Source organism: Malurus melanocephalus, unplaced genomic scaffold, assembly GCF_030028575.1.
Source record: "Malurus melanocephalus ecotype Western Australia unplaced genomic scaffold, MMel_1.1 scaffold_269, whole genome shotgun sequence".
Lineage (NCBI taxonomy): Eukaryota > Metazoa > Chordata > Aves > Passeriformes > Maluridae > Malurus > Malurus melanocephalus.
The window spans coordinates 302,960-357,798 of record NW_026623501.1 but is presented as its reverse complement, the minus strand read 5'-3'; the positions used below and the strand labels follow the sequence as shown (position 1 = coordinate 357,798).

The following is a 54,839-nucleotide window of genomic DNA, read 5'->3' as shown; positions in this document are numbered from 1 at the left end:
ACTTCCAGAGCAGATTTGTAGCACTCGTGCCTCTGGTATCGCCCAGCACATTCTGGAAAGCTGGAAAATAATCCTGGTATCCACCGTGTGTGGAAGGAGCAGGTTGGGAATCGCTCCAGCTGGAACAGCTTTGGCCAGGGGAAGAAGCAGCCTGACACATCCTGCAGGTGGGGGCCATCCACAGCGTGGATTATCCTGTAAAGTCTTGGAAACMTCTGCCAAAAATACCTTCCARCTATGAAAAAAMCAGAAGTATCTACACACTTARAACTAAATATTTCTAAYAGTCTGCAGCAGAACTGTTTATGGRTGGATTAACAGGGATTTCCAACAGGACCTGAGTCATCTCCAAGGGTGCCAGGGGCAGGGAGCACCAGTGCAGAGGCAGCTGCACACTGTGGGCAGCTGAGGTGGCTGCAGTCTCTGCTTGAGGTCTTAGCATGAGGTGGGGTTTTGGACTCTATTTTTCTTCCTCTTTTCCTGTTTTACAAGTACATTAAGCAATTCAACCATGCARCCTAGCAAAGGAAATCACAAAGAGGCAGGAAATGAGTATTTAAATCCTGACTGCTCCTGGAGAGGAGGTTTTGCTTTGTGGCTGTGGAGAAGGGGGCCAGGATTTGGTCCATGACTGTAACACCTCCCAGGACCTGCAGCAGATGCTCAGATCTGCCAGAGCGGTGCTGGCACGGGTCTGTGGAATCTGCCTTCAGCTCTGCTGCTGTCTTTCCTCTGGTGATGTTGTGTTAGGAGATGATTATCACCTCTCCTACAGTCAGATCTGTGCCACAGACCATACGCAAACACTTCACRCTGTTAACAGCCCCGAGTTTTGCATTCTGACCCTTCCCTGACTCCTGCTGCTACGTACAGATCCTAGCTCTTCAAATAAATTCACCCCAGCCCTGGAAGGCGGCCAAACCTCAGCCCTGATCTTTTGGGAAGGCAGTTTGGCCTCTCTCATGCCAGGAGCGTGACCAAAGCACGAGTGGTGACCGTGAGTGACCAAGCACGGGTGGATGAAGCTGAAGGGGAAGGGAACCCCAGGGACAGTGTCCAGCTCAGGACTGCTTTCTCTCTGTGCCTCCCTTATCATCCTGCTGCCCGCAGACTAGTGCCAGGGAAGGATGAGGCTGCCAAGCYGCCTCCCCTGGGGCACACAGTGGCTCCTGGTATGTCATCCAACCACCAGACCCAGCCCAGCACCGACTCTTCAAGGTCACCTCTAACCCAGGACTGGCCTCAAAAGCCTCTGCAGTCCCCAGCCCCATTACAGTCTCAAATCCTGTGACCTGCACCTGGGCTCTGGCTGGGCTTGCTCCTGGGGGTTGAGGGCTCCCCCAACCTCAAGCAACCCCAAGGGACCAACTCTGCAAGTCCACCCATCAGCAGTGGGAATTGAAGGTCTCCCACTGTGCATTTTGGAACTCTGGACACAAAACATAGGCAGGAGTGGCCCCATGTCTGCCTTTATGCCTTTTAGCCATAATAGGGATTTTAGGTACTACTTTCAGAATGACTTTCWGTCCCGGCAGCAGGCCTGTTTTATGGGTAACAACTGTTGGTGAGCAGTGACACAGGGCTGAGCAGAGAAGCTCGAGAGCGGGCAAGTGCAGGAAGGGAGGCGTCTGCAGGCAAATGACAAATTTCCGCRTTTTGGTAAACGTGGGACTCTCAGCACCTGGGGCTTTGGGGTTGCTGTTTCTTCCTGTCCTGTACCCATTCTCGAGAGCTCTCAGAGTCACACACCAGCCCACAAGTGTCTGATCTTATAGCCTGGCAAAGAGTGGGATTTTTTCCGTGATGTGGAGAAGCAGCTAAACCTGCAAGTGCTGTAAATAAAGGCACTTGTTGGCTGCAGGGCTGTGTAAGCCTCGTGCCTGTTTCCCCTGCACATCTAGTGGGTTCTGGGTCCCGGGCAGCCCGGCTCTCACAGCTGGATCTGCAAAGGCTCACCCATGCCAGGGGCAGGGCAGCACACGGGGCCTTTCTGCCTTCCCTCCTGCCCTTGTCACCCTCCAGCGATCACAACACCCGACACTGGTAGGCAAAGCACATCCGACAGCACAAACATGTCCCGAGGTCACTAGTACGGCACTGGGGCAGCCTGAGCGCGTCAAATAATAACAACAGTAACAACAACAATGATAATAACAACCAGCAGATAATTTTTAGTGCTGAACTCCAGGAAGAGCACTTCAGTGGAGAGCACTGTGCTAAGATCTGTGGGGGATTCAGTGTTCCCCTAAACGAGCGATGCCTTCAGCACTAAGGGACACAGCTTTTGGGATGAGGGAGGATGCTGTGGGAGGCTGGCAGAGCTCTAGCTGAGGGAACCCATCCCTGTCTTTTATGGGATCAGCGTTTCCAGCAGGCATTGTCATCCCAGATGCTGCACCCCGTTAAGGTATGAACTTTCTGTGATGTGAGGGTGAGCCTGAAAGGGTGCAGGAGGGTGCAGGAGGGCAGGTGGCTGCCAGCTYCCATTGTCCCCGCTGCCACCTCCCCCGCCACAATGCCGGTGGGGTCCCACGCAGCCGGGGACAGCCACACCGCCCGGCCCCACCGCTCCCCGGGGCAGGGAGGAACCCACGCCAAGTGTCCCCAACATCCCTCATCCCCAGCAGTGCAAGCACGACTCCACGCAAACATCAGCCCCACGCGAACCCCAACTCCGACAGCGTGTACATCGGTCCCACGGGAGCCCGACCCCACGCGAACCCCCACCCCGGGTGAAGCCCAGCCCAAGCTCAGCCCAGCCCAGCCCAAAAATCCCCGCTACCTCGGCACCGACGGGGCAGCAGCGCAGGGAGCTGCCGGTGCAGCCCATGGAGCCCCGGCGGGACCCGCTCAGCAGCGGAGCGCGGGGCGCGGCATCCCCCGGCGAGCGGCACCGGGCGGGACGGGACGGGACGGGAGGGGATGAGCCGCCCCAGCTGGCAGCCAGAAAAAAATAATTAAAAAAAAAAGTAATAAAAAAGTCCAGCAGCTGCTGACAGGCAGCACCGGGAGAGGGTGCTCTGCACCCCCGAGCCGCGGGCAGGGCCCCCGGCCGCAGCCTGCCCGCCCCCGGGGCTGGCCCTGGGTCCCCTCCACCCCGGGGTGTCCCCGCCCTGGGCCGGGGTGCTGCGGGAATGCTCTGTCCCTGGGGTGCCCTGCACTGAGGATGCTCCATTCTGSGTGTGGGGTAAGGAGAGCAGGACCCCTGCACTGGGGGTGTCCTCTCCTGTGTGAGGAGAAAGGACAGCAGGACCCCCAGCACCAGCTGCTCAGGGGGCTTCCACTGCTGAACCCAGCACAGCCCCCTTAGCAGAAGGGATGAGAGGGAGAAAGCAAAATCCATCCGGCTTTTGCCATCACTCCATGAAGTTTCAGCTTGTGCAGGGGTAGTTGTGAAAAAGTGATGCAATTGGGGTGTTTATCCTGGCAGGAGCTCTGGGGGTCATTGTGCTGGCTGGAGGAGGCTTTCGCTGTGGTTCGTACTGCCTGAGGGACTGCATCCTGGCAACCCTTCTCTTGAGCATCCCAAACACCCCGAATGCTGGGCCTGGAGCCAGGGTGCCCTTTTCTGGGAGGAAATCCTACACTTTGGAAATGGGTCCTGAACACATAAGGAAAGACATGGATTTGAAAGTATCCCGTCTAAAAAAAGGAGGAAAAGCAGGTTCCTCCAAATATTTTGATGATTTAAAATTTTTTTAATTATATTTTTTTAGTAATTTCTAAATGACCACACATCCGGACCTGAAAACTCACTGGTGCTACTCAGAACTGCTGAAATAGAAGGGTTTCAACCAGGTCATGAGGCCCTGCCTGTATGGAAACATTGCAAGTTTTTGTCARCAAGTTTCTATTCTGACATTTTCCAAATATCCCCTGGGAGAAGTCCAAGCAGTCTGCAGCTCCAGGGATGCCAACACCTTGGCATTTCGCCTGAGCAGCCAGGGAGTGGAGGTGCCTGGTCGTCCTGTCACGTTCGACTTGGAGGTGTTTTTCTTGCCCTGGTAACCCTGGCAGGGAGGAAATTGTGAAACACCACTTGGATGGGAGGGTGGGGAAGCGAGGGGCAGGCCCGTGCTGCCCCAAGTCTCCCTGGGACTGGTGGGACCAGTTGTCTTCGTCCTTTTGGGTGGCTGTGCWTTAACCTGAGTGAAGTTTCATGAGTCACAGCAGCCTCTGGCAGCAGCTCCCATTGCTGAGAAACCACCGAGAGCGTCTCTGTTCTTATCTCTCTCAGCACTTCAGAGCCGGGCAAGTCTCCTTCCCTGCATGAGAGTAGTTATTTAGGCTCAGTAGATCGTTTGTGGGATAAAAGGCTCTGCTAGCGCAAGGTGCCGGTCTCCACCTTTCCAGGGTTAATTAAAAATCCCGGTCCAGACTYTAGAGCTGAAGGCCTACAGGGGCGAGCACAAGAGCACGTGTGGATTTCCAGGCTGAATTTGAATCGTGGGGCCGGGGTTGCAAAAAGAAGCAACTGTGTGGGCAGCTGACGAGGAGCCTGCCCAGCTGCCATCACGTCTTTCTGGTGCACAAGGATCCAGTAGTTTGAACATTTGCTGGTGGAAATTTCTGCTTTTAACTGAGGGGTGCCAAGGAGGTGCTCTGGGATGCCCGTGTGCCACAAACTGAGGCTCCAGGTAGGGTTTCTCTTGCCAAAGGTGGAGATAAAACAGAGTTTGGTCACATCAGTCTGAGACATAAAGCCAGCAGGGCAGAACTGGGGATTGGAGATGKCTCCAGCACCCTGATCCCCAGCCTCTGCTGCAGGCTCTGGTGTGACAAGCCTGTGCTTTTAGAGATCCCTAAATTGGAAACAGGGCTGCCCAGACCACGTTACATCCTTCCTTCAGCCCATGGGTGCATCTGTGAATCTGCTGGCCAAAAGCCTTGCCTGTGCTGCCCCAAAGGTCTCTTATTATATCTTAATTTTAGCAATCCTTCAGTTTCTCCAATCTTTCTTGTGCAGGCTGCGTGGGATGTGTGCCTGCCAGAGAGATCTTTCATCTCAGCCCTGTTTTATGYGCTTCTGCCCAAATACACTGAAAACTTGCTCCCTTTTCTCAGGGCAGCACTTAAACAGCAAGAAACTGCTCTGTTCAGCTGTTTTGGAGGGAAGCAGGGGCTTTCCCTGGCATTGTAGAGGTAACCAGAGCACTCTGGGGATCTGGGGAGCAAAAGGGCTGGAGGCTGCATGTAGCACTGGAGACGAGGAGTGTGGCAGTGAGCAGATTTCTGCCCCCACAAAGACAGGAAAGCAGAGGCAGCATGTGATGGTCCCACCTGAGGCAGCTTTAGCGTGTTTTGAAGTTTGCCTAATATCTTTTTTTGGTGTTATCTTGATCTCTTCCCAGGAATGACAGCAGCTGGAGACATCTCTAGGGTTTTGTCTAGAAAAGTGAGACGAGGAGGCTTTATCACATGCTCTGCTGAATTGCCGTAAATGGGATAACAGCTGGAAAGTCGAGTTAATTTGTACCAATGGTCATTTAAAGTGTTTGCCAAAGCTTATGGATAAGAAAAGCATTTGTGCAAACTGTTTAAGTGTCTCTTGTGGCTCTCTCTCTGGCTCCAGCTGGTAGGGACTGGGCACGACAGGATGGGTACAAGGCAGTGCCAGCCCTGCATGGTTTGTTTGCAGAATGGTTCTGTGAGTGCAGATGGGGTCATTCCTTTTTTTTTTTTTTTTTTTGTGTATCTTATTTTCAGAAAGCCAGTCTGGAAAAAAAAAAAAAAAAAAAAAAGAAAAAAAAAGAGAGGTGGAGGAAAGTTTGGTGGAAGTTTTTTTGGTGATGAACTGGCTCATGATGATACCTGATGGGTCCTGGCAGAGCTGCAGCCCAGGCAGTGGAGAGAGGGTGGTCGTGGTTACACCCTTCAGCCCTGCTCATCACTTGCAATCTGTTTGCTTTTGTAAATGAGAACTGATGAAGTGCTGGCCGCTTTTTTCAATGCAAATGAATGGTGTTTAACCAGGTCTGCTGAGACCTCGTGACTCGACTTTGCATGGGTGAGATAGCTGAAAAAACTGTTTGAACTGCAGAAGTTCCCAAATGTGTTGGAGCCCAAAAAAGGCCACAGGCTCCTTTAGTGGGGATCTAGGTCACACATATTTCTGCCTTGGGGAAGTGCAACGATTTCMAGTCATTCCTGTCCTTGCCTGTGTTATTCCAAGCAAAAAGATGTGGGTTAACTTGTTCTCACAGTCTTTTATTCTCTTTTTTTTTTCCCCCATGGCAAAATGAAGTGGAAAAAGATGGGAATAAGGGAGTGAAAGCTTCACCCACGCTGGCTGTGAGAAGCAGAAAAGCTTCCCATGTGATKGCAGGGGCTCAAGGTGAGGGGCTCTGCTCCCCTCCCAGCCCCAAACACAATGCTCCGTCTGTGCCCGTGCCTCTACCCATGAATCCCAATCCTTATCCCTGTCCTCCGGCTGCTCCAGGGCCTCAAAGTGAAAACTAATCCCAGGGGATAACTTTCCGCTGGGTTCCCGGGTGGGAGGAATGGGCTATTTATTCCTCACCCTTAAGCCGCAGCAGTGGATCAGCGGYGCAGTTGTCGCTGCCGGCGGGGTGGGCAGCAGCATCCACCACATCCCCTGCCTGCTCCCACGCCCTGCCTGCACGCTCCCGCTCGGCCTCGCTGCTAAATAAGGACGAAAAGCTAAAAATAGAGCTCAGACAGGGGTTTGGACAAAGCTAAGCAGCCCTTCCCAGAGCTGGGAGCGATATCGGGAAGCCAAGCAGTGTCCACGTGCAAGGGAGAGTGGAGCTGACCATGGGGAAGGGTCTCACAAGTGGGTCCTGACCATGCTGTGAAAACGGGGAAGGTCTGACACCAGCCACACTTAGTCCTATGTGCTCAGTTCCCTCAGCCCCTTCCAGCTTTCCGCAGGATAAAGGCATCTGTCTGCCAAAACATATGGGAAAACCCACACTCCAGTGCTATTCATGATGGCAAGGTACCAGCGTGGCCATTCTAGCATGACGGGGATGCCTGAGGCAGCTGTCTGGAAAATGATCCACAAAACAGGGGGTAAGGATGGAAGAGGGGGTGTTAAATCCAACATTTTGGATAGATGGGGTGTAGGGGTACTGTGGCAACCTGCCCAGTCAGGGGCTACCCGATGCCAGAGTGCCCCCTCCCCCCGCTCGCACATGGCATCGGGTTCGAGGGTCTCAAATATCTGAAATATCTGAAATATCTGAAATATCTGAAATATCTCAAATATCTCTGCTCTTCAGCTGTCACCTGCCCTGTGCCGAGCGTGGGGGGAGTGTGGGGGTACTGAGCAGAGGGTACCGACCCTCCCACGGCCGGGGCAGCACCGAGTGGGATTGTGAAGAGAGCCACAGCCCAGGGTGGAGGGGTGGGCAGTGGGGAGATGGTCGGGTCTCCCCCATCGGAGCGGGGTGATGTGTGTGCCCTGGGCTGGAAGGTGCAGCTCCCTCCCCCCCCAGCTCCAGTGCCGGCTCTGGGAGCTTGGGAAAGCGCAGCTTCCCGTCCCAGCATCCCTGCGAGTCCAGTCCTGCGCTTGGCAGCGAGACCGGGAGGGGAGGGGAAAAAAAAGAAAGCAAAAGGGGAAGGGAAAATGTGATCGTCCTCGGGGGAGGAGGGAGGGGAATCGGGCAGTGGGCTGGGCACGGAGGGAGGGCTCGTCCCCTCCGTACGGGGCTTCTTAGTGCTGCCGCTGCCGGCCCGGTCCCCCCACTGTTCCTGCTCGCCGCTTGCCTATCCGCCGCTCGGAGCAGCTCCCCGGATCCATCCCGGCTCGTTCCCGGCTCGTTCCTGGCTCGTTCCCGGCTCGTTCCCGGCCCATTCCCGGAGGATGCTGTGCGCGGGGCTGGCGCTGGCGCTGTGCGCGCTGCAGCTCGTCCCGGCCGCGCTCGCCGGGCCGCAGCCGCCGCTGCTGGTGGAGCGCATCGGGGCCCGGCACCTCCGCAAGGTGAGAGGGGACCCCGCAACCCGCACCCCTCGGGCACGGAGGAGGCTGCCGGGAGGGGCTCGGGACTTGAAGGGGTGGACAGGGGACGGTTCCGTCATCCCACTGGGWTTGCAGACCAGAAGCATTTCGTGCCCCTGCAGGGTGGAAGGTCGCTGGTGGGTGCGTGTTTGTGGCTGGCCAGGGGAGTGGGGTCCATGAACCCCCCGGGACTCCGCAGCCCCCCGCGCTGGGGAGYGGTGCTGGAGGTTGGGGGTCAGCTCAGAGCAGGATGATCMGGTGTTTGCAAACACTTCTCAACGYAGMAAACCAGAGGCCTCGTCCTTCGGATGAGCGTCTCCCGGCTCTCATTTTGCTGTTCCACGAATCTTTTCCAGTCCAGCTTCTGCTTCGCTATTCCCACGGAGTGCGGGGCCGGGCTCATTAACACGCGATGATTAAGATACATGCAATTACCACGTGTATTACCGTGTAACTCTCACTCAGTGTGGAGGGAAATATCGCAATTTATTTTCCAGGGAAGCTGCGCTTGCCCGAGGGAAGGGGGAACCTTGGTTGGGAAGGCTGGAGGGGGCTCGGGGAGCAGCAATCTGCAGCCACTCACCGATGTTCAGCTCCCTGGAGCCTCTTCGCCTGCCCACTCTCGGGCTGAGGACTCCCGGCTCTTGCTAAGTGCCGGGGTTCAGCCTGCCCCTGCTCCAGCTTGCCCTGAGCCCCATGTCCTGCCCCGGGCTGCTGCCGGCGGGCGAGCAGGATGGTTGGGATGGGCTGCTCACCTGCGTGGGCAGCGCTGTGCCCGCTGGGGCTGCCGCGTAGCACCGAGCAATACAGCCTCCACCGGTTCTGCGGCTGCGAGCCCCACGTCATGGCATGGGGCACGGGCTGCTCAGGCCAAACCTGCTCGGGGAGGGAGCTGGGGCTGCTGTCTCGCCACTCGCCTCTGGCAGGCAAGTGCTGCTATCCCTCCACCACTGAATTGGAGTGTTGTTACTGGTGGTGGCTGGGGAGGTTGTAGGACTTGTAGGAAACAGGGCAGATCTCCCAGCATGGCTCCTAACTCAGGACACAGTAAGTCATGTCCCTCATTTGAGTGACATCTCCTTACGTGTTGATTTTCATGATTCCATAGGGCAGTGCTGCTTTCCTGGCTCATTTGTACTCTGGATAAGGATTTGCACTCATTTGTAGCTCAGGATCAGGCCCCAGGGTGTATCAGGCAGAGGATGAGCCTGGCTTTTCTGCTCCCTGAGTGTGATTCCTACTTCTGTGTGGAACCGGGTGGCTGGAGCTGATGGAGGAGGGCTCACAACAGCAGGGCTGGTCCTGGATGAGGAGGGAGGCTGTGCCAACCCCACAGACCCTTCAAGGGGATCCCCCCACACTTCTGTCCAGCATCTCCCTGGACAGTGCTGTCACCACCTGGTCCTAGCTTGGCCTGACCTATCCCTTCACATCGTGCTTGATGCCGTTGGCATGAAGGATGAACCATCTTGCCTTGGTCRAGTGTTTGGAGGCAGAGCTGAGGCAAGTTTGGAAATTGCAGCCTAGTAATCCTTTTTGGCTATAAAATACATGCAGAGGCAAATGGACCGAGGGTTTCTGCAATGTCCTCAGGCTCAGAGAACTGGGAGTTCAAGAATTGGCATTTGAAGRTGCTGAAGGTAATTTTCTGGCTCTTTGTGAGCAAATGTTTGGCAGGGATCAGAGGTGCAGCTCTGGATAAACCTGCAAACACAAGACAAGACTTGCCCKTTCTCTAACTCCTCCTGTTTCTCGGTGCTGCAGGTTGGTGGCTTTGCCTGGGAGAACTGTGGTGACAAGAGTGACCCTGTGGTGTTGCAGAGCCTCTCTGTGGCACCCGACCCCATCAGAATCCCAGGGAGCCTGCGTGTCAGTGCGGCTGTCAAAAGTGGCAAGACCATGGCTTCCCCTCTGAAGGTRAGTGCCAGACGTGCCTCCATGTGGTGAGGGCGGGCAGAGCTTCCCAAAACCACTGGCAGCTGGGAAATGCTTGTCACTGGTACAAGAATGAGCAGCCCTTTGGGAGTGAGGCACAGAGGGGTGCAGGGCTGAGCACACTGGGCTCTGTTAGCCAGAACAGGGCAGTGGGTGTGGGGAGACCTGTGGTRGGAGCAGAAGCAGACAGTCCAGCTGGAGCCTCTCAACCTTGTCCCGTGGACAGAAACCACCTGAGATGTCTCATGACCCAGGAATGTAATGGCTTCAGGAGGGAAATGAAACCCAAGGGCTGTGGGTGCTCTGGAGGTCACTGCAGCACTTGTTTTTCAGCAGCCAGACCCGGCTGCTTCCTTCAAGGATAAGCCATGGTACTGCTCTGGGAGTCTTGGGTCATGCCAACTGCCCTGCACTACTTTTTGGGAAGTTTTTGGAATGAGGTGGAACATGTCTCTTTGTCCAGTGTGCCTGGGCTGTCTCGAGCAATGCTATGGTGCCAGTTTGGGCCTTTGACTGTGCCTGCGTGTGCTGGGGAAGTGTGGAGCCAGAGCTGCAGGATGGGAGCACGCTGTTTTGGGACAGGCAGACGAGAGGGGAAGGAGGTCAGGATRTGAGGTGTTGGGGTGTGTTTGATTAAGGGGTCAAGCTGAGGTTGGAGGAAGAGAAATTGCAGGTTGGGAGGAACTGAAAGCAGGAGGGGGAGACAGGAGGGTGACCCATGGACACCCCAAAGATTGCGTGATCGGGAGCTGTGTGAGCAGCTGTGGGTGCTCCTGCCGGTTGTGCTGGTGCTGAACATCTTCCCTCCAGGCAGTGCTGCTGGTAGAGAAGGCTCTGGGTGATCTCTGGATCCAGCTGCCCTGCATTGACCAACTGGGCAGCTGCACCTACGACGATGTCTGCASCATTCTGGATCAACTCATCCCACCCGGCACGCCCTGCCCGGAGCCCCTGCTCACCTATGGCATCCCCTGCCAYTGCCCCTTCAAAGCGGTATGGCCGAGCCCCTGCAGCGATGCTGGCAGTGCCAGTGGCTACYACTGTGCCCTTTGGCACTGGGCTGGGCTTTAGGTTGACCTCTTGCCTATCTGTGCCTTCTCTCCCCAGGGCTCCTACTCCTTGCCAGCCAGCGATTTCGATGTGCCTGATGTGGAGCTCCCTTCCTTTATGACCAAYGGCAACTACCGTGTCCGGGTGGTGGTCAGCAGTGGTGGGGAGGAGCTCAGCTGTGTCAAACTGGCCTTCTCTCTGCACTCCCACTGAGGGCTGGGACACCATCCCTCCTCTCCCCATCAGCGTGGTCCCTTCTCCCGTGCCATCCATTTGCACCGCATCCTGTCCCAACCCATCCCTGTGAGGTCCATCCCTCCTGTTGTCAGGAGGAGGCAGCTCCTGTCCCCTGCCTCAGTGCCCCCWCCCCTGCTACACCCAGAAAGGCCCCTTTGGCTGTTCTGCTGTCCCCAAACCCATCACCAGGGTGTCTCCTGCCTCGACAGGGTGGTCTTGGAGCCTAACCCCAGCTTGACCTGGGGYTGTTATTTTTTATCTAGTTATTTTTATTTTTCTTAATCCTATCAGGGCAATTTTTGACAGAAACATTCCAGGGAAAAGCAGTATTTTTTTGAGCAGTCCGTGGGGATGAARGAGTGTTTGGGAGTGCTGGGGTAGGCTGGACAGATGCAGCACTAACTGCAGAGGGTGCTCCCACCTCCCACCACCTCTGGCCAGACCATGGGGCTGTTTTGCAGAAGTGTCCCCAAAGTGGCTGCASGAGTCCTGTCCCCATGCAGCAGCTCTAGGTCTTCTGTTGATGCACCCCTGTCCTGCTTGGGGCACCAGCTTGGTACCATGAGGCACCTGTGAAGGCACCTCCCCATGCCCCTCCTGTGGCAAACATCAGGAACACAAGGGGCTGGGAACCACCCGAGCCCCACACGGACAATCCCACTTAGGGGGCACCAGGAGGCTGGTGACACTCCCAGCAGCAGAAGAGGTGGCTGGCTGCTGGCTGTGCTCACTCCAGAGGGCGACACAAGGCTGGGTTCAGTTGCTGGGGCACAGCCTGGCCCAGGACCAGTCCCACTCATCTCATTTTTGCTCTGGGAGTGAGCCGAGGCAGGACGCTGCACTGGGACCATCCTTCCCCTGTACTGGAAGAGGCACCCAAACACAAAGCAGCCTCCTGAACATACCATAACTGGGAGATGACCATGCAGACAGCAGCCTGGATCCTRTTTGAGGGCCTCCTGGCTGTGGCTGGGGACTGTGATGTGGGCAGGTGTCCTTCCTGCTGCAGCTTCAGKCAGGGTGTGAGTCTGTCATCACTCCCCTGTGCTAGGTGCCACCAGCCACCCACATCCCTTGCTGTCTCTGCCTGCTTGTGTTATTTAGCCCCTCGAYTGGGCTGGTCTTCTACAAGCACTTTATATGCCTTAAATGCTGTGGGTGTTCCTCCATCCCGCAGACATGCTCCCACTGCCTTTCTGTGCACCCCACTCGCTTTGTTTCAYCCCGTGGCTTTGCCTGGAGAAGCACTAACCCTCTGCCCCCACTCCCTGCCAGTGCCGGGGCAGCAGCCTCCTTTTGGGCAGGTTCTGCAGATTCTTAATAAATCTTTTTACCAGGAAGTGGAGCTGATGCCTCTTAATGCTGGGGGTGACATTGGTTTCTCATGGAATAGTGTGGACATGGGTGTGAGCTAGGGGAGGCGGAGGTGGTGGGGTGGTGGCAGCAGTGGWGGATGCTGTGGCCAGAGGAGTTGAGCTGCCCTGAGGCTGGTTCCTGTGTGAGGGGCAGGGCAGGGATCTGAAAGCGCTGCTTTCTGAGGTGAGGCCACAGAGACACATCCACGGACCTGGGGGGCACAACCCATGCTGAAGGGTTTTGAGGGTGTCACTCATCCTGTGACCTTCTATAACCCTGACTGACACCTGCATGGCTCTGCAGGCCTTGCCCAAGCTGCTTTGGGGGATCACAGAATCACTGAGCTTGAAGAAGWCCWMTGCTATCAAGYCCAACTCATGGYTGAACACCAYTRTGTYGACTACACCACASTGCTGAGTGCCATGTCCAGTCTTTCCTTAWAYACCKCCAGGGATGRTGACTCCACCACTTCCCTGGGCAGTCCATTCCAATGTCTAATCTATGAAGAAAGACTTCCTAATGTGCAACCAACATTCCCTGGCGTAGCTTAACTTTTGTCCTGTAGCGACAGGTTGCCTGGGAGCAGAGGCCGACCGCCACCGGGCTTCACCTTCGTTTCAGGGAGTTGTGAAGACCCATAAAGTCACCCCTGAGCCTCCTTTAGGCTGAATCCCAGCTCCCTCATAGTAATCGTGCTGCAGACCCTTCCCCAGCTGCGTTCCCGTCTCTGGCCGCCCCTCAGGCTGTGAGGGGTTCGGGGTTCGGGGCTCGGCCCTCCCGCCTTCCCTCCGTCCCTCCCGCCCGCCAGGGGGCGCACCGCGCCGCGCCTCTGCCCGGCCGCTCCGGCCCCGCCCCTCGCCCTCAGTGCTCCCGCGCGCAGGCGCCGCGCTCAGCTGAGGCGCGGTCACGTGACGGCGCGGCCGAGCGAGCGGGCCCGGCGGGGCCGGGCGGTGCGGGGCGGCGGAGAGGTGCGGGACCGGGACAGGAACGGGGACCGGGGCGGGACAGGGCTGGGACAGGGACCGGGAGTGCGGGTGGGGGCTGTCAGCCGCCTGTCAACCGCCTGTCAGCCGCCTGTCAGCCGCCTGTCAGCCCGCGGCGTGCTCAGGGACGCGAGGGGCGCGGTGGCCCCCATGGATGCGCGGGTCCCGGCGGTGCTGCTGTGGGGTCTCGGGGCAGCCTGGGCGCGCTGACAGAACTCGGGGTTCCAGGTCATCGCTGGCAGCCCTTGTGCGCGGGCGGGTGTTGAGGGCCCGGGGGTCCTGGCAGCTGACACGGGTGCTGGGGGTCYCTGGSGGTGCTGGAGGCTGACRTGGGTGTTCCGGGSTGTGCTGGTGTTGCCCTGCATGAAGGCTGGCACGACATGGGGCTCCTCTCGGAGTGCTGTGTAGGGGGCACAGCCCCCAGTGTGGGGTGCGGGATGCTGCGTGGCACTGGGAGGTTATTTCAGGCAGCCCCACACTTTGTGGGGTGCTGCTGTGCTGCTCCGTGGAGGTGCAAGGGTGGCTGGGCAGCACAGCCTGGCTGGGGTGGGAGCTGTGGAGACTGGTGGGGTTTGTGTTCAGCAGTCTCCCTGTATGGAGAAGCTGGGCAATGGGGACCAGGACATGCTGTGAAACATTGGAAAGGTGAATCTGGGGGTTCTCTGCAGCTGTGGAAGCACTGGGTAGCACAGGGACAAGAGGACTGATGCTGTGCCTGGGAGGTGCTGTGCTGGCRTGGGCACGGTGACCGGGGAAGGGGCTTGTCCGGAGCCTCCCTGCAGGCAGGGCAGGGGGATCTGGCATTGTCTGTCCCTTCTGTCATGCTGAGGTGGGTTATTACAGCCAGTGCTTTGGAAATGAAGGATTCAACGCGTACGATGGGAAGTATCAGTGAGTTTTATTGTGAAGCTCACTTTTCTGGTGGATTTCCCGATCTACATACAGCCCCTGCTCAGTTGGAGAGAGTTGTCAGGATCAGCAGCACCTCACATCTTGCTTCCGACTTCTGGCATGGGGCTGTAACTGTAAGGGACAAATTTCTGTCACTACCCCCCAGCTTTTTAATATGATGAAATTGTTCCTGTGTGTAGGTGGCAAAAAAATGCACATGAAAGTGGCCAGGGAGTTGGGTTTTAAGTGGAAACTGAATGTGGATGTTCTTGTCTTTGCTGTTAGCAATGATGAGGAAATGGCATAGTGGGGTTTTGCTTTGGTTTGAAGTGTTTGTCRTGTGGATRAGACAAGTTTTGCAGCTTTTTCTTGTTGGTTGTGGGAGAGCGGAGCACTCGCTCCCTGCTCCTACGCAACCTTTAATCCAGACACAAGGCAGGCAAGTCACGATGAATGCATTTCCCTGGCTCTTCAAAGCAAAAAGCAGACAGGCCTGCTTGAAGGGGGAAAAAAAATCCACAGGGAGTGATCAGGCAGAGTGATGTCACCATATTGTGTTTATCTGGAAGACATCACGGTTGGGTACTTCGGTTGCTATGCAGACGATCTTTGGGAGGGGTGCCCATGCCCGACCCAGCCCTGCACCCTCTCTGCCCACTGTCCTTGCCCACTGCAAGCCCATGGTGCTTGGCAAAGCCTCCCAGGTCTCTCTCCTGCCCCTTGGGCCCGTCACCAATGACAAATAGCTTGTAACGCTTTCCTTGTGTAAACTCCTGCTGCCGCTCTTCCCAGTCCCTGCCTTGCTGGATCACTCTGCTTGCGGCAGAGCTGGTTCAGGACATGATTACGTGTCCCAGCTGCCAGGGAGGAGGCTGGGCAGGAGTGATGCATGCACTGCCTTTGGCTCTGGAGTGCCTGCCAGCCTCACCGCTGCTACAGAGCCTGGTATTCCATGGGACACACCGCTGCTTCCTGCTGCTGGTGTTGCCTGGTGMTGCAGGAAATWCAGCACCACTGTTGTGGCCYGGATAACTGCTCCAGAGCAGCTGGRATCTGGAGCATCCAGAGTTGAAGAGCGACCCTTGCTCCCTGCTACCCTTCTGATCCAGGTTGGACCCTHCCAGTGGTTGCAGCTCTTAGCTGGTTTTCCATATAGCGGCTGGGTTTGCAGAGTGTTCTCTGGGGAATGGAGCAGCACCCGAATGGCCTGGGCTGAGCATTCCCTGCACAGGCCAGATGTGTTGGTCTGTGCTGGGACCACATCCGGCAGGCGCTCGTGTGACTCCGTGGGTGCACGAGGAGCTCTGGCAGGAAACGAGACAGTTTTTTGCAGTAGTGACATTTCTTTGCTGCTTCCTCTTGCTTCCAGTGCTGAGGAGTGGGATGTGGAGCACCAGGACTGCTGGGGCAAGGGTGATGCCTGGGGCATGACAGCCCAGAGGAGCTGTGGGGCAGGGTCTGGGTCGCCAGTCTGTGGCGCAAGAGTCTTACGCATAATTTCCCTGCCTCTGGTGCTCCTTCCCAGCGGGTGTTTGGGATGCGGGGTGTGGCATGTGTGGGAATTGAACCAGCTGACAGTTTTCCAGATGAAGGCACCAGGTGTGTGTCCTTGGTGAGGCTTGTGCTGGTTCTTCTGGCTTGCTGGACACTGCAGGAGTTTTTGCTGRAGCAAGAGCTCCAGGCTGTGCAGGTGCCTAATCCTGGGAAGCCCCTTGGTCCCACAGGCACCTCCTCAGCTGTGAAACCTTTAGGGAAGGTGTTTTGCTGTCAGCACATGGTCTGTGCTTGTCTCTGATGGGAGTATAATATATATATATTTTTTTTAATTCTCTTTAATAAAAAGTCTTCAATAAGGGAAAAAAAAAAGGAAAAAAGAGAAGTTAGGAAACTTTCCCTTCCCTGGCAAGAGCAAGCTGTTCCCTTGCAGCACACTGTGTGCAAGTTAAAAGCAGTTACACTTTCCTGGMCCATTCGCTTGACAGCCCTAGTCCYGAGTGCCAGAGCAGGGGACACWGTGCCAGCATGTCCCCTCCTGCCCCACTGCCTGTGATGTCACACTCCCCACCCTTAGAGCAGGGCTACACAGCTCCCTTGTCTGACATGAAGTGGGTCACATYCAGGCTCTGCCTGTGGGATCCTGACCCCGTTTTGTCTGGGTGTGCCCAAAACMTGGGCACAAGCCTGAAGGAAGAGCCAGTGGGAATGTGCCATGCACCTTTGACCTTAGGACATGCCAACTCYGTGATTGCTTGGGCGGGAGCATGTGGCTGTATAAAAGCCCTGGAGGAGACCTTGCTCTGGCAGTGTGAGCCRGTCTCTCTGCACGATGGCTGACCCCAAGGAGCCTGAGAATGGGAGTGTCGAGCTGGGCACCCCTAATGCCGCTGTCCCCACAGGGACCATGTCCACCCGGCGCCTCCGCAGCGAGGACTACAATGACTACAGCTCCACGGATGTCACGCCAGAGGGGAGCCCTCCCGAGGGCATGAACGGCTTTGCCCACCCTGAGTCCTACCAGCGCTTCGGGGAGACCAATGGGACAACGTGAGTGACACTTCTTCCTAGACTGGCCCAGCACTGGGGAGGGTGGAGGAGGTCCTGGTGGCTGTAAAAAGTCTGCCAGCTTTGTTGGAGGATGGTGGAGCCGTGGTTTTATGGGAAGTTCTCCTGGGGAGATGAGGGCAGAGCTGTGGTCCTGCTACTGTGGGGTGCTGGCACCAAGTGAGCAGTTGCCCCAGTGTTGCTCTTTGCTCTCTGGTGAAGCTGGGCTTCTCTGAGCCTCAGAGATGTCCTTGTGCAGCTCCTTGGTGCTGGGCTGTGCTTGTGCTGGGTTTTGCCATGAAGCTGGTTTTGCAAATGCTCATCCAAAATCTGTTTGTTCAGTCTTTGCCTTCATACCTAGCTGAGTYCCAGCTGGCTGAGCTAGGTTCAGGGCACAGGATCAAGACCTCCATGTGCATATCCTGCAGCAATTCAGAGCTGCTGTGGACCCTCTACAGGATAAGCTGTGTATGGTCTGGGTGTGGGCATCTGCTGACAGTCACCTTTGCATTTCCTGTCCCTCAGGTGGTACCAGACCCTGATCCATCTRCTGAAGGGGAATATTGGCACGGGGCTGCTGGGGCTGCCTCTGGCTGTGAAGAATGCYGGCATCCTGGTAAGGCAGCTCAGCCCTGCTGTGCTGGAGCTTGTGGGGCACAGTGATCCCGGGGCATTGGGCAGCTCCCATGGCCAGTGTTGGGAGTGTTGGGGCTTGACTCCCTGCCTAGTCACCTCTTGGTGTTTGATGACTTGCATGCGTTTGCACCCCGAGCTCTGTGGTTTTGTTTTGCTGCTGAGACTGTTCCTGCTGCTCCTGCATTGTTGCTGCCTGGTGTGGGGGAGTTCAGTGTGTGAGCTGGGCCTGTGGTTTCCTCTGCTGAGGTCAGGCAGGGCACTGTGTCCAGACYGTGACCTCTTCGTCACCTGCATAATAGGGATGTGAAAGATAGTTTGGAAAACAATTCTGGAAGCGCTTCACTATGCCCAAACTGCCCCGGCTTGCTTCTTTTACCTCATTCCTCCCAAGCCCCTGGCTCTGTCAGGTTGCTTGGTCCTGGGGGGCTGGTTCCTGGGAGCTGCACCAGAGCTCTGGTTCAGCCTCCAGCAGTGTTTGCACCCACCCAGCCCGTGCAGTTCTGTCTGGAAGCAGAAGGTACYGTGCAGCTCTGCCTTTGGCCGTCAGAGTGCAGCCTTCCCCCTCTTTTCCCTGCAGCTGGGTCCTCTGAGCCTGYTGGTGATGGGAGTCGTGGCTGTGCACTGCATGGGCATCCTGGTGAAATGTGCCCATCACTTCTGCAACAGGTGAGGAACAACTCCCTTTCTTGGCCCTACAGCTCCTACAGTTCTTCCCTCTTGCCCAAAAAACTCTGGGTTTWTTCTGAAGCCCTTCAGCAGCAARTTACCCATGTCAAAGTYTCAGCTGGRAAATGCTGTGCTRTTTCACRGGAGCTGTTTTGCTGTTAGTGTCAYCATTTGCATTGGGAACTAGCAGCCAGGACTGATGTGATGACCTTTCTCCCTTTTCTGAACAGGTTCCAGAAGCAGTTTSTGGACTATGGAGGTGCCGTGATGTACGGGCTGGAGGCGACTCCCAGTGCCTGCCTGAGGACACATGCCATCTGGGGAAGGTACTGCCCTCCTGCCCCAGGCAGGGACTTGTCTTTGAGCCCAGCATGTGCAGCAGCTGAGCCAGAAGAGCCTCTGGCCACTGGGCTGTGTCAGCAGATAAGCACAAGTGCAAAATCACCTGCCTTGAGTGCTCRGTGTCCCCCAGAGGGTAATGCTGAGGTCTTTGATCTGTCCCCAGCCAGATGTGACTTATGTTAGAGAAGTGAGTAAGTAAGTCTCCACAGCATAACAAAGGGGTGAATAGGGTCTTGCAGTGCTGGCCCATCTTGCTGGACACAGAACMTGTCCAGTGGCTGCACCCTGCCCTGTTCGTGTCCCACATTACATCACACAGATCATTGCACATCAGGGGATGGGAGCACTGACCTATTCCTGTGTCCAGCGAGTGTTGTCTCTAGCTGTGACAATTCAGCAGCAGACTGGAGATGCTAAACCCAAAGAGGAGACWTTTCCCCTGAGGCTGGTCCTGACCYTGTGGAAGGGATGGGAGRGGGAGACTGGARAGCCTGAGATCTGTGAGRTTGGWTGGAGACTAGGTCCTCTCTCCTGGTCACAGAGAAGTGAGCTGGGTGTGCTCTGATCTGTACATCCCAACCCCAGGGAGAGCAGCATCGCTGCAGTGTGCAAGTGCAACRCAAAGCAATCCAAGTGGGCTCTTATTTCTGTATGATCTGGCTGACAAATGGTCTTCTTTTGCTCTCCAGGCGTATAGTGGGACTYTTCCTGATCATCACTCAGTTGGGTTTCTGCTGCGTGTACTTTGTCTTTCTGGCGGACAATCTGAAACAGGTTGGACTTACACCTCCTTCATGAGCAGGGGGGAGGTGAGAGGGTGTGAAGGTGCCTAGGTTGTTCTTACCTCCTGTGTCCTGTTCTCCACCAAAGGTCTGGTTTCTGTAGGATATGCTGCTCAGAAAAGTACCACTGCTCTRCCYAGGTAYAKTTGAGGACTGCTTTTCCTGTTCAAACAGAGCAGGTTTTCCTTGGAATYTGTGATTTTGCAGAGGTGCTGGAGCTGTCTGTGTTGCYCAGRAGAACTGGGGCCAATTCCTAGKGAGGGAAMAAAAGGAAAGGGRTGAAAGMARAGKGACTGTGCCTTTTCTGTCYTGTCCYCCTCAGTTAWTTGGTTTATTGGTGTTGATGGTAACGTGTGGGTCCCAGGACCTGCTGTGAACCTCTCTTCTCTCTTCCTTGGATCTGTTTGCATTCCAGTTTCTTTCCTCATCCTGTGGCTCTGGAGTTTAATTACATCTTCAGAGAAAGAGTTTCTTCCTGCCAGGCCTCAGGAGGAAATAAACAGAAACCCCGAACCGCTTGGCTGGCTCCTGTTTTGTAAGAAACTGGGAATAATGAGTCTCTATTCCCAGCCTCTGCCAGCTCAGTGCCTTGCAGGCACTGCTYAGCTTTTTTCCCCATGTGCTCCTGYTSTGCTCTTGCAGAARTGATCACTGCCACCAGGGCTGTGTCCTTCTTCAGCTCTTCAGTGATGGCCATCAGCTTCAGAGGCTTCTGGGAAGCAAGGAGGGGAGTCCTGCCAGTGTGAGCCTCTTCATCTGCTCCTGGAGCAGCAGCTGAGGAGATTCCCACTGTGGGGTGGCAGAAGGAGTAAATGGGTGCTCTGACACCACCAGCCCCCTGAGCAGGAGGGAACAGGATGTGTGCAGGGCTCAGGCTGCTGCTGGACCTCTCCCTGGTCACCATCCCTGCCCTGCTTCAAGGTGGGCTTCTTTCTCCTCAGCCCCTCACAGCAAAGACTGAAGGCTGCCTCAGCCTCAAGGGAAATGTGCAAAAACCTGCAAATCCACACCATTTTTTAGGCCACAGCTGGGAAACCCCTTGGCTTCAGTTTTGGAATTTTTTTGGGTGGGGAGAGGGGAGTGTTGCTTGTTTCTTTTTGTGGTGAGGAATCGTGTGTTAGGTGGGGAGTCATGGTGCAGGTGGTACTGTGGGCGAGAGGTGCCACTGTGTTGGGCAGAGCTTTGGTTTGGAAAATGGYTTTGGAGCAAGCCATGGAGAGGCAGGGCAGGCTGGGGCTTGAGCAGCACCGGCCATGGTGCGTGGCCCTGCACTGCCCTCTGCCACAGGGGATGCTGGTTCACACAGAGCTCTTCAGCCTCTCCTCTGGGAAAGGACTTACTCTGAAAGCAGGTTAAATCAGTTTTCAGGCTGCTTTTTGCTGCAGTGGCTGGACAGTACCTGGTGGCTGAACCAGCTTGGTCATGGTTGTATYGGTGATTCAGTGTGCCCCATGCTCTTGGGAGGGATGGCTCAGCCACCCAGTTCCTGGGCCTGACCTATCTCTAGAAGTGAGCACATGGCCTGGAGTGCCTTTGGAATGAAAGACCCCAAGGAAAAGATGATTTCTTATGAAAAAGTGAACTTGGGGACCAGCAGTAGTTTCCAGATCCCCTTGCAYGTGAACAGGGTGACTGAAGGGCTGTGTGACTTAGATAACAACTTGGTTTAACAAGAAAAGGACCTTTGGAAATAGCACTTAGTGCCTCTTTCTTCTCAACTGGCCTCGTGGGCAGTGCAAACACTCAGCCTGTGCTCTCTGCCCTCTGTGTCCCTGGCTGCTGAGTTCTCMTGCTCAATGAACCTGGGCTCAGGCAGGATTTGCTATCCTGGCTCAGATGCCAACCAGTCCCAGGTCTGCCCCCTGCAAGATAACAGGGATTTGCTTCAGAACTATCTGAAAACACGTGTGGGTTTAATTTTAATCAGCTAGCTGTGTTTGAAGTGASCTGTTGGGGTACTCTGACCCACCTGGGATGGGCTGCTAAGATCTGTGGCTTTTAGACCTGTGTGATGGGGCTCACTAAAGTTTCCTGTTCTTCCCCAGGTTGTATCAGCTGCAAACGGAACCACCAATGACTGCAGCCCAAACAGGACGGTGGTGATGACCCCCACCATGGACTCACGGCTTTACATGCTTTCCCTCTTGCCTTTTGTGGTGCTGCTCACATTCATCCAGAACCTCAAGGTCCTGTCCATCTTCTCCATGCTGGCCAACGTGGCCATGCTTGTCAGCCTTGTTGTGATCTACCAGTACATTGTCCGGGTACGTATGGCTTCCCTCTCTCTTTWGTGACATCCCATTTTTTGGCAGGTGGAGGGAGTTTGGCAGTGGGGTGCTGCTTGTTCCTGTGGCCATGATGGTTCCTTCTGCTCTGCAAGGCTTTCCCTGTAGTGTGGAGCTGTGACAGGGAGTGATGGGAACAGGCCAGGTCTTTCCTGTCCTCCCTGTGTCTGAACTCTGCGTGGGCTTTTTTCCAGGACATTCCTGATCCCAGAAACCTGCCTCTAGCAGCAGCCTGGAAAACCTACCCTCTGTTCTTTGGCACCGCGATCTTTGCTTTCGAAGGCATCGGCGTGGTAAGTCTGGGTGTGTGTTAGTGGGGCTGCTGCACAGGAGCCTCAGCTCTGCTTCAGCAATCTTGCTGCAGCACCTCCTCTACTTCACAGCTGCATTTGCAGCTGAACTTCTCTGACAGTAGCCCAAATTCTGGATGATGCTGTTAGCTTTAGCTCCAGGCTGTCTGCTGGGTCAAACTCTGGCACTTCCATCTGACCCTGGAGGAGCACATGCTCCAAACCTCAGGAGGCTGGTTTGCTGTTTTAGTGGTGGCTTTATCTGGTGGTAGATTAAGAATCATACCAGCCTCTGCCTTGGATTCTGCTGGCTGACCTGCAGATGAGGAATTGTCCTGAATCTTGTTAYCAGGCTGGATCTTGAAGTTACCTAAATGGGAGGCCAAAAAGCTTGGCATAAAAAAATGTGTTCCTTCTCCTGCTGTGGAAGCACTGTGATCTCCCTTCGGCAGCCACGTGGCCCCAGCCTGCCCATGCAGATGGGCCTCTCATGCAACATRTTGTAAATATACCAACGGTGTCTGTGAAAAAAGCTGGCTGGGTGGGTGGAGAGCTTAACGACTCCCTAAGATGTTGTGGGTTGTTTCCGGGAGCTCCCTTCAAAGAAGGAAAAAATGTTTTCATCTCTTGATATAAGCTGGCTGTGTAAACACAGGGCTGGAGAGGGCCAAATCTATTACAGGAGGGGTGTTTACTGAATGCTATGCCCTGGGCAGAGGGTTCTTGCCAGCCCTTGCATGACTTGGAGGTGAAGAAGCAATTTAAAATTATTCCTGTCCTGCCTCCTCACCAGATCTGCCACTGTGTCACTTCTTGAAATCAACACCACCCAAGGACAGCTATAAAAATGTTTGCTGAAGACCTGTATTTAGTGTTAGTAATATAGAGGTGAGAGACTTACCTCTGTCCTTCTCTTTTTATTGTCCTGCCTGATTGAAATTTGTCCAGAAAAACTTGATAGGAGAGTGAGTCTTGGTCTTTCTAGGATTTGCTGGGTAAAATAGGGCAATGTAATGTAGTGAGCATGGCTGTCCTATTTTGGGGTGCAGAGTGTAATGCACCCAAGGTATGGGGTGGTTGGCATTGCCCCAAGATGCAGTGCTGGGCACAGCTCCTACCATGGGCAGGGAGCAGGTCACATCCTTAGGGCAAGTTGTGGGTGACCTGCTGGAGAGTTGCTGTGCCAAGTGTGAAATGGGAGCWTGGAAATTGGATCTCTGGCACAATGTTTTTTAAAGCTGGATTCTCCAGGCTCCACRTGTGCCCATCCCATCTCCTGGCATGGTGGGCTGTGCTTGGCCACGGGGCTGCCCCTCCTGTTTTTTGGGTCTAAGGGGTATAGAGGAATGGGCAACCTGCTGCTCTGTCATCCTCCTCCTCTTCTCCCAGGTGCTGCCTCTGGAAAACAAGATGAAGAACCCCCGGCAATTCCCAGTGATCCTCTACGTGGGGATGACCATTGTCACCATCCTGTACATCAGCCTGAGTGTCCTGGGGTACCTGCGCTTTGGGTCGGACATTCAGGCCAGCATAACACTCAACCTGCCCAACTGCTGGTGAGTCCCTGTGGGCAGTGGAGGCACTGGGGGTGAGGAAGGAGGGGCCCAGACAGGTGGGTGGGAGAGGGTGACATTGCTCCTTATGGGAACTAATTTAGGTGAGCTTGAGGAGCTGGGYCATAAGCAAACTTGAAGGAGTTTGACAAGGGCTGTTGGATGTATGGGCTGGAAGAGGCTTGTTGCTGTGGTGTCTGAGYATGGTTTTGGAGCTCAGGCTGCTTCATCAGTCCCTGATGGTCTCTGTCAGGGTAGGTGCAGCTCCTGCCTTTTTTTTTTTTGGAGCCTTTTGGCATCTTTTTGGAGCTCAGCAGTGCTCTGGCTGGCAGATATTGAACACAACCCCCATGCTGCCATACCAGAACATCAGTGAATTCTGCAAAACCCACTTCTCTTCCTTAAATGCAGCACATGAAAAACCAACCCAAAGCTGGGAGCTCTCCAAGGGAGTGAGATGTGACATCTCCATGTGTGGGTTCCTTGTTTGCAGCCCTGGAGCTCAAACTCCCACTTTGGGGCCCCGTGTTGTGCCTGGATGTRGCTCATCTTGAGCCARTGCTTTGYCTGYGAGTGCTGTGATACCCCTTCCTTCYGTGGGGGCTGAGCTCTGCAGCAGCTCCCCAAACCTGTCTGTCCTCTGGGATCTGCTGAAGCCTCTTGAGATGCTCCAGTTGCTGTCTGGAGCCCTGTGGCCTCACCTCATGCCTGCCTGGAGGGGTTGTTTCTCCTCTTGCCAGGGCTGGTCAGGCTGTGTGCTGCTCTGTCCCTGGGGAGGGGTGGCTGCTCAGTGTTATGGCTCCATATTCATCCCACAGGAGAAATGCAAGCAAGTTCTCTGATGGTCTCTACTGGTTTGAAATCCTGCAAGAGACCAGAGTGAGAACTGGAGCTGGGGGTGCCTGTCCTCCTCCCCAGCCCATCCTCTCTGCTGCTAGTAGCACCCAGCACTGTGACTCACTGTCTCACTGTTGGAGTAAATTTGGGCAGGACTCAAGTTTTGAGTCACTGGGGCTTCCACATGCTGTCCTTGTAGAGCTGCACAGTTGGGGCTCTGGAGACTGCACAGATTTGACAAAAATAGAGCCTAGTTTAGCTTTAGTTATTGCTGTGTGGGTTTCTTTTCAGTTTGAGTGTATGGATGTTCGTTCATGCTGGGTCTGTGTAGTGACTGCACTGCTGGATATTGATGTTGGTGTGGTAGAAGATCCTGTTCCTGCTGGGAGCCTTGTCTTGTCCCCTGCAGGGGCTGGCAGCTCTGCCAGGTCCCTGCTCTCAGTGAGGAGGGATGAGGCTGGTGCAAAGATGTGCCTGTGTTGTAGGAGGTCTGAATCCCACTGTGTTCTGCTCAGTAATTGAAGTGTGGAGGGAATGAGATGCTGCTGCTTCTCCTGAAGGTGGAAAGCAGGGCATTTCCAGGTTTGGGCTCTGCATGCCACAGCCTGCAATGATGTCTGCTGACCTGAAGTGCTGCACAGGGGCTTTCCAGCTCTGTTTGCTCTAAAGAATGACATTTCCTTAGAACAGATGAGATTACTGCGACCGACTAGGCTACAGAGAAAAGAGTGCAAAAACAAATGCATGTTTCCAGGAGTATCCACACCTTCTCTCTTTTCTGAAAGGAAAGTTCTTCTCTGAAAGTCAAGTATTCTAAAATTGCTTTCCTAAAAGTAACCACAGGGTTTTTTGCATAGTGAGAAGAGCCCTTTGGAAGCAGCACCTGGGCATGTGGCAGGGCTCCTGCTGGCAGCTGAAGGGAAGGTGTGCTGTGGTCCTTGTCACTCAGCACGCAGGACACTTTGATATTTGTGCCTGTTGCCCTTGGCAGGGCATTCAGTGAATGTTGGACTTGGAGATGGGTTATCTCAAGTAAGAGCTGTGATTGTTGGGATAAACTATCTTGACTGCTGCTCCCGTGCATTGAACCTCAGGTGTTGGGTGATGACTTGAAATGAGTGTCTCAACCATCCTGCCTCGCCTGCGGGTTTTATTTCTGGCAGTAAAAGGCTGGGCTGCAGGAGCTGGTCATAAGGGCTGTGGGTGAGAAGTCATGGGCTTTGCCTGCAGCCTGGGAGACAGGGAGGGATTGTGGTGGAGGTGCTGCAGCCTTCCTTGGCTGTAGCCATTGCCTGGAGGTCTCTGGAGCAGATTTGGTGAATGTCTCAGGAATCGTTGAGTTACAGGATGACTAAGGACTTTTCCAGCCTCATTTCTCTGAAACCACAGCTTCCTCAAACAAGGAGTGTGTCAGTTCCCAGTGCCCAGGTCTAACCACTGTGTCCAAAATACTGTGCAGAAGTCCTTGCTTGCCTCCTCGGAAGGGTTGCTTCACTGCACCATCTGAAGGGTGAAGAAATGGCATAGTGAGGGGGAAGCTGTTGGGTTGCATGGGGCAGTTGWAGGTAGGTGATGACAGAGCTTACGGTCCCAGGAGGGTATTGCACGCCTTTCAACCTTTTGGGATGGCCTGGCATGCCAGCCTGGTGTAATCAGGCATTGCTGTGGTTGGCAGAGTGCCTCCCCAAGGCCCTGCATGAGCCTGTGTTTTCTGTGAATCAAGGATAATGCTTGAATTCTTCCTCTTGGTATTTAAAATGCCCTTTGATCTTRTTGTCCTTGTTCTTGACCTGTGCAGGACAGGTACACAGCCTTCTTCTGTACTTTTTTTAGTAACAGCTATTAATCGTGGATTGCCCTGGAGCATTTTATGCCTTTTATAGAATCACTTACTTGGAAATACAATGATAAGATATGCCAGCCGTGGGTTGGTGGCTCAAGGCTCCTGTGCACACGTGTGGCTGCAYRGCCGCACTCTGGACYCTGGAGATAACTTTGTGTTCAGTTTGCCTGTGGAACCTCAGAGTAATTGAAGTTGGAGAGGGATGACTGGATSCTCTCATCTGCTCGTCAGGGCCGGSTTAAGTGTTGAATRTCAGTAAGGACAGTGGTTCCCCACCAATCCAGGCCCATCCTTTGGAGATGCAGCATTGTCCCATTGCACCTGGTTCTTCTGATGTGCAACTCCAATGAAGAGCCWGTTTCTGTCTCCTCTGTGCCCTCCTATTAGGTAGCTGAAGACATTAATTAATGACATCCTCTTTTAACCTTCTCATCATGCTGAAGGAGCCCAGGGCTTGCAGCCTTTCCTTATACATCATACTCCAGCCCCAACCATCTTAGTAGCCTGCACTCAACTTGAGTTAGGGAAGGGTTAGGACCCTATGTAAGGTAACCACATGTTACTTCTCTGCTGGAGAGGCTTTTTCTACTGCTGGGAAGCTGGGAGATGGGCTAGGAGATGCCTACTGCTAGGGCTGGGAGATGCCTTTGGTCAGCTGTGATGGGGTCTCCTGCAGCCAGACTATCGCTGCAGGATCTGGGACATGGTGACATCTGACTTGGGGTGAGCCTGAGGTGCTCTTTGCAGCCTGTGTGCACTCTGCCTTCCTTCTGCTCAGCCCAAACTGCTCTTTTAACTGTCTCCCCYCAGACATTTATTATGCAGCATTCCAAAAATAGCTGCTCTTTTTTTTTGTTTGATGGAGGAGGCCAAGTTGCCTGTTCACGTTGCTTTGCTTTTGGAACACTGTGATATTCACTTTCCATGGAAGCCCAGACTTATCCCAGCARTGCTGTCCTGTTTCCCCTCCTCAGAAGCCAAGCAGTAACTGSAATGTGTAACCATGCCTGCAGCTGATACATGTCTTTACTATCTCTTGCTTAAGAAAGGTCATTGTGAATTAAATGCATCCCCCCTAATTCTCTAAGAGAGTGTTCAGGAGTTGAGATCACTGGCTCACAAAAGTCATTGCAGAGTGTTACCCTTCTGCTTTCTGCTGTTGATGTTTACAGGGGCTGGAGCAAGAACCTGACTCACTGTGTCCTTGTCCTTCACAGGCTGTACCAAGCTGTCAAGCTGCTCTTCTCCTTTGGGATTTTCTTCACCTACGCCGTGCAGTTCTACGTGCCTGCTGAGATCATCATCCCTCCCCTCGTGGCCCGGGTGTCGGAGCGCTGGGGCTGGCTGGTCAACCTGCTCCTCAGGGTGGCCCTGGTCTGTGTGACCTGTGAGTAGAAACCACCTTGTCTGAGTTGCCCTGTGAGGCCATGGTACTTCCTTCCCACTGAACCTTAAGCACTCACCCCAGCCCTGTTGCTCAAGCCCACACAGCTAGCAATCCCTGAGCCTGGCTAATGGAAGCCAGAGAGTCGGGGTGGCCTCTGAGGAGCAGCAGCAGTTGTCTCAGTGAAGCAGTAGTAAACTGCACTGTTTAGAAGTGGCAGATCCCCATGGAGCCTCAGRCCTGGGATTCYTCTGATGGCAGGTTTGTGGGACATYGAGTCCCAGCAGGGTTTAYRTGRAACACCCAGCAMAGGGCTCAGTGCCARGGCAGCCCAGACCATAGGCTGTTTTCTGTAGTCAGTGTGCAGCCAAGCTCCTCATGCCTGTGTGAGTGGAACATGACTGCAAAGGAGGCACTGACCRTGAGGGATGGGGTGTTCTTGTGCCCATTGCAGCGTGGAGCACAGCAGGAGACAAGTGGCAGAGGGAGGTGACCCATAACCAGAGCCCTGGTGTGCTGCAGTGCAGAGTGAACCACAAGGCAGGTGTGCCTGGGTCAGCCCCACAGCATTCCTTCCCTTCATGGTGTGAGGTTCTGGTGGAGCAGGCTGCTGGCTYGAGCCTGATGGACCTTTGGGAAAGGTGTGGAGCAAATCAGGTTGTATCTGATTTTGGCTGGCTTTGATTCCTGAAGACTAAAAGCTTGCTGTTGTCAGCACAGCTGAGACGCTTCACTGAGCTCCCCGGCGTCCTCTGCTGAAATGGAGCTTTGCTCCGTGGCTTGAGGCTGCTGATGCACCAGAATTGAGCATTAGGGACCTGGCCCCACGTCCCAGCTGGCTTCAGTTTGCATTTGAGAGGAGCAAGATGTTAATTCAGGGATGGTGGAGATAGCTGAGAGCAGGGTGCTGCTGTTTCTGGGCTCTCGCTAATGACAGAGCATTAACAGAGGTGGGCACGGCCCATCTCCTCTGCACTGAGTTCCTGAAGCTTTGATGTCCTTAGAAAGTGCAGGGATGAAATCCTGTGCTCCAGCCACCCTGGTGCTGTGGGTGGACTCAGAGCCTGCTTGTGGGGTTGGAGCCTTTCTTGGAGGGTGTTGGGCTGTGCCAAGCCAGGAAAACAAAGGCTTGGAGTGACAGGATGGGTTTAGGCTTCAGCAGTGGCTGTGCCCTCCCGTTTGGGAGTAGAGAGGCAGCAGAGGTGTTGGTGGAAGGATGCTGGTTCCTTTGTACCTCCTCCCCTCACCTTTCTGTGTCAGGGATCTCTGTGGCTGCTGCTGAGGATGAAAGCAGTTAGGGGGGTTGTATAAATATTCATTGGAGGATTGTGTGGCCGCACAACAAGCCCCCACCAGAGCTTTGGCTCTCAAAGAGAGGATGCAATCTGCAATATGGGTGTCTTTCAAGCTTAGACTTCAAAACCAGCACACTTAAAATCCCTTTGAATTAAAACCTGCAGAAATCAGACCGTTTCCCTGGAGGCTGAGGACTGCAGCTGGTGCTTCAAATCTGCTTGTTTTAGAGGGGAGTTAATAATTTTGTTTACTTTTGAGTCCAAAGAGCAGTGTGGGGTGGGCTGAGGRTGCTGTTGGAGGTGAGCTGCTCTGCTCTGCCCTCCACACAGGCTGTTGGAGCAGGGATACTGCTTGCAGCAGAGACCTGGCAGAGCACTCCTTCAGCAGAGCTGAGCATTGGTGTAAACATCCTCCAGGTCAGCAGCTCAGRATCTTTGCTGCAGGTTCCCATGGGGGAGCGATGGTTTGACTCTAGGCTTACCCAGATGACAGCAGAGCTGCAGTGATGGCACGTCAATCTCCCAAGCCTTCCTTCTGCAGTTCCATGGGTGATCTSTGGCTCAGGGAGGCTCCCACAGCCTCTTGCCTGCAGCTAATTGACAGGAAGAGAGCAAATCCATCCCATAAGGAGCCCTGAGATGTCCCCTCTCCAAGGAGGCTGCACCTGCCATGGCTCTAGGTTTCTCCTGTTTCTAAGCACAGCTTTCTAAGGAATAAACCAATTTATTTCTCGTGGTCACTGGTTAAGCACTGAAGTCTGCTCTGCTTGCAGAAGATGCTCTTGAGCTCTGGTGACATCCCTCAGTCCTCTCCTGGTGCTGTGCAGGAAGAGGGGGAGCAGGAATATCCAGCAGCTCACATTGCTAAGTGCAAGCTGTCAGGAGTCTTCCAGGGGGATTTTCCTTGGCTGCAATTTTCACCTAACAAATGTTCTCCCCTGGGCTGTGCCGTGGGCGTGCTGCTGCTGGAGCAGCTCTAAAAACATGCAAACCGCACAAATTGATTTGGGTTGGGGGCAGATGCATTTTTATTCCCTTCTACTTTTATGGGGTTTCTGAGGCTTTATGGTTCCCCAGGTGTGGGGAGCAGGAGTKCTGGCTCTCACCAGGGTGGTCGGGAATGCCAGCAGCCAGCAGCACCCATCCTGCTCAGCCCTGGAGCTCACTCTGATGGTGCCCAGGGCAACAAAAAGAGTTTGGTCTTGGAGCTTCACTTCGTTAATTCAGCTTTGTTAATTGCTTTTTGGGGAGGAGTTGCTGGAAAAATTTGCAACCTTGTCTTCTGTCAGGGAGGAGGGCAGAGGTGTGACTCAGCCAGTGGCATCCCTGGTGGGGTTTTGCTTGCTTTGACACAGGGAGGAGCGTTTCTGCTGTCTGGGAGGTGGCAGCACTGATTGTCATGTCCTTTCCTTTCCTTCCCCAGGCGTGCTGGCCATCCTCATCCCCCGCCTGGACCTCGTCATCTCCCTGGTGGGCTCCGTCAGCAGCAGTGCCCTGGCTCTCATCTTCCCCCCGCTGCTGGAGATTGCCACCTACTACTCCGAGGGCATGCACCCTCTCATCATTGCCAAGGACATCGCCATCAGCCTCTTYGGCTTCGTGGGCTTCGTGGTGGGCACGTACGAGGCGCTGGTGGAGCTGGTGGCACCCGCGGCCACCGTGGTGAACGCCACCAGTGTCCTGGTGCAGTGATGGCCCTGCCGGCAGCTCTGGGTGCTGAGCTGGGGGAGCATGGACACCGAGCACTGCTCTCCTGGGAACGGCCTCCCCTCCGCTCTTGGGAAATGTGGTGGGTTTGGTCTGAGAGAGGATGGGGCTGCCCAGCACCGATCTGCCCRACTGCAGCAGGATCCTGCTCTGGGCTCCGTCTGGAAAGTGGGATCCAGCCTGGGGCGGTGCCTTCCCTCTTAGGGCAGGTGCTGYAAAACAGCCCCTCTGTAAATAGTCACTTTGAGAGGTGAGGAATCCCAGGGATGTAGATTTTATTTTATTTTATTATTTTTTTWAATCCCAACCTTTCCATATTTTCCCCAGCCCTTCAATCAGGATGGGGAACAGGGACTACTCTTTTTTGTGCCAGTTTGATTTTTTTTTTTTTTTTAATACCCTGAGCACTTTATTTTTACAGCAACAGACAAACCTCAGCTCAGGTTAGAGAGAGTGTGGAGCTGCCTCCTCACCCCAGACTTGTGGGGAGGGTGGGCAGAGCCTGAGGTGTGGGGTGTCCCAGGACCCACAGCTCTCTCTCAGTGGGATCCCAGCCATGGGCATTGGCTCCTGCAGTGCTCCAGCTCTGTTTCCAGCTGCCTTGAGCAGGAATTCTGAGCAGGMCCTGGAGCTGGGCACTGGGCATGTCATCTCCCTGGCCTGGGAGGATTTGCTGACCCCTGGCCCATGCTTTCAGTAGTGACACTKCTCTGTCCCCAACCAGCGCACAACCCAATGCTTGGCTTTCAGAAGCTTTAGAGAACCGAGGTGTGTGGGGAGCAAACAGGCTCTGCCATAACAAGGGGCTGAGCTGGTCCCCTTTGGGTGGGATGGGGTGTCCCTGGGGGTCACCACAGGCTGTCCACACGCCACGAGAATACATCACCTTGTTTACAGTGCCTGAGCTGGCCCTGGCACGCTCCRCCTGCATCTGCAGGCCGATACTGAATGTCAAATCACACACAAAACTCCATACTTCTTTTTTTAACCATTTCTTTTCTGGTTCCACTCCCTCTGCATCCTTTGCCTCTGCCCAGCTCCTCTCCTCCTGTAGGATGCAGCTCCCCTGGCACTTCTCCCTGTGCTCCTRTTGCTTCTCTTGTCATGGCTGGTGCATGCCTGGTGGGGATGGTCYTGTGGCGCTGCTGTTTTCCTTCCTCTGAGAGCCCAGCTTTCTCCCTAGACAGTTTCCTTGCCTTTCTGCTGGATTTCTACTTTTTTAAGACAAGGGAGAAAACACATCCTCCACAGGATGGGCTCARCTCCTGCTGGTTAATGCAGCATCTCCCTCATCCCACTGCAGCCGTGTCTCTGGGGGTGGGCAAAGGGGGGTGAGTACAGCACCAGTGGGCTGCGTTCTTGTCTTTGGTGGAGGGTGAGGTTGGTGGTTATTTTCGGTGTTTGACTGGATTCTGGGAGGAGAAGGCTGTGTGGAGCAGTGTTCCCTGCAGCCTGCCTCTCCCTGGAGGGTGTTGGTGTCTGCTCTGTCCCCTTTGCTGGCAGTTCTGGGTGCCCCATGCCGGTGTCTGGACCCACAGCCAGGTGTGGGGTAGGTCTGTGCCATTTCACTGCCCCTTTCCAGCCCCTCCTCTCCTCCCTGCATCTCTTGGGGTTCACCTCGTCTCCTCCAAGGCTCAGCTGGGAAAGRTTTTGGCATGACCAGCATTGCTTGGTCAGGAGCAGAGCAAAGCTTTAACTCAAATCCTCCCTCTGGAGGGCACCATGGGGAYAGAGAGGAAGCACCCAGGGCTGGGAAGGGGCTCCAGGGCATGACACAGACGGGAGAAGTGCAATATTCATGTCCATCTCTGTGTRCTGACCCCAGCGTGGCCCTTGGGGTTGGGTTTGAGTCAGAATTGTCATCCTCAACAGAGSAGGGAGTGCTGTGAGGAGCAGGGGATGTCTGATGCTTCCCCTTGCCCTGCTAGTAGTGCACTCTAAGAAGGCTGGCCACATTTTAGGGACAGCTCTGTGCCAAGGCATGTCCCCAGCCTGGCACTGGGCATCAGTGGGTTTGATAATGAGGCTCCTGGCATCCAAACTCACTTTGCAAGTGGCAGTGAAGACCTAATTTCCAACGGGACTGGGATATCACAGAAGCATTAAATGGATTTTGCAGCTCTTACTGGGGTGAGCAGGGGTGTTTGAAGATGGGGCCTGACCTGCTGGTGGCACATATGGTGTGAGGGGCTCTGCTGAGCCAGGGGGAGCTGGTACAGGACCTGATGGACACAAAAACTTGACACTTGTGTATTGTAGGCTGCTCAGTAACCAAGAAACGTGTCTGTGTAAATATAGCAATGGTCATGTCCACGTCTCGTGCCTATGGATATTGTCAGTGTACAGCGTGGGTGGCTGCCCAGTGGGAGAGCTGGTGCTGCACCTGAATCGTGTATCTTACTTTAATCAATAAATATGATCTATTTTTTATGTGTAAAGGCTTTGGGGTGTGAAGTGTGGGTTTCTCTTCCAGAAGAAGTGAGAGCAGGAGACGTGGAGCCCAGCAGGCAGCCAGGATCAGACCTTGTGCTGTTCCCACCCCCACAGSAGCACACTCACCAATTCCCCTCCTAGTGAAGGCTTCTTTGAAAAGTGTTCCAGCTTTGCTGCGGAAAATTTAATTTTTCTTCTGACCTCGTTTGTGCAAGTAGGTTGTGGGCAGAGCTTATGGGCTTACAGGGTTGGGCTTTTCTCTGCCCCACCAAAGCTGTGCCTTGGTTTCTCCTCTCCGTATTTTTGCCAAAAGTGGGACTGGAGCTGAAMAAAAGAGCCTGGCATGTGAAAAAAGATGGGGGTGCTGCTGATCTGCCCAAGAGATCAAAGAAGCAATAGTCAGCCCACGCTGGGAGACTCTGCCAGAACTGCTGCAGCACAGTCTATCCTCACTGCTGAATAATTCATGCCATTGCAGTGTGTCATTACAGGGCTGTTGGGGAAATCAGTGCTATAAAAAGTTCATCTTTAGAAACTCTGGCAGATTTTTTTTCTTGAACTAGGTGGCTTTTGCATGCTGATGGGGAGTGTGGATCTGAGGTCAGCTGAATGAGAGGGCAGGAGGGATGGCTGAGCACAGGAAGCTCCTGGTGCTTTTGGGTATTTCTGACAATGGAGAGTCACCGTGATGGGATCCACAGACATCCTTTCTTAGGGTTGAGCACTGCAGGGCTGTCCCCATCCCATGAAATGAATTTGATGAGGCTGCTCCTTCCCAGGTGTCAGTGGAGCTTCATCTTAAGTTGCCTTTGCCCTCCCCTGTGTTGTGGCCACTGGCCAAAGCAACCCTGGGGAGTTAAAGATCTGGAGGAAAGTATCACTGTTATTTGTGCTGCCTCTGCCACTGGCAAGAGCAATTTGTATTTTCCTTACRGGCAAAAGTGGTGCCTGTTGCTGAGACACCTAAAATTAAGTATTCTCAAAACAAAGTACAGGAATTGTGCTCTCTTGAGGTGATGTTAAGAGGGATTTACCAAGCAGACTAAAACCAGTTAGATAAAATAGTTCTATTCCAGGCAGGGACTGCTTTCTGCTGAGCAGAGCTTGTAAAAAATGTTATGGAAGTGCATGAGAGCTTTGAGAGGTAAAAAAGGTGGTTCTTGGGGATGCAAATAAAAGCAGAGCTTCCTTCAGTTTGGGTTCTTTCAACCCCTTTACACCTGAGCTAAGAGATGGAGRAGGCTCGTGGCTTCCCAAAGCAAGGCAAGGTACTGGGGGTCTGTCTGCCTCATGCCTCTGGCCCTTACAGGATCCTCAAAAATGTGTTTAACTTGCTGTCTTGATACTTCTCTGAAAGCTTCTGGTGCCCAAAATAAGCTCCTTGGCTGGAGCTAGGCAAGGATGTCCTGTTTACAAGAGAATCCCTGAGATACCCAATAGAATCATAATAGTAAAAAAATCCAAACTCTTTTAATACTTTCCAAAAATTCAACAACAAAAAAAGTTCAACATCAAACAACCAACCAAGAAAACCTCTCACAAAGAAACGATACATTTCTGAGCACATGGACAAACAGGCAAACCCACGCTCAGCAGCCCTGGTGCCCCTCACTGGGCAGAGATTCTGGGAAGTGCTGGCCAGTCTTTYTGGGATACAGCACAGAGTCCCTGCTGTTGGTAGGACCATGTACAGCTGTGTTCAGCACCACAATAGCTACGGGGACAAGGCTGTGCACACAATCCTCGGGGCAGGGTCCCCATTACTCATGTGAGCACAGCCCAACTGGGCAGTCCAGTTTGAGTCTGTGGGTGGTTCCTGGTGTGACAAACCTTGTTGCTTGGTTTTTCTACAGAAATGGACTCCTTTTTTTCTTTTTTTTTTTTCCCCCCCCTTGGACTTCTGTTAGCCAGAAGGGATGTGCCGATGGGACCAGCTGCATTCCCTCTTCTCTCTCCCAGTGTCAGGGAGCAGATATAGAAGAGGGTTTGCACCAGCTGATCCATTCCACGAGCAAACTTGTTGGCTTGATGCAAGCCCTTGGAGCCAGAGCTGGGAGCAGGGAGCCTCTGCTACCCCATATGGGGCACTGCCAGGCTGAACTTTCACACCTTTTTCCACCATGACTGCTGCCATACCTRCAGTGCTTGCCCTCCTCCTCCTCACCCTCCCTGTGGCCAGGAAGCCTGGGGTGGGAGGAGGTGGCATGCTGTGGTCCTACGTGGTGTTGGAGGCAGTCCCCTTGGTAARAAGGCAGGTTAGTCATTGGCATCCCAGGAGCATCCTCCGTGTCCCAGCAGTGGCTGGAGCATTTCCCCTCCATTTGCAGCAGGAGCACCGTGGAGGGCAGCGAGGGGAAAGATCCAGCCAAATTACAACTCGCCACACAGAGGGTGACACTGCAAGCTGAGTGGGACACTCAGGCCACCCTTCAGCAGCGTGTGCCAGCCCCCGGCGCTCCGTTCTGCGTGGAGATGCGCTTCTCTCCTCATGCCCTGTTAGAACATCACCTCCTCACAGCTCCCGTAGTCACTCTCCACCATGTCGGAGCCCTCGTAGTTGGGTGGTGGCAGGGGCTGGGCTCGGATGCYGGGCTGGTGGCCCAGCTCGCAGTCGGCGTAGGAGGGCTGGGCCACGCTCAGGCGCATGCTGACCCTCTTGTAGCCCGGCTCGGGCTGGTAGGGCACCCCCTCGCCCTGCACCAGCTGTGCTGGGTAGTAGCTGATGGCCGTGTACTCGTTCTGGCACTGGGACGCTGCCATGTCCACGGGGCCGAGCGGCAGGAAATCCTCCAGGTTCTGGTTGCTGTAGCGGGGTGGGATGGGGGCTCGCTTGTTGCTCTGGTCCAGCGGGAAGGGGAAGCCCCCGTAGAGAGCGACCGGCTCGGTGTCTGCTGGGGGAGGGGGCGGCGGGGGCAGCGGAGGGTGAGAGGAGGAGGCGGGGGGCCCCTGAATGATCTCGTAGTGGGAATACTCCTGCACGTCTGATGACAGGTACCGGGGTGGCCAGTAGGTCGTTTCTGCTGGGTAGACTGGAACAAAAGAATCATGTTAGCTGCAGCTCTCTAGAGGCTGTTGCCTCTCTCTTGCCCTCCCACTAATTCCTTCCTCGCTACTTTGGGAATTGAGGAGACCTGAAGACACCCCTGGCTGTGCTGAGGCAGTGTCCCCACCCAGCCTACAGATACCCACTACTCCATCACCCAAAAGACACGCTGCATCATGCTATCCAGATGCAAGAAACTCATGTTATGAAGGGATTGGGGCAGTGATCCAGTGATCCACTGGATCTCTCCCTTTCCCTGCAGTTACTCTTGTGAGGAACTCCTGCACGGAGTAACCTTGCTGTCTAGAGCCATTTAGGGTGATTCCCTGAGGATGTGACAGCTCCCTCTGCCTAGGAGCATTGATGCCAAGGTCTTCACTAAAACTCCCACCGACTTCTAGTATCTTAATTTTTCCCTTCAATTTTTCTCTTTTACAGGGATTTTTGACCCATGATCACAACCTGCTATGCATTAATGGTTTKCCTGCTGATTGTGTGCAAGACCAAGCAGGTTAAAGCAGAAAACTGCGATGCACAGTTCAGCAGGGAGGAAAGAGCCAATGAAGCAGGGCTGTAGCAGTAGCTACAGCAGCAGGGCTGGGGCAGTATTTGCCCCTGCTTTGCTTGGCTTTAGCCAACACCATTTGTCCCTCACATTTCCAAACCTCAGATCCGCTTCCCAAGGAGAAGAAGGATGTGAAAAAGCAAGAAAAAGCTGTGGCTACTRACCCATCTCCTCCCTGGCCCAGGTGCACTTGATGAAGGACTCGTTGTCAGAGTTGGATGGGGGAGCAGCGGGGGGCAGGTTGGGGGCCACGCTGCACACGATGGTGCCGCGGTGCTTGGGGGCGTTGGCCGAGTTGAAGGTGACGAATTCAGGGGTGCCGGCGGCTTTGCGCGGCTCGGGCGTGGCGCGGTCCAGGTTGTTGTGCGGCGCGTCGCTCAGGATGTTGAGCTCGATGGGGGGCACGGGCTGGGTGCCCACGCCCACGCTCTTGGAGAACTCGCTCTTGGACAGCAGGTCGGGGTCCTCGCGGGCCACGGGCTTGTGCGCCTTGGCGCGGCGGCGGCAGCGTTTGCGCACCAGCACCAAGATCACGGTCAGGACGGCCGCCCCCAGCACGCCGGCCGCGATCTCGGCGATCTCCTCGGGGCCCAGCGCCCACTGCGTGGGCACGATGGCGGGCGTGATGATGGGCTGGGTGCAGTAGGCACCCTGGAAGTCGGACGGGCAGATGCAGTGGATGGAGCCCTGGCTGCTGACGCAGCGCCCGGCGTTGTGGCACGGGTTGTCCTGGCACTCCTCCGCCAGCTTCTCGCACCTGTGGGGAGAAAGGGGTGGAGACAGCTACCATCGGTCTGGGATGTGCCAAAACTGCCTCATCCTGGTCAGGGCACGCACTCACACCACCCGAGGATCCTCTGTCCTGGTCTGCTCTGCCTTCCTCACTGAACTCTTGCTACCTGCTTATCCTGGCAGAGGATCCTTGTGTATAAAATGCTTACAAAACACCGTATTTTACAGGGTGGTCCTATTTTTCAGCCCTATGCCCAAATTAAAATGGGGGGCTTTCCATCTCAGAGGAGTGTTTGGAGTTCTCGGGCTAACACTGCATAAAGAGATGGTCCAATCCTGTTAAATTAKGGAGCTCAGGGTCAGTCTGGGGTGTGTTAACCTCTTATAAAATCCTCCAGGCTCTGTGGAGCCTCTGGATGGTTTGTACATGTCTGCAGGTTGCAGCAAACATTTGTGGAACGCCTGCTCTGTGAGATGGTGAATGGTCATCCTTGCTGGGGAGGCTTTTTGGTATTTTATGGACCATCTGCAGAACTGAGATGGAATTTCTGATTCTCTGCCCCGCTCCAGCCCACACAATCTAAATATCTGCCAACAGTACAGSGGATCTTTCCTTCCAACAGCAATGACCTCCCCATGCTAGGGACATGCTAGGGGGAACATACAGTGCTTTTCCTTAGTTTTGTTCTAATTACTGAACAAACTGTGAGGTTTACACGGCTCTTGTTGCAGTCACTGTTTCAGGATGTGTGAGCTGCGTGTGCAAAGAGCACCCACAGGCTCCGGCTGATTTCAGGTGTCACACTGCCACCTAATGCTCGGCTGCAAGCTTTTATTCTGAGAGATGCACGGATAATTCCTGACTTTGCCTTGATCCACAGGACCAGTGCTCATCCTGGCCAAATGGCCAAGGCAGAAGGATGAACTGGATGTGATGCTGTTTGAGCCTGTGCTGGGCACCTCTGACCAGGCTGGGCTGGAGGAAGGGTGGGGTTTTGGAGGGGCTGCTGGGCTGGAGTGGTAATGCCCAATCCTTGAGCTCAGAATTGGATGAATCACAGCTGTGATCTGGGAGAGAGAATTCCTTTACGTGAGCCCTGCAGAGCTGGTCCTGGATAGAAACAATCCTTTCAGTACCCTGCAGGATGGGTGAAGGAGGGGACACCTCACAGCAATGCCAGGCAGCTCCCCAGAGCCTCAGGGCACCCTCCTGCCACCCAGGGCAGTGTGTGCCAGCACCCTGCTGCCAGTGGGAGAGACTCTCCCCCAGCACCCAGAGGCTTTGAACTGCCCCACAGCACATGTGGGGTATGAAAGCACCTGCAGGCAGAGGAGGTTTTTGTGTTTTCCTGCTCAGAGCAGATGGGCACAGAGGGGCAGTGGCCACACAATGGCAGAGCTCTTTGTGTCCTGTTCTGCTCTCGGACACCTCCCTGCTGCAATGCTCGGGTACCTGCAATAAGCAACTAACCCCAGTGTGTGTGGGTCTGCTGAGCTCCAGAAATGTGCAATGCTCGTTTCCAGCCCACCATGGGATGTCAGCCATCCCAAAACCCCCCCAAGGCCTTACCTTTCACCCAGGTACCAGTCAGGGCAGTGGCAGGAGTAGCCGGTGGCCGAGAGGGTGCAGGTTCCCCCGTGCAGGCAGGGCTTGGACTCACAGGGACTGTCCCCAAGCTCACAGTGCTCACCAGAGAACAGCCCGGGGCAGATGCAGGTGTAACCTGGAGAGGGTGAGAGTGAACATATCTGTGTGGAAAAATGGGCAGCAACAGCGAGAAGCAGTGCCTGGTGCTGATGGCCCCCACAGAGGGCTCAGCACAGCGGCCCAAACACAAATATTCCCTGTTCCAGCAGTGCTGAGGGGCACCCAGGCCATCCCTGGTGGGTGCCTTAYAGGACCTGCTGTGGTTGCTGGAGGCTGGGACCACTCTGGAGCAATGTTTGACCAAGCCTGTCCTGCCCTGACACGGAACAGGGATACAGTCAGGCCACAGCTTCATTGCGTGGAGAAGCTGAGGGRCAAATTCAGGATAAAGGAAGGGGAATTTGGTTGGCTGATTCACAGTTTCTGACTCTGTTAAGTGCAATCCCCTGTAATTTGTTGTTCTCAGGAGTCTTTGGTCCTATGAGCACTCGTGGTATGAAGTGCCTGTCTCAACACGCCGAGTTTCTCCTGCTCACAGGAGATGTCTGCTGGCAGCCAGGGAGAAACCCTGCACAGCCAGGGGCTCGGAGGGGCTGCTGCTCTTTGTGCTTTTGGCTGCTGTTTGSTGTAGCCCTGAGCATGGGAATGTCCCTGGCTGTGCTGAGCTCCTGCTCGTCACCTGCCTGCTGCTGTTGCATGGGAAATACAGAATTCCCACCTTGCAGCACACTGGAAAAGTCTTTGCTACTTATCCACAAGCTGAACAACCCTGCTTTGGAGCGTGGGGCAAACAACCGTGGGCCTGTTCCCACACGTGTCAGTGGCTGCAGCAGCTGCTGGACACTGCCCACGGGCTGTGTGTGCCCAAACACATGGCCTGGCCGTGGGGCTCCCGTGTGTTTGTGGTGCTGGGTGCTCTCCCCACAGATGTTCTCACACGGCCACGTGGCTCCCCAGGCTCGCTCCCACAGGCGAGTCCCTGCCTGTGCTGGAATCCCACGCCCCACATCCCTGGGCACAGCTTTGCATGAACTCCTGCTGCCTGCCCGGGGTCCCCAGGACTGAGCTCACTGCACTCAGGGAAGCCAAGCAACCAGGGTAACCCCACAAATCAATGTCCCTTGAGCAATCCCTTCCCTGCAGCAATGTCCTGCCTGAGGCCGTGTCCCACAGGCTCTTYCCTGGTCAGCTGGGTCATGTGCAGRAGAAATTAAGTGTTYATCTTGGAAGGAAGCTATGGGAAGGACACTGGATGATCATCAGGTTATGAGTGAGGGAGYGATTTTCCACCTCCTCCTCCCACCRTGCTCTATCTGCAGTGAAAGCAGAGGATGCTGTGACTTAGGGCAGAGATGTTCTCTTCTCAAGGGCTTTGAGCCCTTTCTGCCCAGTGCAGAGGGTCTGAAGGCTGAGGTGTAAGTGCCAGCCAGACTAACTGTTCTGTGATTTCCACCTGGTGTCAAACAAGTTCACCCGAATCAGGCAGCTGCTGAGTCGACAGGGCTGGGAATCTTGCTSCCAGAGGCTGCGGGCAGGGCAGGGGAAGGTGGTGCCTCCTCTGTCCTCACTTGCTCGCCGGGCAGGGTGTGCTTTGGCAAAGGTCCCAAGGAGCACAGAGCTGCAGGAGCAGCTTCTGCCCCACGCAGCAGTGTGGGAAACACCTCACTGCCCCTCGGAGGGGCCGGGGAATGGGCAGTACCCAGCTCCACAGAAGGGGTGTTAGGGGTGCAGCTCTGCTGTGCTGGCAGCTACAGCGAGTTGTGGGGCAGTGACACACGGGTGGACATCACTGAGAGTGGTTTCTCCCCTCACAGCCCCTGTCCCTGTGACACAGCTCAGCGCAGGATGGCAGGAACAGTGACAGGGCAGCAGTGACACTGCCCAGGGSAGAGCCTGTCCCAAACCTCTGCTGAGTGTGTGCACCCCGTGCTAACCTGGGATTCCTGGATTTGAGCTTACGGTTTTCCCACATCCCTTTGCATAGCCCTGGGCAGTYGCTCACTGCAGTGGGAAGAGACCAAGATCTTGGTTTGTTCCTGCCCAGATACCATCACTGCACRATCCCATCTTGCCTGATTCCAGCCTTGTTAACAGCTCCTTAAGCAAAAAGGATGCAGAGGGGTGGGTGGAACTTCTATTTGCATTTGAGTTTTTGGCAACACTCTGCTCTCCTATGTCATGCACACTCCTTAGAAACACCTTCCTGCCCTCTGGGCCCACGGTCCACTGCTGAGAGCCAGGATGATGATCTCACACCCTGCAGCTGCTGCTGCACTCAGTCACTTGAGGTCCCCAGGACAGAGGACCTCTGCTTCCCCTTTTGGAGCAGCCCCTCCATGGGGATGAATAAAATCGTTGCACCTTTCCCCCCATCACTGCTTACTGCCCTCTCGCTGTGAGTGGGATGTTCACATACCTCCTCCATGAGTTTCAGAGCACATCCCGTTGTTGAGGCATGGGCTGCTGCTGCAGGCACCGGTGGGGGAGCAGCACTGCCTTATCCCCACCTCCTCCAGGACTTCCTTTGACTGCCCTTTCCYGGGAAGCAGAACCACTTCTCTGCCGTTGATTGCAACCACGTCCAGGCAGCCCCTGAACCCCCGCGTGACTCTCGGGGACTGCAGCGACTGCCGGAGGCCCCCAAAGGTCAGGTCTTGTGTTCTCTGGGTGGCACCACAGGTCCCTGGCAGCTGGAGAGAGGCGTTTCCCAGGCCATCGATGAGCAGGCGGATGGAAGTGTTCTTCACCTCCAGGAACACGGAGTGCCACTCACCATCGCTCACAAAGCGTGAGGAGGAGAGGTTCCCAGCGGAGCTGCCCCGGCAGCTGTAGCCAAGCTGAGGCACTCCATGAACCATCTGTAAAACACAGAAATCACAGGCACCTGTAACACGGGTGGCTGCTGTTTATGAAGMGTTTCAATATTTCTCCTGTTGCTCATTTCCCTCTCTCCCTGCCTTCACACTGACAGTTGGGATRACTCCTGACTTTCTGACTCCAAGAAGTACCAGCTGGGAAAATGCAGCCTCTTTCACCTGTGTTAACCATGCCTGGATCAATTAAGTGACTGCAACSCCCTTATTTTGCAAACACCTCCATCTCTGTGGCACAGTTTCACCCGTGGTCCTTCCCTGCAGCCTTTGACCAGCGTGCAGGGAGGGAAGCTCATCTTTCCCCGTAACAGAGAGCAGAGCCACGGGATCATACTGCTACTGGTGCAGCTGCTTGCCGTTTCTCCCACCTTCCTGAGCCTGATCAGAGCCCTGGCATTCAGACTATCCRTAACTGCATCACCAGTCACAGATGGACTCTTGTTCTGGGCCACGTGGCTTTTGTTCTGTTCTCACTGTCTCATTAGAGGCAGGGAAGGTGCTGGAGCAGTTGCCCTTTTGGCAGGGGTGAGGGTGGTGAAAGGATCTTATTGAGGAGAAGCACTGGCAGCTTTCTGGGGAGGAGGAAAGGAGGACTTGGGAGGCAGAGAAAGGAATTACTGTTGTACCCATGCTGGAAAGCCAAGCCAAAGCTACTGATATGCACTGCAATCCAATCCTTGATCTCCAGCTGATGGGAGAGAGACAAGGCATCGAGCTGCTGAAAGTGAACCACACCAATGTCTTCTGCATTTAACTGGGACATCAGAAATTCCTATTTGTGGCCCAAGATTAATCTTTAAAAGTCACAGAGGATGGAGAAAGGAACAGTTAGCTGTGTTGTTTCAGGGTGAAGTCAGGGCTAAACACCTTTTTCACCTTTATCTCCCCAGCACTTTGTTAATAAAACCTCTCTCTCACAGAAGCAAAGAGCTTCTGGAGAAGGAGAAAAGAGATGGGATGAAGTGTTTGTGGGAAACCTGCAGAGCCTACTATGTAACATCAAGCAATTCATTCCAGGCATGAGAGATGTTCATGGTGGACACTGAGACAGCGAGGAGAGCTGATTCTTGGAAGGGGTTAGAAGAGAAGGAATGATTAYGGGCTACACTGACTTTAGAGAAACCCACATACAATATGAAGGGGCTGCTCTGGAGGGGACAAAAGCAGTTTGGACGATAACTACCTCTTAGAGAAGCCCATGGTATAAATAAATCCCAGTGGGAGGAGAGAGCAGCTGCTGAAGGAAGAACAAGCAGCACCTGGCACATGCCATGGAAGGGCCTCAGGGCCACACGTGTGTAAATCCCTTTGCACAACTGGCAMGCACACCAGAGAACTTTGTCACTTCACTCCACCTGCAGGAACATGATTTCATTTCAGATGGGTCTGCAGATTTGGCTTCTCGATTTCTGGGACTGTGAGACAGCTGAGAACTCGATTCCCTGGAGCAAGAACTGACAGACTGCCAAGCCTTTCCCAGTTTGCCTGGTCTGCCATCCTCTTGCTGCAACCCATTTCTGAGCATCAGGACAGYTTAGAGACTGGAAAAGTGATGACATGCATGCTCTTGGGAGAGTTCATCTTCTTCATCAAAGCTACAAATCATCACTTATGGTCCTTTCATGGCTTTGGCTCGYATCTGGAGTACTGCAGTTTACAAAGTTTAAAATTTTGAGGCATTCCTTCATTTTTATCAAGCCAGGTGGTTTAGAAACATTTTTATCCCTAAGATATTGCTAATAAAGTGAGTCAGGAAAGAAATGATTCACGGTACTTTTATGGAGGAGGCTTTATGAATGTTTCCTATTGAAAAGCTTGTGGAGACAAGCTYGGGCACAGGAGATCACAGGCTCTCTGAACTCCAGCAATAATGAACCTTTTCTCCCTTGACTCCCTCTGCCAGGCCYGGCACAGTGGAGTTTCCTGCATCTTGTACTTCCTCAGCACCACCTAAAGTGCTGGATTACTTCTGTTGAACCATTTTGTGACTCTCCTTCCCAAAGGTGGGGTAGAAAGCTTTGAGACCCTTCTTGAGTAGTTTTACTCACTGACCCTTTACAATGCAGCTTAAAGTCACTCTCAGAGATGGCTACAGGACATATGGGCAATATTTCTCTGCTCCTGCTCTTCAGGAGGGATGGCTGTGACAGCAGGAGCTTGAAATATGTGCAACAGGCATRTGTGTGGGGGCTGGCTGCTGTGCAGCTCCCTGTCAGTGTGGGTCTTTTGTAACAGTGGAAAGAAAAGTGTTTCACAATAGGAAGACGGGGTTGTGAAACGATGAGAAGGGATGGGAGAATTCAAGGACAGGATGAACACCTCCAGGCAGGTTACAGAGTGTAGATCTCAGTGTGATCAGTCTCAAGGACAATCTCTGTAAGCTGGAAAGCGTGTCCTGTGATCTTAGTCTCCAATTAGTCTGAATTCAGTTGATGAGGAACRTACAAACTCCTATTCTTTAGTCATCTGCTGCTTTCCTTCTGTTGCCAAGGTAGAAGAGGGAGATGATCATTGAATGCTGGGTAGGTTCAATGTTCAGCCAAAGGGAGGAGAGTGATCAGACTGAAATGTCCCAGTCTCAGCAGATGTCTTAAACAGTGAAATCAAGAGAAAGTGGTTGAAAAGAACGGGTTGTGTGTGTGTGAAAAATATAATTTAGGTCTCCTGTTTAGACTGCTCTGCCCATTATTGTAAAGGAAATTTGAGGTCTGGGGGAAAGTTTGCCCTTTGCTAAGTAGAAGCAGACCAGTCTGAGGACAASTCCACCTGGTAAATTCTTTGTCCTGAGGGTGGAGACAGAAGGGAGGATTGAAGAAGCAAGCTGTAAGGAAAGAAGGTGATGTACCCCAGGCAGTGGATGTCTGATGACTTCACAGCAGAAACCAACACGTGCACTCACAGGTGTAGAGAACAATTCACAGTTGTGATTGCAGCATTTACCAAACTCTGCTTGGCTCTCACTTGGTCTTCCCAAATCTTGTACATCAGCGGTACATTTATATCAGAATTACTATGGGTAAAATTACTACAGATAAATTACTATGGGTAAAACATATTATTGCATCTTCTTTCTGTCATTCCCTGCCCTGAAAAGGGAAGGTTTTTTAAAAACACTGCACTGCAATACACACCTCCAGAGTGGCGTGGTCRGTCCCGTTGGCGTGGAACACGACCCCGTGATGCTGGTGGGTCTTGAGGCGAAAGTGCATGTGCCAGGAGCCGGCCTGGGCGTGCTGGTACCAAATGTAGCTGTGGCCTCCAAACCTCACAGCTGTTCCTGAAAGGAGAACGAAAGAAAGGTCTCATCCTGGTGGCAGTTTGAGCCTATGGACAGCACCAAACTTTGCCTCTTTTCCCAGCCTGATGGCACAACTGTCCAGGAGCAGCCCATCTCCCACAGTCCCACTGGGAGCTCTCAGTATTTCCTCTATATAATCACCTGTGAAGCAACCCTGAYGTATCAGCCTGGCTATTTCTGTCCTATAGAACCTTCAAGGTGCCCTCAGTGTGGTCTACAACACCCTTGAATTTCACCATCCTTAATAAGCCTTTATATTATTCTATGGTATCCCCTTACATTCCTGCCCCAGTGATACTGACCTTTATCCCTGCTCCCTCCAATTATTTATGGAAGTATTCTAGAATTCAGTATAACAAATATACTTTATTTGGCTTTCTTCAAATTTATTAGTTAGTTTGTGCTTTGCCAAGTGCAGATCATCAACAGGAGCTCAGGGATCAAAATTCTGATCACTGACCTTCATTACCTGCTATGTATGAGTGACTCTTCCCAGTAAGAGAGACAGATGTTGCTGTTATTAAACAGGAAATTAATTAAAAAAAAAAAAAGACTGTGTGAAACTTTCAGACTCTAACAGTCTTTGAAATTGCGGGCAGAGCTGTTGGTCAYGGGGCAACCTAATTCCATGGAAAATCCAGGTGGGCTATAATATACTGATGGAAAACACAACATGCCYAGTTTATAGGGTCAGACACTGCTGGGAAGGATTTCTCACCATTGCACGAGCAGATCTGCTCCAAGCTGTGCCGCGGGGTGAGGACGCTGAGGCGGGCAGTGCTGTACGTGGACATCATGCCTGGATCCAGCTGGATGGTCTCCTTGCACACACGGTGGGCACAGTCTGACCCATGACAGGGCACGTGGATCGCTTTCTTCATCCGGAGCCCCACCAGCTGGTCCATCTCCCCCGCTGACCCRGTGAGCTTGCTCGCCAGCACCCGCGGCTCGTACAGGGAGCCGTGTGGCTCTCCAACAGCCAGCAGCAGATCCACCCCATCTGAGGCAGCTGCAGGCTGCAGGCTGGCCATGTGGATGTTCTGGCGCCGGGTGACAAGGATGTTCCCCAAAAACCTCTGCAAGTTGCGCCAGTGGTCCCCCACAAACTCCTCGGGGGWCAGGTGTCGGAAGTGCAGCACCACAGCCTTGTCCAAAGCCTCCTGAGTGAAGCACCACACGTGGACGCTGACGCTGGTGGCGGCTGTGAACGTTCCGTCACTCACCGTCACGTTCAGAAGGTAGTGGCCGTGGGGGAGCTTGTCCCCAGCAATGATCTTGCCATCCGCAGCCCCGACGGAGAAGAGCCCCTCCTTGGGCACTTGTGCCACCAAAGTGTACACCAGCGTGTCGTGGGGGTCCCGGTCCGTGGCGTGGATCTTGCCCAGAACGCCRCCTCGGAAGGCTTCCTCGTTGGTGGTGATGAATATTTCCAGGGGAAGGGCTGAGGGAGCGTACTGGCTCTGCTCAGTCACTTGGATATTTATAAATGCTGAGGAGGAGAGGGGAGGGATGCCGCTGTCAGAGACCTGGCAAGGAAAACAGAAGGACCTGTTACAGCCACATGCTGACTTACTGTCACCTCACCTGACGGGTGAGGTATTGCAGAGGAGAGTGCTTTGCAGGGAGCAGTGAGTGGAAGCTCTCAGGCAGCAGGTTGGGGATGAAGAGGGATTGGGAAAAATCGGCAGCATTTTGGAGCTCTGCCTGGAGGAGGCCCCAGGAAAAGGGCAGCATCCCTTCTACCATGGAGACTGATGGAGCCTTCTGACAGTGCTGGGGTCACACTTTTGTGTGCATTCAGCAGCAGCTGAGGCATCTCTGARTGGCTCTGAGGCACCTCTGAATGGTTCTGAATTCCTGAGGGTTAATAATTTTTTGTCACATTGCCAATCTTTGTGGTTCCGTGCGTAACCCAGTGTCTGGATATGAAAAGCAGTTACGCACATCAACACATTCGCTCACCTTCCGGGCTGTTTAAGGCCCTGTCCCACCTCTGACAGTGYCTGTCTAGCACTGAGGCAAGGAATCTCAAACACAAAAATGTGAATAATCAGATTATGGGATAAATTTCTCYCTAATGCTAAGCAGTTAGAGGTTGAGGTTTGTAACATAATAGTACCCAGCTTTTACAACAACTGCCATTACTGAAGAAGTATGTACTTTACATGTCATTATCCTTTTGTTTGTAATGGACTATCCTTACTGATAACATTGAAAAATAATGAATTCATTCTGCAACAATAGAAATCCTTTTTGAARAGGAACTTAAACCACTTCTTAAATGACAAGGATAATTACAGAAAGCTTGTAGGACCAGATCCAGGTCTCACTTTAAATTGGAATTCACTAGAATGATTATGGGGAAAGCATCTGTCTAAGGAAACTGCTGACAGAGTATTTTTCATGATCATATTATCTGATTTTATCAACAAAGAAGCTGGCCCCCTGCTTCTTGTGGGCAGACTRTGTGGAGAAATGAGCTCTGGAGCTGGCTCCAAGCTGCACAATTTGTGCCTGGATTGGATTTCYTCAAAGCCAGAGATGTTTTCGTTCAGCTGGGCCATGCTAATCACATTTTATTGCTACTTAAGCTGGCTGGGGAATTCAGACACAGGACAGTAACACAGGCTCTACCTGGACTTGCAACAGGTACTGTTCTTTCATTTTTCTGTTCAGGACAGATGATGTCACCAGCAGACCGTTCTGGGTGACTTCAAAGGCTTTCCCATCATTGCCTTGGGTGATCTGGAATGAGTACGGTGGTCCATTTTCTGGGGAGTCTCTGTCGCTCATTATCAGCTCCAGGACACTTGTCCCCACGGGAGCATTCTCCTGAAATGAGGAAAGATGATATTGGAGGAAGGGAAGCTAAGAGAAACGGCCCAGGGAACCTGGAGTGCCCCAGGAGCCGCTGGGTCAGGAACAGGGAAACCAATCCCACTCCTGCYCTAGAACACACAGAACACAAAGCAGCCAATATGATTCACCACCATCTCCCTCCTCTGCTCCAACAGCAGCCCAGGCATGAATTCCTCAATGCCATGAGAGGGATTGGGAGAAGAAACTGTCTCCTGGCTTACCTGCACCACCACACTGTAGTTGAGCTGGAAGAACCGAGGAGGRTTGTCATTGACATCAGACACGTGGACGTGCACAGGGACATCACTGAACTGAGCAGGGTGGCCGTTATCCGTGGCTCGAACTGTCAGGGAATAACTGGGGACCTGGAGGATTTGTAGCACAGGAGAAACTATAGGATGGTGGCGTTTTCACATTGAAGTTTTATTCTGCTGCAGAATTCTTGTTGAATTGCCCAAGGCCATGCAACCATGGCCACAACAGCTTTGCCCTTGGCTAAGGCTCTGCATCCATAAATCTCACTCAAAGCTCATTGCTAAACTAAACCAGCCTCACAACACTTAGAGAGAAGAGAAACAACTTGGCAAAGATGGATGAAATGAAGCCAGTGAAACACCTGTCAATGGTAGTTYAAGAATCATAGAATCAYRGAATAMGCWGAGCTGGAAGGAACCCAYCAGGATAAGCTCCTGTCYCTRTGCASGACACCCCAAGAAGCCCACCATGTACCTRAGRGCATTGTCCAMAGGCTTCTGAAYTCTGGCAGGTGAGACAAGCTGCTGCTGTTTAATGAATGAGACCTTGCCCAGGTGACCTTTCTTCTCCCACTCCTGTTTTCTGTAATGCTCTGATGCACAGGCACAGACCCAAACTATGTTGGTTTCCAGTTTGGGGCTGAATCTCACCCAGCCAGCTTGAAGTACCAATGGAACACACCAAAACTCAGAGTGTGAGTTCGGCCCTGGAAGTGTCCCAGCCCATGGAAAGGGCTGGAACCAGACAATCCTTAGAAGTCCCTTCCAACCCAAACTACTCTGTTATTTTATACTGCCTTTCCTAAAGCCCAGCCTTTCCACTGCAGTATCTGTGAGTCTAGAAAGCAAATTAATGCCTCGTCATCTACCTACAGTATTATGAGTAAATAATTCCAAAAACAGGAGGCAGCTGAGTAAGCTGTTCTCCCTTGGTCTTTTGGAACACATCTGTYTCAGCCTTCCCGTTCTCATTTTCCTGAACTCACCTCCTCCCTGTCCAGATGCTTGGAGATGCTGATCTGCCCGTTTTTGGGCTGAATGGCAAAGTGTCCCAGTGGGTTCCCWTCCACAATGGAATATGTGATCTGATTGTTCATTGACCCATCCAAGTCATCAGCTGACACCTGTTTGGAGAAAAAAAAAACCTGCTAGGACCCTTGGGCCAAAAAGGATGTGCCATGGAGAAGTGGGACCTTTTTGTCATTTAAGGGAATTGATCTGAGCTTGCCTCAAATGAGGAGGGGGAAAGGAAGGTGACTCAAATAAGTGTCATCCAATAGTATTTTCAAGACAACAGAGTTTTCTCAGCTTTCTTGTTGTCTATTTCCAGACTTTACCACCCCWTGTGATGGTAGCAGTCTGGACAGAAAACTCCACATGGAATTACCTTGGGCTTTGCTATTCTTAGAGAAGCCTCCACCTTCCCCAGGTCACAAGGGCATTGGCCTTTTGCAGGCATTTTAGCTCTCTTGGGAGGGTGTCAAAGCTTTAGCTTTTATTTAAAGATGCCTTATAAGGCAGAATGTTCTCCATGCCTATGGAGTCACAGAAATTCTGCCAATAATCCTTTTTTAAAGTTTTTTTTAAATCTCACATACTGAATGTCACAAGCCCAGTGWGGTCGCTGTGTCCAAGAAAGGTAAAGTGAAAAAGAGGAGTGAATAGGGCATTGTACAAGTAAAGAATAGGTAAAGACAGCTGGYCTGGTTTGTTATACCGTGAGGATGATTTCTCCAAGGGCGGCATCCTCCCGGATGTCAGTGATGTAAGGATCTTGGACGAACTCCGGTGCGTGGTCATTGATGTCAGTGATGTTGATCACCACCATGGTCACATCGCTGAGAGAAGCTGAGCCCTTCCTCGTGCCCTCGATGGACAGGTAATACTCGTGACTCGCTTCGAAGTCCAGGCTCCCATTGATGTATAAGGCACCTGTGTTGGCAGATGAGGAGGAAAGGACAGAAACCATTTTGAATCAATGGGATGTGAGATTTCTTGGAATGCTACAGATGTGCCAAGGCAACTGCCAAAGTGCCAGCTGAAACGGTGCAGCTCACCTAACTTTGACCACCTTGATGCAGAAAAAATCAGCAAAGGCCTTGTGACCAGAGAGGCTGAGGCATCCATTGATGAGGATGTTACAGCTGAGGACAGAAGGCCACTGCTGACACAGCCAAGGGCTTGTTTCAGGGCGTTAACATTGGCCTTCTGATAACAGCCCTTATCACATCGCTGTGCAAACAGAACAGGGCTTTATTTGGCTGCTAATCCTGGCYCAACACCTGCCCATGGCCAGGGTGCTATTATCTGTGTTCACTCAGTGCCACCTAATAAAGCTGCCTCTTACCCTGGGGCTGCAGGCTCCGTGTGGGACACGGTTGGAAAGACTTTTTAAATGAAACCACTTTCTCTTGCATTTTCAAGTGGGAAAATTTCCTCATCTTGTTCTCCATGTGCCTCTCATTCACACGGACCAGTCTCAGGTCCCAGACATATAACAGGAGTATTTCCATTACTTTCAGTAAGATTTGGATCACTCCTTAAGTGATGTGGATGGCAAAATTTATAGTAGAAAAGAAGACTGTATTCCTTACCCTTGTGCTGGGTAAACTCAGAGCAAAAGTGGAAGCCAAATAGAGAAGAACAKAGAAGATGCATACAAAGACAGCCTTTGATGTTGGATCAACGTGGATCTGCTTGGGCACAAGATCGTTTTACCTGTGTTTGAGTTGAGCTGAAATTTCCCATGGTCATTGCCGTTCACGATTTCATACTTGATCTCAGTGTTTTCTGCATTGTCCCTCGTCAGGGCTGACAAGTTGAGGACCTCRGTACCCACAGCCACATCTTCTTTGACCATGGCCACGTATTCAGGGGCCAGGAAAACAGGCAGGTATTCATTGAGATCCACAACAGAGACAGTGACGGTGCCGAGGGAAGAGAGGGGCGCAGGGCTGCCCCGGTCGGTGGCACAGACCGTCAGCTCAAACGCTGAGTGCTGAGAGTCCTTCAGAGGCTTCTCCAGGCGGATCACCCCTGTGGTTTCCTCAATTGAAAAGTGTCCATTGGCAGAGTCAGACAGAGAATAGATCACCTCAGCGTTGAGACCTGGAAGGGTAAGGGACAGGCTGCAATAATTCAGATGCTGCTGGGTTTATTTATTTACAATCCATTAGGACTATGTGTGCTTAATCAACTTCAGCTCCCAGAGAAAATCATATGAAAGCTGTATGAACATCATATGAACACCAAATGTGCCCCTGCCCACCTGCAGGTTCAGACATCTAACCACCCTCACGGCTACCCACCAGTGTCACCTGTCTGAATTTTCTGGTGATTTTCATTTTTCAAATGTGAYTTCCCTTAATTTCTGCTCCCAAAGAAGATATGGTCTTGCTTCTCTGTCATCATAAATTCAGTCTCTGCTGGAGAGGTTTATTGAAAGTTCATTTCCTAGAAGCCTTACCTGTATTTATGAAAATCTTTGTGTTTTGAGAAGGACCTCTCCATCCATAGTTTCTACCCACACCCATATGTAAAATTCATTTTTTTCCTTACTACACTCATTCTCAGTCCCCACATTTGATATAGTTTCTGTCTGGTTTCGATCCCTGTGTCACAGTTTGTGCTGTGCAYCACAGCTACAGTCACTGAGCACGTTCTCAAGGAAGGTCTGCATGTYCCTACAGATACTGCACTTCCAACAGTCACAAAAATGCTGATGCCAGCCCAGTAGTCAAGAACATGTCAGCGATGAGATCCAGGCACATCTTCGCCAAGATTCAATTATCTAAGCCCATTGCTGTAGCACTTCCCCAGGTTTCAAAGGCTTCTATTCAGAATGAAAGATGAACTCCACTAACACATAAATCCCGCTCTGACTCACCTTCATCAAGGTCCCTGGCAGCAACCACGGCGATGGGTGTCTTTGTTGTGGTGTTATCAAACACGGCCACGGCGCAGTGGCTGGGGAAGAACCTGGGTGCGTTGTCATTGGTGTCCTCAATGATCAGCGTCACATCAGCCTGGCAGGAACGGCCCCCGCCGTCAGTGGCTTTGGCTACCAGGTGGTACGTGGGCTTCTGCTCACGGTCAAGGGGTGCAGATGTGGTCAGCTCCCCTGCGGGAAAGAACAGGACGTGGTCATGTCTCCTGCACTCATGGCCACAGTGTACAAGATCTCAGAGAGGTTCAGGTGCCTTCCTGGATGAACCGTGGGAGACAATAATTGGGCTAATAGTGGTGATGTGTCCACGCCACATTGCTCAGGGCTGTCCTCGGATCACGGCCAGCCAGGGCCCTGGCAAGGCTTTGCACAGGGAGTCCTGCAAGTTCAGCTGAACTTCATCCAAGCGAGGCCATAATGGGAYAGAACTGTTCATAAATAAACTGTAATTCTGAATCCTACTGCACTGAGCTTTCTGCAATTCCAAGTGATCTCTACAGTGATCACCAAATCTKCTTGGGTAAATGCACTGCTCAAGACCCACTAAGAGGTGATTTGGAATTTAGAGCTTGTGTTTTTGGCTCAAGCCAAACACTGGCTGCTCTCTCCTCCTTGAGAGCTGGCTGTTGGCAATAGTGTCTGCCCTTCATTTTAAAATTTGTCAAGAGAGTGAGAAGGATGATGCGGAGCTCACTCTACACTGTGGCCATTCCTTTAGAGCTTGGGAGAGCTGGAATGAACAGCCCTTGTGTTTGCTCAAAAGAAGGTAAGTGATGAGCCWTGCTGGGAGCTTGCATTTCTCGAGGAAGAGGATGAAAGCCTCCTGCTGCCCTGCTCTCACCTGTGTGTGGGCCCAGCCGGAACTCCTCCGCGCCGGGGCCGTGCAGGCTGTAGGTTATCTGGGCATTGCTGCCCACGTCAGGGTCGGTCGCTGATATTTTCAAAATGAAAACACCCGGCCCTGCATCTTCAGAGACYCTCCCAGTGTAGAGTATCTGGCCAGGAGAGAAGAAATCATCAGCATGTGAGCCATTCTCCAGAATACCTCCATCCCATATGGCAGGGGGAACAGACCAACAGAAGCGTCACAGGCAAGAATAAACCCTGTGGTTTATAGGGGAACACAGTGTGCCTCCCAATCCTGGCTGCTGGGGTGTGGACTGGGCCCAAATGTGAGCTCATTTCACACAAGCCTTTGAATCTCCTTTGGGAAGTAACCACCTCTGTTCGTTCTCACCATGGGTGACGTCCACACCAGCGATCWGCTCTCCACAGCAACAAACCTCCCGATGGGAATCTCCCGGCTTAGCAGGATATAAAACTTGGTAATTTACATGTCCCTTCCCAGGAGGCTTCCTGGCATTGTTTATCTCCAAAAATTATTCTTCATAATGCTTAAGCTCTCACTTGCTGTTGGCAAACATGCTTGGAGGCTAGATTTAATATTCTTGCTTGACATGCAGCTTAATTAAAGTTGTGAAGCATAGTCAAAGCAACAGGATAGTGTGAGAAGAATTATGACAAGCCAAACCTTTTAACATGCTCTACCTGTTCTTTCTTCTTTATTGTGTTCTTTCCAACTCAGGATCTCCCTTTAAGGCCCCGATGTCCCAAAATAGACGTCTTACCTGGCCGCACTCAGGGCTGTTATCATTGATATCCAGAACAAAAATTTCCACCTCGGTGGTAGCCTGAAATTTCCCATCAGAGGCCATAACCTTGAGGAGATATTTCTCTGTATCTTCTCTGTCCAGAGGCTTCTTGGAAGAAATTGTCCATTCGCCGTCRATTTGGTCAACTGTGAACTGTCCCAGTACATCTCCTTCTAGAAGGGGCAAGTGAAAGAAGGCATTTACTGAGTGCTGAAAATCAGAAAAGGGAATACAGGTGTGCCCACGGATGGTTCCTTAGGAGACCTGAAGAACTTTGATACTCTTAGAGGTCTTTTCCAACTGAATTGATTCCATTACTCTCCAATTGCACAAGGGATGAAGAGAGGGCACATGTGGTGGATCCAAGAGGTGAGGAGCGTTTGGTCAACCTCACTGCATGGCTGGGAAATACCCTGCATGTTTGTTACTCCCTGTCTATACATTACAATGGAAAAAGGAAACAGCTGACTGCAGAAAAGTCTCAGTAATGTTCTGTAGATGTGCATATTCATTGCCTCAAAACCACATTGTCTCACCTTCCCAAAGCCCGTCAGTCTTTCTTGGTGCAYGTTCCTAAAAGGATCTGGGAGTTGCAAATATCCTGCAGACATTGTTTGGATCTTATTRTTATGGCACCATGTACAGCTGTACTTCCTCTTAACCCAGAGAGGTATTTAATGTACAGCTTTGTTTTCTGGGGCCACTTTTTGTTTCTGGAAGAGCCAAATGATGAGAGACAGGTAAATCCAGACTAGGCAGACTCTCTAGTCCACCAAATTCATGCTGTTGTTACACAGATTGGATTTTAAATGGGCTGGATGCTGCCACTGGAGAATCTTTCTCTCCTGGCACGGAGCTGGTGTCCTCTGCTGACCCAGGAGGAAGCACRGCAGGCAATGGGAGCCAGTGAAGAGAGCTGGCCATGGAATCTGTTTGTGTTGGACTCTGAAGGGTCTCGCACAG

The 54,839-nt window shown here is 53.1% G+C and overlaps 3 protein-coding genes across 5 annotated transcripts in view; 2 read left to right on the top strand and 1 right to left on the bottom strand.

Moving 5' to 3' along the window:
- The first annotated feature begins 7,624 nt into the window (after positions 1 to 7,624).
- On the top strand, positions 7,625 to 12,527 carry GM2A (ganglioside GM2 activator). Its single transcript, XM_057376063.1, has 4 exons — positions 7,625 to 7,942; positions 9,725 to 9,877; positions 10,706 to 10,888; positions 11,003 to 12,527. The coding sequence occupies exons 1-4, from the start codon at positions 7,826 to 7,828 to the stop codon at positions 11,156 to 11,158; spliced, it is 609 nt and encodes a 202-aa protein (XP_057232046.1). The 5' UTR covers positions 7,625 to 7,825; the 3' UTR covers positions 11,159 to 12,527.
- Positions 12,528 to 13,443: 916 nt separating this feature from the next.
- On the top strand, positions 13,444 to 31,043 carry LOC130579352 (proton-coupled amino acid transporter 1-like). Of its 3 annotated transcripts, XM_057376060.1 has the most exons (11): positions 13,444 to 13,506; positions 16,809 to 16,956; positions 17,479 to 17,569; positions 18,167 to 18,255; positions 18,486 to 18,581; positions 19,287 to 19,371; positions 21,425 to 21,643; positions 21,859 to 21,957; positions 23,344 to 23,510; positions 27,405 to 27,574; positions 30,290 to 31,043. In XM_057376060.1, the coding sequence occupies exons 2-11, from the start codon at positions 16,814 to 16,816 to the stop codon at positions 30,556 to 30,558; spliced, it is 1,428 nt and encodes a 475-aa protein (XP_057232043.1). In that variant the 5' UTR covers positions 13,444 to 13,506; positions 16,809 to 16,813; the 3' UTR covers positions 30,559 to 31,043. The 3 variants fall into 3 exon arrangements, with proteins under 3 accessions (XP_057232043.1, XP_057232042.1, XP_057232041.1); XM_057376058.1 differs by lacking the exon at positions 13,444 to 13,506 and having other exon boundaries at positions 16,541 to 16,956; XM_057376059.1 differs by lacking the exons at positions 13,444 to 13,506; positions 18,167 to 18,255; positions 19,287 to 19,371 and having other exon boundaries at positions 16,538 to 16,956.
- Positions 31,044 to 34,893: 3,850 nt separating this feature from the next.
- FAT2 (FAT atypical cadherin 2) overlaps positions 34,894 to 54,839 on the bottom strand; it is a 54,131-nt gene continuing 34,185 nt past the window's right edge. The window contains exons 11-24 of the mRNA XM_057376053.1: positions 53,853 to 54,049; positions 53,066 to 53,219; positions 52,165 to 52,398; positions 50,997 to 51,386; positions 49,996 to 50,210; positions 49,265 to 49,402; positions 48,246 to 48,389; positions 47,800 to 47,997; positions 45,884 to 46,691; positions 44,999 to 45,144; positions 41,411 to 41,852; positions 38,917 to 39,070; positions 36,779 to 37,371; positions 34,894 to 36,035 (exon numbers count right to left, since the gene is read on the bottom strand). Coding sequence (XP_057232036.1) covers positions 35,503 to 36,035; positions 36,779 to 37,371; positions 38,917 to 39,070; positions 41,411 to 41,852; positions 44,999 to 45,144; positions 45,884 to 46,691; positions 47,800 to 47,997; positions 48,246 to 48,389; positions 49,265 to 49,402; positions 49,996 to 50,210; positions 50,997 to 51,386; positions 52,165 to 52,398; positions 53,066 to 53,219; positions 53,853 to 54,049 — 4,346 coding nt within the window. The 3' untranslated portion in view covers positions 34,894 to 35,502. The remainder of the gene's footprint in view (positions 36,036 to 36,778; positions 37,372 to 38,916; positions 39,071 to 41,410; positions 41,853 to 44,998; positions 45,145 to 45,883; positions 46,692 to 47,799; positions 47,998 to 48,245; positions 48,390 to 49,264; positions 49,403 to 49,995; positions 50,211 to 50,996; positions 51,387 to 52,164; positions 52,399 to 53,065; positions 53,220 to 53,852; positions 54,050 to 54,839) is intronic.